General features: G+C 56.2%; 1 protein-coding gene across 1 annotated transcript; it reads right to left on the bottom strand.

Annotated features, from left to right (window-relative positions):
• Positions 1-23472: 23472 nt before the first annotated feature.
• Positions 23473-44850, bottom strand: FOXO6 (forkhead box O6). The gene is made up of 2 exons (XM_045799475.2): positions 43848-44850; positions 23473-25728 (listed from the first exon to the last, which is right to left on the bottom strand). Exons 1-2 carry the CDS (start codon positions 44259-44261, stop codon positions 24457-24459), a joined length of 1686 nt encoding a protein of 561 aa, XP_045655431.2. The 5' UTR covers positions 44262-44850; the 3' UTR covers positions 23473-24456.
• Positions 44851-70260: the final 25410 nt, after the last annotated feature.

Here is a 70260-nt window from a genome sequence, read left to right as displayed (position 1 = left end):
CACTGCTGAGATTCTTTTTCAGACCTTGCTCTGGTATTTCCATGCTCCTGGACCCTATCTGGAGAATATCCCATAATTTTTCCGGATACTCTCAGACACTGTGCATCTCATTTTTATGACTTCAAATTTCCAATCTAATCTAGCATCAAAACTTCAATGTCTCATTCAATCTAAAGACTCTTCCTTTTGCCCCCTTTTGCCCCCTTGCCTTACCTGACACGAGCAATGGTATCTCATGACTGTCCCCAGCTCCTGTTTCCGGGGCTTCACCCGACTTGGCAGGTAGACCCTCTGGGCCGTGTGCCTTGCTATGGCCACTCAGACCCACAGAAGAAACAGGGCTTGCCGGACCCTCTCCCCCCCCACCACAGACGGTTCCAAGTCACTCTAGATTCTTTTCAAGCCCAGGTCAGGCCTTGGCCGCTGTGCCTGCCTAACCCTAGGGAACACATGTCAACTTTTGCAAACTTTGCTCCTAAAGCTCCACCCACTCACCCAGTCGAGGTGGGAGTAGGGGGCACACCTCACTCCTCCAAAGGCATCTTCGTTGCCCATCTCCCCCTGCCTCGCCCACATCATTCTTCCTTTCTTGATGCAGTATGGAGGTGGGGACCAAGGGTCCCAGAAGCAGCTTAAGGTCACCAACCTTGGAGGCCTGAAGAAATGTACATTTCAATTTAGAATATGGGGGTTCTTGGCATCAAAGACCCTCAGAAGCGTTCCAAGTGAGCATGTCTTATGAAAGCCAGTCCCTGCTGCCCCAGCCAGGTCTGAGTCCTTTGGCCACATCCCCATCCCTGTCACCAATCCCAGGCCCAGCCCCAACCCTCCCCTGGGTCTGTTTTAGGGCAGCGCCTTTACTCCGGCCATCCTGCAGTGCCTTGGACAAAGGGACTGGGGCCCAGAGGGGGCCAGCTGCTGAGCCAGGACCCAGACCCAGGCAACAACTCACAGGCCAGTGCTCGACCAGCTAGCTCAGCGCCACCCATCGTCTCTCTGACTGATGGAGAGCAGGGGCAGGTGAGAATCCCCCCCCCGTCCCCCGAGACTGCAGCAGGAGGTCCTGCAAGAGCAAAGTTGGGAGCCAGATGGACCTAGATTTGAAGCCTGGAACTCCCATTTTCCAGCTGGCTGATTTGTGGCAAGTTGCCTCACATTTCTGAACCTCAGTTTCCTCCTCTGCAAAATGGGCATAATACTACACCCATAGGGTCGCTGGGAAGAGTGGTTGAGAGAAGGTCCCAGCCAGGTACTGGTGCAAAGCTGGTCAGTTTCCTCAGGACACTGGGGTTCTACTCCAAGCCCCGAGAGCAATTTTCTGGCTGAACTGGATCTTGAACTTCGGATCTGTGCCAAGGAGAGAAAGGAAGGCTGTGGTACGGCGGGGCAGACAGCAGTGGCCTGAGGGGCTCAGGAAGGCACCCTGGAAGAGAGTCTTTAGAACCCGGGGGTGGTGGAGGTATAGCCCAGATGGGAAGGGCTGGTCCTCCCGCCCATCTGCTCCCAGACCCCTCCCACCAGGGATGGCACTCTAGCCCCTCCCCCAGCTCCCAGCACAGATGGCAGGAAGGAAATGCCAAGGCACAGAGGCAGGGAGGGGCCCCTCAGCCCCCGGAGGCTCCAGCCCTTGCCAAGCTTCCCCCAGGAGGAGGAAACCAGGCCCCTCCCTTGCCCATGGCACTGCCCCTCTAAGAGCCACAGCCCACTGATGCCCTGGTGCCTTGCATCCTGTTGTCATGGTAACCAGGACTAGCTAACGTGCCGACAGGCAGACCAGGAGCTGCTGCCACATGAATCACTTGAACTTGATGTGACAGACACAGGCGGGCAGCCGGCACAAGGGCGGAGGGAGGTGGTGCCCCCGTGGGCAGGGGGAGCTCAGGCTGAGTCCCTCCAGCCATGGCAGGTTTAGGGGCCCCAGAAGCCCGTGAAACCCTAGAAGTCCCTATTGAAGGTGAGTCCCCTTGGACCAGCCATGAGCCCTCTCCAAGCCCCCATCCCCTCATTTATCAAATTGAGAAAATGGACTGGGTTGTAAAGATCAAATAGAATAATCAGCAAGGGCTTGCTTTGTACATTCAGTCATGACCCAAATGTTGGCTATTTGGGAATGCGCAAAGCCTCTGTCCTCACACAGACTTGGACTTCAGTCCCCATTCTGCCACTTGCTGGCTTTGTGCCAGCCCCGACTTTCTGTTCTGTAGAATGGTCTAATACTGCCTCCCTTACAGGATTCAACTTTTCACTCGGTCATTTAATAAATACTTATCAAACCCATCTATGTACCAAGCACTATGTTAGGTCCCAGGGACATAAGAGTGAAAGACGCAGACACGTGTCCTGCCCTCTCTGAGCTTCCATCCTGGTGGGAGAGGCAGACCCTGAACAAGCACGCAGAGGAACAGAATGTCTCAGGTTGCAGTGGTACTGAGAAGAACACCAACGGGGGACAGGGGGTGGAGAGTAACTAGCTGAGGGCTTATTTTAGAAAGGTGATCGGGATGGACTGAGGTGACATCTCAGCTGAGAAAGAGCTGGGCTCTTAAGTGACCATGAGAGCTCCCGGGCCAGGGAGTCAAAGAACCAACATCTCAAGGCAAGTCTGCAGGAAGGACCACTGTGGCTGCAGCAGGGCAAACAGGTATGTGTGGGCTGGTGATTTTATTCCAAATGCCATGAGCAATGGAAAGCCAGGGAGCTTTATGGAAGTCATAAAGAAGTCAGAGAGAAGTCAGTCGCAGAGGCCCAGAGCAGAAAGAAGGATGGTGTGAACTTGACGTAGCAATGGTTGATGGAGAGAAGTGGTCAGATTCGGGATGATTTGGGGAGCTAGAATTGCGAGAACTCTTTCATGGTCTAGATACGGCGGGGGAGGCGGAGGCTGTTAAGGGAAAGGCAAGAAAGCAGAGTAACATCTGGGTCTCTGGTCTGGCATAAAGGCAATTGGTGATGTCAATTTCGAAGATCGGGAAAACCGATTCATTTGTGAGTCATCTACAAAGATGAGACTTGAATCCGTGGGACTGAAGTTACTTCTCCAGGGGAGAAATCACACCTGTAACAGAGCAAACCTTCAGGCCACGCCGCTTCCTCCTCCCCTGTCCCCAGGGGCCTGGAGGAGGTGTTTGGAGAGGCTGTATGGGAAGAAGCCGAAGTCAGAACTCCTCTTTGTAAGGGACAGAAATGTAACTCCAGCTCCCAAAGGCACAGAGAAGGATTCAGGGGGCTGGAAGAATAGAAGGACTTAACCCACAGGAATGGTCTGGAGCAGTCGATCTGCTCGGCTCTCTGCTTCTGTCCCAGTGCCGGCTCATCCATTCCCACTGCAGGCCCGTTTCTTCCCCAAAGCAGGAAACACTGAATCCTCGATGATTTAAAAAGAAGAATCAACTTCTATTTTTAATTTTTATTCTCTTCCGTAGGGCTGGTTGGGCCATCTTTGGCCTAAAATATGAAGAAACATGATAATGAAGTATGTGAAGAGGGAAGAGACTACTCCAAATCACACGTATTTAACAAAAATCACTCTTCTAGAAAGTATTCACATACAAAAGCAATGTAGTCTGAAACAGGACAAATAAAATATGGACGGTACATAATAGCTCCTTTCCGTTCCTGCATCCTATATCCAACGTATATCCTATAACTTCCAAGAAGGACTGACTCTCTTTCATTTCCAGTTGAAAAACCTGCAGAGCTTTAACTGGTGAGACCTGAATTATGTGCCACACTTGGGTCAATAAGCCAAGGCCAGGGGATGGTTCCTGTAAGAACATGGCGGCCACTGCTAGGGGCACAGGGCTGGCGGGGCCAGGAAGGGCTGTGACTCCCGAGAGAAGGGAAAGGTGCTGAGCAGAGAATGCTCCTAAAATCGTCCATGGTGTGAATGCCTGCTGAATGTCTGACCAGAGAGATGGAAAGGAACCATGAGAACAAAGAAAACTTTGCCAAAGTTTGGAAAACTCAGTGGTCATTTGGAGTCCCAGGAAGGGCAGCTGGAGAAAGGCCTGTGGCCCTAAAAGCCATCTACTGAGAGCAGAGGATAAAAAGCGCTGTCCCGACAGAGAAAAGGATAGGCTTCCAAAGGTGCTTGTCCGCGTGGGGGGGTCCATGCTCCTGCAGCGGCTGGATGGAGAGCTACCTGAGCCTAACCCTACTCGCTGGTGAAAGTCCAAGAAAGACGTTTATAATCCCCCAGAGACGAGGGTTGCCACGAAAGGGCCTGCAGATGGGACCCGAACTGGCAAAGCAGACAAACGTGGAGGGTGGTCAATTGATTTCTCTCAAGCCACGCACAAAAGCTCTGTGGGCCTCTATCCATTAGATTTCACCTCCCCAAGCCTCCGTTTGCTCGGATTTAAAATGGTGAACGTGTAAAACAAAACAATATATAAATGAGAGGGCCTCTCTCATGAGGTCCAGCGAAGGTTCGATGAGATAATGCACGTAAACAGCAGCTCCAGAACCTGGAGCACAGGACGGGCACCCTCCATCCTGTTCCGTATTATTTCCGTGGCTGCTACGGAGGAGGTGCGTGGAAGGGGTGGGTCAGGGAGGGCTCCCTCAACCTGAGTGCCTATGAGAGAACAGTCTCAAAGGCAAAAGGCTCTAATTTGTGGTCGATGACTCCACCCTGGGCCACAGAAATAAAAGCTCTACTTTCCGATCGCCCCAACAGGCTGGGCATGCCACTAGGTACTTGACTTTCACGAGCCCATTTTTGTCCACACAGCAGGGATTTGAGATAGTGTATCAGTTAGCTTTTGCTGCGTAATAAAGTACCCCCCCCATTTATGGCTTCAAACAACAACCCCTTATTAAGCTCATGATTCTGCAGCTTGGAGATTCAGCGAGGCTATCCCTCTGGCCTTGGCAGGACTCATCACGCATCTGCAGTCGGCTACTCACCAGTTAAATGGCTCCACTTCTGGGAGTCGCCCGGCTGTCATCTGGGGGACGGGGGTGACTGAGCCATGTGTCTCTCTTCATCCAGCAGGAGAGCCCAAGCTTTTTCACACAGTAGTTGGGCAGGGTTCCAAGAGAATAAGGGAACGCGTGCAAGGCCTCTTGAGGCTTGGGCTCAGAACCGGCACTGGCATTCTACCACATTCTTTTGGCCGAAGTAAGTCTCCAGACCGTCCCAGATTTAAAGGGGTGCGAGAAGCTGCCACGGTATATGGCTGTGGGGCGTGCGCAGAGAGGAGTGGAGAGCTGTGGCCACTCTCACAGTCCACCACGGTAGGGACCAGTATAACTGCTGTCTTATACGTGAGAAAATTGAGACCGGAAGGGGGCAAAAAGGTCTTGTCCAAATTATGCAGCTAGGAAGTGAAAGAGGCAGGATTCGAACTCAGAGGTCTCCACGCCTACTGCATTGTGACATTCAAACTCCATTCTCTCGGGGGAAACTAACAGAGCCCTTGTCTGGCACAATCCCAAGCAGACCAGTCTAGCAGGCTCCAGAGAGCATGGCTTAGATGAAGGGGAGGCAGGAGCCGATCAAACGCAGAGTCTGAGACAGGTCAGGACCAGGGAACACAGACGGAGCCTGTGGCCGTGACAAGGCTGCCAGTTTTGTGACATGGGCTTCGGCCTGCCTCACGAAGCCACAGAACTCAACTGGACAGATCAGAGCTGACCCTCTTCCAGGCAGAAAGCTTGCCTGGGCCTCAGGCTGGCAGGAGCCCATCGTGAGCCCGTGGTGAGAGGACTGCTTCTGATTTCTGCTACCAAACTCCCAGACCATGGGTGGCAACAGCGCCGGCCAAAAGATCAAAGAGGAGTCACAAGGTGAAAGGAAAGATCTGTCCTCTCGAAAGCACTCTGAGATCATCTCTGTGGGTACCGAGGGTGAGCAGAGGGGCACCCACCCGGCTGGGTGGGAGCGCCCCACCTCCTCACCTCCGTGGTGACCGGCCCCTCCCCCAACAGAGACACCAGAGCCAGGAGCACAGCTGTGCCCAGCCAAGCTGCCGGTGCCAAGACGGGCCTGGCGGGCTCGCTCTCATCTGTCTCTCTTTAGCGGGAACAAATGGGAATGAGGGAATCAATTAACAAGGCTCCTTAGCCAAATGACTGCTGCTCCCGCCTTCCCCAGCCGCTTAACCCTTTGCTTCCAGGGCTGGGAAGGGCTGCCCTGGCTTGCCGACCACGCGGGACCCCTGGAGCCCCCAGCTGGATGCCACGCCCTTGCCTCCTCTGTGACAAATGCCGGTGGCAGCTGCCAAGCCGAGGAACCCGAGCCAGAAACGCAGACACCTCTATTCAGCCTCGGCGGAATTTGGGGTCAGTCCCAAAGGATACTCAGGGGCTCTGGCCCCAGGGGCAAGCCTGGCCCTTTCTTCTCTCTCCAGAGACCTGATGCCCTCTCCTGGGTGGAAAAACCCTGAACAGAAGCCACAGGCCTAACAGTGGCCATTACACTGGGAGGGTGGGTCACTGCCGAGCCCCACCTGGGGACCACACTGGGTCAAGACAGGATTCACCAGGCCACGTTCAGTTGAAGTCCTGACAACTCCAACTTCAGAAGCAAACAGTCAGTGCTGGGAATTCTGTCTGAGGAATTCAGAAAGCAACCGTGGAGGCTGTGAAGTCCCAGGTTGTGGGGAGCCTTGGGTTTGAGTCCCACTCAACAGCTGACAGCCTGTTTCACCATATGCACTGGGTGACACTGGGTGGCCTGCACCAGAAGCCAGAAACAGAGGTGCGTGGTCTTGGCCTTCTACATTCAAGATACTCTTCGAACTTCAGACCAGAAACAACTGGATGTCGCTTTTGGTGGAGAGGGCCACCCCAGCCCCACCCCCTAGACTAGATCAAAGACACCAAGGCTGGGATGTGGCCATAAAAGAGGACTGGTCAGCAGGGAGGACCACCTGCGGAGTGCCCCACGGGTGGATGAACTCTGTGCCTAGCCAAGGCCTGAGATGTATGTCAATGAATCCAGCCGTTCATTCACGTCACAAATAGACGGCAAAGTCCTTCTGTATGCCAGACATGGTTTGGGGCACGGTGAACAAGGGACAAGGGCCCTGGCCTCGGACAGTGTGAGGGTTAGGAGCACTGACTCAGTGACGGCTGTCAGTCACTCACCCACGAACTGTCCAGCAGGACTGAGGCTGTCTCTGCCCCCGGGTCTTGCCTCAGCACTCCCCTGCCCCTCCAACGGGCACAGCCCCCTCCCGCCTGGCTCCCATCCCCAGGACACTTGCTGTGAGCCCTCTGGGTGATGGTGGGCACTAGACAAAGCAGAGGGGTGAGGGAGGGATGGAGGAGAGACTTGGACAAGGTGGAACCAGCTGGAAACTGCCCAGTAAGCTGAAGGCAAGCTAAAGGCCCAGGCTGCCCCCTGACAGCAGGTTGTGGCCAGACTCCGTCCCCTCCCCTCAGTGCCCTTGCAGCTCCCTGCTCTCCCTGCAGAAGGGAGTCTGGCTGCAGAAAACTCCAGAGCCTCAACCTGCGCCCCAAGGTCAAAACTCTCAGGGAGGGCACTGATTGGCCCAGTTCCAATCACGTGTCTATCACAGACCCTATCAACCCTGCACAGGAGGGTGGGACCTAAGAGATGGCAGCTCCCATCCCAGAAGCAGGGTTAGCGTGGTGGGGATAGTTCTCTACAGACAAAACCACAGGTGTCCCCCACACTGGCCCCAGCATGTGGGGACACACTGAGCCTCGCTTTTCGGACCCGTAAGTAAGTGTGCCAACCTCACTGGGCTATCCTGAGGGGTACAGGGATCAGTCGGATGAGGGCTTGGCACACAGCAGGTATTAAAGAAATGGGGGTCAGTTTGACTAACAGCCTCTCTGGCCTCAGTCCCCCCCTCTCTAAAGTGGGGGAGGTGTCCTGGTTCTCTCCCCACCCTTGATGCCCCAGGTTCCCACGGCCGGAGCTTCCGTGACAGGTGTGAGCAGGAAAGGCCCTCCCCTTAGGAGGGAAGACCCTCTTCTACTCCTCAGGACTGGGGACTCCTTCTGCTGCTCTTCCCCTGCCCTGCTTGCATCTCCCCACCCCGTGACTGCCCCCAACCCTGGGGTGCCGCCTAGTGTCCTAGGGTAGAGCACCGGGGCTGTCCGGAGCCGGACACGCAGGATTCCGACCCAGTTTTGTCTGTCACTCACAGGCAGGGTGATCCCGGTCAGGCTCCTTAATCCCTCTGGGCCTCAGTTTCCTCATCTAACCGTGGGGTAACAATGGGGTCGATAATAACCGGTCCCCGCCCACGGGGTCGTTGTGCAGGCGGCCAGCACTCAGCAGATACCAAGTAAGTATTAGCCGCTTGCGTTATTAGCCCCACCGGCTCCTCCTCCGCCCCGTTGCGGAAATAGCACGGATGGGTCGGAGTGAGCCGAGCGCTGGGCACAGAGGAGCTGTGCGCCGGACTGCCTGACGCCGCCCTGGCCTCCTCCTCAAGCCCCCCCCCCCGCCCCCCGGGGCAGGCAGACACATCTACAGGCAATTGCAGGGCAGCGTGACGGGGCCATCCTCTAGGGAGGCCCAGCCCCACGAAGGGAAGGCCGAGGGCAGGCTGCCGGGGCAGGCGATCACAGTGCAAGGGGGCCGCGTGAAGGAGACCGGGGGGGAGGTGCAAGCAGAGGGCCCCACAGCACAGGAACCTGGAGCATGGGGCGGGCAGGACACTGGGGCAGGTCTCGGTCAGTTCCAGGGCGAGGAACAGGGCCACAGGACGGGCCGGAGGGCATCTAGACGGCGCGTGGCGGAGCGTGGGGCCTCCGGACCACCTCTCGCTGCACCTGGTCTGGGTGGGACTTTGGGGGACTGACCGGGGCTGTGTGTGCGGCTGTGCGGGGGCCGCTGTGCTGATGGGTCTGTGCCTGTGTGGGACTATGTGTCAGGGGGCGAAGCACTGCGGGTCTGGGAGGAGGGAGGGCTTGGGCTCGGTAGGCCTGCGTGAGACCACTTAGGGTGTGACCCCTGGGGGTAAAGTTGCGCGGAGGTGACTGGATGTCCACGGGTGTCCCTAAGCTGGAGAAGCGTGGCCGACTGGCTGTGACCAGGAGCGTCTGTCCGGCTGGCGTGCGCACGTATGTACATACATGTGCATGTGTGTCGTGTGTGAGGATGTGTCTGTGTAGGTGTGTGGGTATAAGTGTGTGTGAGACACACGTGTCCTGCTGTCTGTGGAGTCCAGAGCCATGAGAGCCGCTCTCCCCCCTTCCAGACCTGCTGCAGATCTCTCTCTCTCTCTCTCTCTCTCTCTCTCTCTCTCTCTCACACACACACACACACACACACACACACACACACGCGGGGCTGGGAGGGGTGGCTGCCCGTTGCTGCCACAGCCAGTCAGAACTTGCTAATTTGCATGTTAATGAAGCTCGGGGAGCTCTCCAGCTCGAGACTGACAGGAGCCCCCGGAGCCCCCCCACATCCTCCCCTGACAAGCCTGGGAGGGGGGAGAGGGGAGGGCTGAGAACCCGCAGAGGGAAGAAGAGCCGGAGGAGGCTCTGGGAGGCGGCTTCCCCCGCCCCTCTCTCTCTCCCACCCTGCGCGGGGCCCCAGGCCCCACCACATGGCTGCCTGCCCCTCGGTCCCTGGCACTTTCCCTCCTGGCCTAGCTAAGCGAGCAGGGCTGGGGCAGAGCCCTGGGGGGCAGGCCGAGGAGGCTGCTCAGGGTTCCCGTGCGTCAGGGCTGGGCTGCCACCCCTGCCCTTTCCCGGAGCATCCAACCAGCCACCCATAGCCACCTGCCCTGGGGCAGATGCCCTGGGATGGGCGTCCGAAAGCAGGTTAGTGCCAACAGTCAGGAGTCCCTCCCTCCTGCCCCCTGTGCCAGCTTCCATGGCAAACGGGGCCACTGTGAGCTCTTCAGCCTGCACCCCAAGGGAGAGGGCTCCCACAGCCACTCACTGTCACTGGCCTGGCCCTGAAGAGAGAGAAGGGGGACAGGGTGGGGGACTCCAGAGATGTGTAGGGAGACAGGAGAACCAGAGCCTGCCTGACCCCCGGAAGGCTGTGCTGCCAGGGAGGGATGGGTGGGCAGCTGGTGGGAGAGCCTTCATCAACAGGTCAGTCCCGAGCCGTGTGTCTATCTCACGCTCTGTCCCGTCCCCATCAGTCCAGTCTGTCCCCATCTGCATTCTTGCCTGGTCTCTGGATCCCTCACCTTTCCCATTCCCCCCACCCCTCATGCCCCCTCCTCTCTTCCCCCTCCTTTCTTTCTTAATCAGCCACATCCCACCAGAGGCTGGCTCTCTAGGGAGCCCTCAGCAGCCGGCTCCTAAAAACACTGTCTGGTTTTGTCTCAGAGGTGTGTCCCCTGCCTTGGCAGAGAGAGTCTGAGCTGGGGGTCCTGGCTCCTGCCTCCTTGGCCTGAGCCCCACCAGGCATTTCCTTCTCCCACATCTCTCTCTACCCTGGGTCTGTGTGTACTGGCCCACTGTCCCCTGTATCTCCCTGGACCCGGGGTCTCCATCTTCCCCCTCCTTCTTTCCCCCAAGTGCTCAAATATTCATATGCTCTCCCCTATCCCACCGAACCCCTCCCCTGCACCTTGTCCTGTAGGTCCTTGGACACCTGCCCCTGGCCCTGCCCCGTCCCCACTGTGGCCAGGCCTGGCCCCCAGATGTGCCCTCACCAGAGCTGGGAGGCAGAGAGGTGAGGGCCCCTCAGACCCTGGGGCTCTGCAGGTGAGAGGGGAGCCAGGCCTTTGCTGGTGTTAATTGCAGGGAGGATGTCTGGCAGAAATAAGGTGGTTTTTCTGCTTCAGTGACGACTGTTACAATCAAATTGTCCACAGACAATTAGCGGAGTGGGAGAAATAAGAATTAGATTTCTAATTATTTCCCCAGTAAAAGCCACCCTGGCCCCCATGGGTGAGGGGGAAGGGCTTTTCAGTGGAGCCAACAGGCACTTTCGTGGGCCAGCTTCCCTGGGTAGGGGGCCCCAAGTAGGAGTTCCCATGGGGGGAAGAAAAGGGCAAAGCTTGTTGAGCCTTGGGGGCCAGAAAGAGCCCGGAATCTGGACACTTGGGTCCCAGAACAAGCCTTGATGCTAACTTGCTGTCACTTTCCCTTTTTGAGCCTGAGTTTGCTCACCCCCAAAATGAGGGAAAAATCATTCCCAGGTAGTAGAGTCATCTCCAAGAGTCAAAGGGGTAAAGTGGCAGAGACACCCCACAGACTCTAGCACAGGGTAGGGCGTCCTGCTGGGCCCCGGCCCCACATCCACACACAATTGCCCGGACTTGCAAACTCCCACACGGAACACGTGAGCGTGTACAGGAAGCCTCTCCTTCCACGCCCTCAGCCTCCCTGGATGGCTAAGTCCGGGCCAGTGACAGAGGGAGGGAGGGACTCTCGGCGCAAGGGGGACTGAACCCAAACAGAGCCTGGCTGTTAACAAAATGCCTCTCCCAGATCCGCGTGAGCCTCAGTTTCCACATCTGTCACATGAGGCTAATGATGGTGCCTCCTGCCCAGGGTGAGGTGCGCCCCTTGCCTGGCACGTGGCTTGTGCTCAGTGAACACTGTTCACGGCGGACGTACTCCGCGACGTGTCCAGCCTAGGCCTGTGAGGCTGAAGGGGGAGGGAAAGGGGGCATTTCTGGAGGGAACCCATGTAGAAAACTGCAGGAAGGGATTAATACATTCTTTTCCACCCCTACTAACCACAGGACCCTGTGCCTTCGTCAGCAGCCCCAGACCCAGAGCAACTAACGGAAACTCGGCACAGGAGGACCGACTGGCCCGAGTGGGACAGTCCTGGGCTCATGTCCGGGCTGTGCCCTTTCTAGCTGGTACACCTCTCCTCTCCAAACCTCAGTTTTCTTCTCTGTAAGGTGGGAGCAATGACAGCAGCTTTCCTCACAGAGTTGCTCTGAGGCTGTGACAATGCTTTGCACACGGGACAGGCCTCGAGGGGTGGGAGGGGCTGTTGGCAGGATGGCTCTGGGGGGAACACCAGAGCCCCACTTGTCCTGCACACAGACTTGGGGTCTGCTGGTGGGAGCCTCCAGGCCACCCCAGCCCTTCAGGTCAGGGGGAAGACCTAGCTCACTGCTGTCCTCCGAGTGCCCAGGCCAACGCAGCTGCACACAGGAGATGCCATGCAGGTGTCCCATGTGGTCCTGCTCTCTCTGCCCCATTTGCACACACCCCCCCTTCCTGGGGTAGCCAGAGTGTCCCCAAGTGAACTGAGGGGGAGCTCACAGCCGCACCCACCACAGGGCGGTGCTGAGGGAGGCAGCTGCAGCCCAGCTGTGGGGTCTGGGTGGAAACGAGGAGCTGCGTGGAGACTCAGCTGGGAGTCAGGCCGACATCTCGGGCTCCAGGCCACCTTCCCACCTCTGGGGCCAGCAGGCTGGGCTGGGCGGGGCGGCGGTCCACCTGTGTTGCTCTCTCCCCTCCCCCACTGCCCTCCGTTCACGCTGGGAATGATGCTGCTGCCCACCTTCCCCCGCCTCCTACCCCCTCTCTTTCTTGCTCTCCCACCCCCATCTCTCTGTCTCTGTCTCTCTGACTCCCTCTGTCTCTGGTCCTGGGTCCCCTGCCCTGGTGCGGGGCCATGTAAATGTGGTATTTCCCATCTCATCAGCGGGGCTGCCGGCTTGGCTCACGTTTAATTTGATCCGCGGCGGCGCCTCTGCGGAGCCACTCATCAAAGCGGGAAGACAATTAGGTGAATGTCAGGGTGGCCTAGGCCCCAGGAGGCGACCAAGACCTGGGGCTGGGGCCATGAGGGGTGAGGGGGCAGGGGGCTGGCTGCCACTGTCACCTCCCTCAGGGCCTGACCGTACCACATGTGGGCTCTAGCGCCTGTTGTGTGGCCAGAGACCCGGACTGTCCCCAACCCTGTGAAGACAGGCTCAGGATCACAGCACTGAAGGGCCTGGCTGGTGCTCTTGCGACAGAGGAAGGGCTTGGCAGAACCCCCACCCCGCCCCCCATGAAAGCAAGGGGCCCTAGAGTCAGCTGGATTTCTGTGTTGGGCCCTAGTGGGGTTTGGGAGAGGGTCTGAGCTCTGGGCTGGCTCAGGGGCCCCTGGGAAGAGCGCACACTCTTTCTGTAGGCCCTCCCTGCCCTGCCCAGGCCCACCAGGCCCCTCCTGAGGGGCCTCTCCTGAGCCTCAGCTCAGCCTTTTATCCTACCCTCTCTGGGTCTCTTCTTCTCTTCTGTGTCTTTATTTCTCTGATTACCTTTGTGTGTGTGTCTCTTAACCTCTCACTGCCATTTTCAGCCTCCTCCCTCCGCCCCCCACTTCTCCCTTTTCTGTGTCTTACAGCCGCACACCCACCCCCACCTCACCATGGGTCTCCCTGGGAGCCTCTGTAATTCCCCACACCCCTCTCCATGGCTTCCTCACAGCAGACCTTCCAGGTGAAGCCCTATCTCCCAGCCCAGCCCTGGATTCCTCCCGCTGCCCCCAACTCCTCAAGGATCCCCTGAATCCAACATCTTCCTCCCTACTGGCCCCTTCCCCTCAGCTGTCAAGATATTCAAATCTCTCTCTTCTTAAAAAACAGTAATAGTAATAAAATACTTTCTCAGGAATACTCTCCCTTGACAGCCCAAACTTTCCCACCCATGGCCATCTCTCTCCTTGCCCTCTTGGGAAGCTTCTGGGAGAGTTGTCTATACTTGTTCCTTGACCACTCCAATCTGGCTTCTGTACCCATCATGCCCTAGAAACAATCCTCGCCAAGGTCACCAGCAACCTTCTTGTCACTAAATCCCCTGGTCATACCTCATCTCGATGCCGGGGCAACGTCAGACACAACAAACTGCCCTCTCTTCCTGGCTCTTCCTTGCTCCCATGACACCCCCTGGCTTTGCCCCCATCCCTCCGGCTTGTACCTTCTTGGACGCCTCCTCTACCCTCGCTTCCCAAGGCTGCTCTCCAGAGCTCTGGCTGGCGTCCCCATCTCTTTTCACCCTTCACGCGACCCCATCTGTGTGCCTACCCCTGTTATTCCAACCCAGCCCAGCTCCTTCTCCTGAGCTCAGAACCCAACGTCCCCTGCCTCCTGGCCGCCTCTCTGCATGTTCCATGGTTATCTCAAACCCAACATGGCCCTCACCAAGCTTTCCGTCTGACCCCACACCGGGCTCCTTCTCTTGGGTTCTCCGATTTGATGACTGGCACCTTCACCTCCCAGTTTCCCAAGCCAGAAAACTGGACGTCGAACCCGGGTCGCTTTCTCCCACCACACCCACACAGGGGGCGAGGATGGACTACTGACTCATGAACTCTGCCTCCAAAATATTTCTCTCTCTAAGACCTTGAAAGTCCACCCTTCCCTCCATCCTCCTCCTAGACAGACCTGCCCAAGCCAGAACGTTCTCATCGTTCCCCAGACGCATCTTCAGCTATACGGCCTGCAGGCGTCTGCGCATTCTCTGTGCCCACATGGAATGCCCTCTTTCTCTTCTGTGCCTGTCCCAATCTGTCTTGCCCCTCGTCTTCAAAGCCTAGCCGCAGCCCCTCCAACGAAGCCTCTCCCCGCTGCCCCAGCTGGCAGGACCTCCTCTTACCCTAAGCTCCTGGGCCCATCTTGCCTGGTCCGTGCCTGGACACACAGAACCCCCTCCACCCGTCTCCCTCCCGCAGGACCGGACTCCTACATTTCCCAGGCTCCTGGTTCTAAGTGGGTCATGGGACGGCTCCTGGCCAGTGAGCTGTGGACAGAGGTCACTTCCTGGCTGAAGCATACAAGAGCTGCCGCCTGACCTTCCGGCTGCCGTAGCAACCAAGAAAGCCGCTTTCAAAATGGTGGCTCCTTCAGATCCATGCAGCACAGAAAGCCGAGTCGCCCCATGGAGGACAACAGCCCCGAGAGGTGCCAGAACCTTCAGCAGACTTTGCATAAGCAGACAAGACACGTTTGTTGTGTTCACGCACTGAGATTTCAGGGCTGTTGGTCACCACAGCATAGCCTCTCCCATCCTGACTCTCCAGCCCTCTCTGAGCTCGACTGCTCCGTCGCGAGTCTGAGGGGAACCGTCTGCTCCTCCCGGGGTGACTGTGAGGGTTAATTATTCAAAGGTCCACGGTCAGCTCCTGAGTGCCGACGGCATGCCACCAGGCTCGCTGTGAAGTGCCTGACTAGGAGACGTCCTGGCTGGGCAGGGGTTATGACAGAAATGTTTCTGTCAACCCCAAATCCATATTAGACATCAATGGGTTGCTGTTTGGAGGGGGTCTTTGGGGGGCCTCAGGTTTAGCTGAGGTCATAAGGATAGAGCCCCCATGATGGCATTAGTGCCTTTATGGTATGAGGAAGAAACCAGAGCTCCCTCTCTCCTGCCATGGAAGGAAACGGTGAGAAGGTGGCCATCTGTGAGTCAGAAGGGCTCTCACCAGGAACCAAATCTGCCACCACCTTGATCTTAGACTTCCTAGTCTTCAGATCTGTGAGACATGAGTGTTGGTTAAACCGCCTAGTCTATGGTAATTTGTCATAGCAGCCTGAGCAGACTAAGACAGCAGGGCTCCCTCTATCAGAGAGAAAAGGAGATAGTTATGTTCAGTTGCTCAGGTTGGGTACTGAGCAACAGGGGCACTGACAAAAAATTGTAATTGGAAGTCACCCCCTGGAGTTGAGAACTGTAGTAACCTGTCATATTTCCACTCTCAGTTCTGTTTTGAACCCACTGATAAATATGGAAACTGCCTTTGTTGCTACAAGAGGAAGAAGGGGGGTGTCTAAAAAGGGCAGAGGATAAAGAGGAACGATGGTTATCATATCACAATATTAATATTATCATAATGATATCAGGAAACATTCACATCATGCTGCTATGTGCTTGGTACTGCTCCAAACACTTCCCATACATTTATTCATTAATTTTTCGCAACAGCCCTATGAGGTAAATATCATTATCCCCATTTTACAGATGAGAAACTGAGGCAGAGATAAGGTAGGTAAGTTACCCAACATCATGTGGCTTATAAAGAGCAAAGCCAGAATTTGAATCTGAGCATCTGGCTTCCGAATTGCTCTTCGCCCCTCCGCTGCCCACAGGGGCTGTGGGGAGGAGGGCCCCCTCCCCAGCCCCACCCCTGGCCTGGATTTGAGCTTCCAGAATTAGGATGAGGGCAGAAGCGGAAGAAGCCAATTTGGTGAGAGCATCTGAGAGGTGATACGCACAAGCACAGCTCATTGGGGCCCGAATGACAGAGGCACAGAGCTGATCAGGAACGTGGCCTCCTCTACCCTTCGCCCCTGCCATCCCTCCCACCCTCATCCCGCACCTTGGCTTTGATGCAAAGCCCAGAACCGCTCTGGCATCCAGAGGGCAGGGGACCTGAAGAATACCCAGAGGCCACCCCTTCGGTCTGGCATGGCTATTGCATGACGGGAGGGATGGCGGCGAGGGCTCCCCGAACACGGCGAAGGGCGGCAGGTGCGCGCAAAGGGGTGCTTGGGCAGAACCAGGTTGGAATAGGAGGTAGGCTCCTGTAATGAAGGTCTGGGGCCCCTGTGAGACCCCACCTCGGGAGCCTCCCAGAAATGGTGGAGAACGTGGGGAGGGGCCTGAGGCCCTGCGCTGAACATGTGAGGCTCAGAGCCTGAGTCCTCTGGGCGTCACGATAAATGCAGATGTGACCTCACTTGTGCTCAAGAGGCTCTTCGGCCCCGTGACACGTCATGCCACAGACAGGAACTCACTGAATTCTTACATCAGCCCACTTTAGAGATGGAAACACCAAGGGTCAGAGAAGCTGATTGTCCAAAGTCGTTCAGCCGTCAGGTAGCAGAGTGCGGCCGACCGCAGCGCTCAGGCCCTGTCCACATATCCGGCTGCCCCCCAAAGTGCCAGGCCTCCTGGCGGAAGCCCCTGCGTCCCCAAGGAGACCTCCTCCTGGGAACCAGGTTATACGGGTCTCCTACAGCATAGCAGAGGTCTGTCCACCAGGGTGAGCCTCTGCCTCACCCGCCCACCCGTGTGCTAGGGACAGAAGGGGACTTTATGTGCAATCTGCCCGACTCTCCAGAAAGCACTTAGGTTTACGACGTGCATGAAATTGATCGCCAGTTGGCTCAGCCCCCGCGCGCTCAGTGCCAGCCCAGCACCGGCAGGAGGCTGCCCCCCCACCCCCCGCTTTCAAGGAGCGTCAGAGCCGCCTGCCAAGGCCCCTCGTGAGGGTCCTTCTTCCCTAACAAGTACAGAGTGGAGGGGGAGCTCTGCCCAAAGGCCTTTCCACAGCGCACACACCCCCACCCCACGATAGTTAAATAGCTCCGTGTTTTATGCCAATTCCTTCCTCTTCTGCTTCCCCTCTAACGAGCTGATGCTTTCAAAGGCCCCACTAATTGGTGTTTGCGCCTCACACACCACGACACTTCGACAGTCACTTAGGACGTGGGTCCATCCATCACCCCGCGGTCCAGAAGGCTGCTCACCTCCCTGCACCAGAGTGCCCGGCCTGTGCTTCATGGGAGAGTCCCCATGTGCCTTGTTCCCTACGCGGAGGGCCTGTCTGCCCAGGCACACGCGTGTGTACAAATGTTCCTTCGAGGATATCCATTGTGTTCCCACGTGTCTGTACCAGGGCGTGTGCGTGAGTAAATACTACCACGTGTGCACACGGGGTGTGCCTTTGTGTGTGTGCACACCTTCCTGGGCTGGTGTGTGTGTGTGTGTACTCCATAGAGCTTGGGCTGCTTACCCGTGCATTCGCGTGCTTTGCACGTTTGCTTGCAGACGTCTGTTTGCAGGCAGGCGTGCACATGTGAATTCTCGCAAGTCTGCTGGTGAAGTCCGTATTTGTGTCTGAGTGCACCTGTGTGCATGGGTTTGTACGCCTAAGCCCAGAGGAGGGCAGACAGGCGTGTTTGTGTGCGCAGGAAGGGTGTGGAGATGAGAGGCCCTCGCGTGGGGTGTCTCTGCGCACGTGGCACGCGTGTACTTGTGCATTTGTGTGGGGCACGTGGAGGAAAGGTGTAACGCAGTAGGGAAGGGCCCCCACGCAGGCTTGGGTCTGCCGCCTGGCTCTGCCATTCCCAGCTGCGCGACTTCGCGGCTCCAAACACCAGTTTTCTCCTCGGTAACATGGAGGTGATAGAAGCATTGACCTCATACTGTTGTTACGCGGTCAAACGGAACATACACTCAAAGGGCCAGCAGGAGTGCAAGAGGCAGGGGTGTGTGCCTGTGTGCGGACGGGGAGGCCCTTCCCAGCCTCCCCGGGAACACCTCTGGTGCGGACACTCCCCCCACCTCCCCACCCCGCCCAACACGGAGCCAGCTGTCTAGAAGGGACCCTCTGGGCACCTGAGGGGAGACCTGGCCAGGCCCAGGTCACAGAGTAGCAGCAACAACGTCCGAGATCTTTGTCACATCCAAAGTGAGTTCACACTTTTATTACCTACCTTTGACAGGTGGGAAACTGCTGTGCACCAGGAGACAGGAGTTGGTGGCAGAGCGGGAACTTGCTGTCAGGGCTGTGGGAAGCCAGGACGTCCCTCCTATTCCTGAGGGGGAGGGGCAGCTTCAAGAGGACCGAGCACTGCACATCTTCACGCAGCCCGCGCCCCAGCACCCAAGTCTGGAGGAAAGGGGATTCCTCACCTGTCCCTGGGCCTGGGGTGCCTGCCTCAGGAGAGGGTCACTGATAGGGACTCAGGCTCTGCTGGTACTGGCAGGGCTGGTGAACCCCGGGCCAGGCGGGGCACCCCCATGGGCAGGTTACAGGGCCTTCCAGCCTATGTTGTTTTGAGCCTGAAGGGCCCGTGGTGTCCCCAGTGCGCCCACCTGGGCTCCCGCCCCGCCCCCACCTAAGACAGCAACTGGCCTGTGTTACATTTTTTTCTTCCTATTTTGCAGGATAATTTTTTATGTTCCTCTTTTAAATGAAAAAATCAAAACTTTAAAAATCATAACCAGCAGCCTCACTACCTTGCCATTAGCGCTGCCAGCCCCCAGAGGCATCACTATCGCCAGCATTGGCGTATGATGACTGTGCCCCCCACCACCAATCGCGCCCCTTCCTCTGTGCCGTTGTGACTCCCAGCCCTTAAACTCTGCCGGCCCGGGACCCAGCAGAAATGCCCTCCCCTCCCCACCGTTTACACTGCACTTCTCCTACCACCAGCCCCAGGCCCAGGCCCGTGCTCTCCCCCAGGATTTGCCTTCCATTTTTCCTACCCACCCCACCCCACCCCCCACCCTCCACCCTCCACCCTCCATCCTCCACCAGGCTCCTGCTAGGATCCTGTGACCTGAAACCCTCCCCCAATCTGCATCTCTCCCTGCTTGCTGGAGCCCCTGGCCTAGCCAGTCCTGCAAAGCGCCGGCTGGGCTCTGGCCCTGCAGCCCTCCCGCGGCCCCCTCCTCAGGCCTGGCGCCCCACCCACCCAGCCGGCGGCCTGTCTGCCTTCCTGAGCTCATTAACTGCAGGTCACCGTTCAGCAGGAAAGACAAGGCGTGGGTTCTGCGGGCGTTCATTAGCCGTGAGAGGAACAGTGTGTGTGAAATTAGCAGTCACCTGAGGACCTCGATAATTTCATAATTAGGAGGCCTAATGGCTCCAGCTCTGGATGCCAAATGACTTAACCCTTTGCCTGCTGGGCGCTTAACCCCCAGCCCAAGGCTGATGGAGGGGCCTGCGGTACCCCCTCCGCTCCGGCTCCCCTGCCTATGACCCAGTCACGCTCGTCTCTGCCACCCCAGGGCCCAGCCCCCGCGCTGGCACAGAGGGGGTGTAAGAGTAAGGTTTGAAGAGTGAATGAATGAATGAATGGATGAACGAATGAACAAGCAAACAGGTACCTGAATGGGGAGAGAGTTTCAGCCCCCGCGGCAGGTGCTCAGGGGAGGAACGACTCTCCATCTGCAGGAGTAGGTGTGTGCCTGTGTGCATGCCTGTTATGTGCACGTGCGGACGTGAGGGCGCCACACACGCACACACACGTGGATCTGTGATGTCTGCTTCTAAGGAACCTGTGTGTCTGCATCCACGCTCACATCTGTGATACTCGTTCCGCTGCCTCCTGTCTGGACAGAGGGGGCTCTGTGAGGGGACCCCAAGTGCCTCCCATGAGGCCAGCATCTCCTGGCAGCATCCGGATAATGGTGGCTCCAGAATTTCTATAGGTGGCCCTTGGCGGGAGGGGGGGGGGCGACAGGGCCTACAGAGTTTGCCAAGAATCTGCATTTGCATAGCAAGTGCACTGCTTTTGAGATTGAATGTTTCTTTGGGGGGCTGGGGAGACTGAGTGTTAGCATAGGGGGAGCTGGTTTTGACAGCCTCTGAAGGTGGTGCCCTGCCCTTCCCAGCCTGCTCTCCCTCCTCCCCACCTTGAAGAGGTGATGGGTAAGATGGAGGGTGGGGAGCCCTGGGCACCAGCCCGGCTTCCCCAGTCTGGGGCACCTCGTTCTGAGGCTCCATAACCCTGAGTCCCCCAGTTGCGCAGCAGGTGAGTGGAGTGAAGGGAGAATGAAAAACTGGGAGAAGAGTTGAGGAGAACAATAAAGGGATAGGCAGGGAGCTGAGGGAAGCAGGGAGAAGAGGAGGAGAAAAGATGGGAAGTCCCAAGAAGGTGAGAGAGAGGAGGAGAGAGACAGGAGGTGGGGGGTGGAGAGGCAAGGAGGCCCAAAGCATTATCAGCACTTAAAAAGCAGCGGCTCAGTTCTTTGGCACAAATAATGGCTTTTTATGAATAAATCATGTGTCAGACGCCTCCCAGGGAGTGGGCATGGAGGGGGGCGCGTCTGCTGGGCTCCAAGGCTGGCAGGGAAGGGCCAGTTGCAGACCCCCCGCTGCAGGGGTGTTGTCCCCTTTCTCCTGATGGGGTCCAGCAAGACAGACACCGTCTCTGAAATTACCACTGGCCTGAGCCTGGCAGAGCTGTCTTTACGCTGAGGTGGTCTCGCTGCTCCCTGCTCACGAGCCTGGCCTGATCCCAGGGCTGGGAGTGTCCCTTTGCTTCCCTCCCCCCCTTCTCCCCTCCCCCAGCAGAGCAGCCCAGAAGAGGCTCCTGGCAGGGGAACACCAGCTCTGGTGCACCCAGAGAGAGGTATGCGCCAAGATAGCAGACACACCCAGAGAGGAAAGCTTGCAGTGCGCACAACTCACACAGGCAGACGCCACAGCCCCGGGCGCACATGTGGGCATGTTCGGAGATGGATATGCTGTTATTCCCAACACACGCGTGCACACATGCTTACTCAGGCATGCGCACAGAGAGAGAGACCCCAACCATCATCCAGCCTGCCCCCCCCCCCGCCCCAGTGCTCAAGCACACAGGCCCACACAGACAGATGCGTATGGGGCTACACGGACACACACACAGACCTGCACACACATTCCAGCAGCACACCCTCCATCAGCTTCGGGTGGAGGCAGCTTTGCAGCCCATATGGAGCACAGATCCAGCTGGGCTGTCCTGGAGTCTGGCTGTGGGGTGGGGCTGGGGCATCTGTCCCAGGGGATAGTCCATCAGCCTCTCTACGCTCCCCACCCAGCGAGGACAGTTACCACACCCCACGGCGAGGTCTTGCCTCCCACTCCTTAGCTCAGGACCTGTATAGGTCCTGCTGGCTCTGAGATCCTTGGCTGCTCTGCTCACAGCCACCTCCCCAGAGGCAGCGGGGGCCACGGGAAAGCCTGGGCATTGGAGGTAGGCACAGTCTGGGCAAGAACCTCGGCTCTGCCCCTTGCCAGAAGCGTGGCCTCAGGGAACAATTCCAATCTTGTTCACTCCTCAAAACAGATCTGAGATGGGTGCTACTGCCCCAGCTTCCAGACCAAGAAGGTGAGGCTCCAAAGGGTAAAAGCACTAGGCGTTATTTCCAGGACCACGCTCTTTTCACAGACTCTAGAGCTCAGTGTTCTGGTTTTCCTCCTCCTCTCCCTTCGGCTGCTCCTTCTCAGCCAATGGGTTCCTCTTCCTGTGCCAACGTGTTCTTAGGTGTTCCCTGGAGCAGACCTGGGTCGCCCTGCTCTTCCCACTCAGCACCATCCCCCGAGCCACTCCTAACACCTCCGTGACAACCTCTGTGCTCCTGATTGTTTAACTTCCCTCTCCAGGGTTTCTGACTCCATGATTCAGCTGGACATCTCCAGGCCACCATGCTGCCCAGTGCCAGGCACTGCCATTCACACGGTAGATACACTGCTAAACATCCCTCTCAAATCCCGAGGGTTCTGTGGAGCCTCACTCAGATGGAGCCTGTCTGAGGCTGAGTGGACCATCTTCCCCAGGGCTCCCCCTGCCTCCATGCTCTCCTTAGGGAATGGCCCTGCCCGTCTAGGTGCCCGACTAGAAACCAGGCATCACGTGATTCTTCCCTGTCCCTCACCCCTCAGTGTCCAATCCAAAACCAGTCCCAGTGATTCTATATCCAAAATATATGGGAATTCATCCTCTCCCCTCCTGCCCCACTGCCCTCCCCAACCCCTCCTGGTTTGAGTCACCACCCACACCTCGGCCCGGCCACTGACCCTCTCCCCCTCCGGCCCATTTGCCTCCCCATCACCAGTAATCTCTCCATCTCTTTGCTTTGGCCACACTAAACTGCTTTTGGTTCTGGAATCCACATGGTCTCGACTCCAGGCTTCTCGACATGCCATTCCCTCTCTGTCTGAATCCCTCCCCTTCCCAGTGCCAATTCACCCTTCAAGGCTCAGCTGAGACAACACTCCCTCCAGGTACCTTCCCTGACTCCTAGAGCCTGGGACGGGTACAGCATGCCATTCATTCCCACAGCGGCCTGTCTCCTCCGTTCATTACAGCTCTGATTGGTAATCACCTGTTTACTCACCTGTGTCCCCCTTGAGCCTCTGAGTTCCTTGAGGGCGGAGATTATGCCTCTGATGCTCTCTCCGGCAGCCCCAATGCTTGGTACAAGACCTTGGCACTTAAAGGTGCTCACTAAATCTTCCATGAGTGAATGAATGAATGAGTGCAGGGCTGAGCACATTACACACCTTTCCTCATTTACTCCTCAGCAGAAATCCGTGCAATGGGTGCTACTATTCTGTGGTCTAGACCAGGAAAGTAAGACGTTGAAAACTTGCCCATGGGCACAGAGCTAGCAAAAGGCAGAGAAAGAATTGAGAGAAGTCTGTGTGCCTTCAAAGGCCTCCCTTCCATTATCCCACTCTGTCTTCCCAAGCCATGTTCCCTTTCTGACCCTGTTTTCTCATCTGTACAATGGGAACAAAAATCATACCTAATGCAGGACCTGACACCATCAGGTTCTCAGTGAGTATCTGTCCCTTCTCTCCCAACTTCTGAGGCTTATGTATTCAGGACAGAATTTCCCCCAAACCAGAAACTTTCTGCATGCATATATTCACACAAACAGGTGCAGAGCTCCACACAGGCACACCGCCAGCCTCCAGAACTCAGTAGGCGCTTAACCAAAGTGTGTTGAGAGGACAGGCATCAGGGAATGCTGACATATACTCAGACACAAAGCCGCAATAAGGGCTCAGGCACAGGGACCCCCACCGATGATCCTGCTCCGTCATCACCAACCCTGCTAGCCCAAGGCGCGGGAAATATTTAAAACAATTTTATTCATGAAAATATGCTGTACAATGCACTCTACACGGCCTCGACACGGCACACACGCACACGCACACGCTGACGGCACGGCCACGGTACACTGCCTACGATATGCGCCGGGGACGCCGCGCCCACAGCCCGCCCCGACAGGACACTTATAAATACGGGAGAGGAGGCAGGACTGGAACGGAGAAAGGGGTGTCGGTTTTGGGGGTGTATCCGGAGCTGAGGCCTGCTGGAGAGGCTGAGACCAGTACTGGGGGGCGGGGGTGGAAAGGGGGATTGACTCCAACCTGAGAGGAGAGGAAAGGAAAAGCTAGGGCCTGCAAGGATAGGAGGAAGGGGCTGAACCATGGAATGGGGGCTCTAAGGGTGGTTTAGCGCTGAAGGAAAACAGCTCAGGGTGAACAGCCAACAGGTAGGTGTGAGTGCTTCCAGGAGGGGGTTCCTGGCTTGGGGTGGGTGAGGCTAAGACCAGTGGGAAGGTGTCAATCGGGAATCAGATCCGGTGGGGTGGGTGAGGCTAAGACCAGTGGGAAGGTGTCAATTGGGAATCAGATCCGGAGTTCGGGGTGGGTGATCCGTCGTGGCGAGGGCCCCTGCAAATGAAACTTGAAGATTCGGAGACGCCCCCAGCCCCATGCCACACCTCCTGGTTGGTATCCCCGGCCAGCGCAGCCCCCCTGGCTCGTCCCCACTCCCACCCAGCCCGAAATTCCGCTCCGCCTAGGCCTCCTGCCCCCTGGGGTGGGGAAGGGAGGGGAGGAGGAGCGGGTCTCAGGAGTTTGGGCCAGACCTGCAGGTGCCCCAGCCCCTCCCCACCACTTCCCTCCGCGGTCAGCTTCTGAGCAGGCCTGGGGCTGCCTCTCGGATCCTCCCGTGGAGCTGAATCTGGGATGGGGCTCAGGGGATCAGGACGGGAAGACGGAAGCCCCTTGGGGGCGGGGCGGGGCACCCGGGGCGCGGGAGGCGGCCCTCAGCCCGGCACCCAGCTCTGGTTGGGGGGCGGGGCCCCGGCCAAGCCCGGCGGCGGCGGAGGCAGGGCCGAGTCGAAGTTGAAGTCCATTTCGTCGCTGTCCATGAAGTCGTTGAGGATGATGGACTCGACGTCGCACTCGAGGCTCCCGCTGAACATGTCGAGGTCCAGGTCGGCCGGGAAGCGGTCGGGCGCGGCCCCCAGCGGCCCGGCGGCGGCCGCCGCGTACGGCCCCGGCAGCGCGTCCAGCAGGAGGCCACCGGGCGGGGCCCCGAAGGCGGCCGCGTGGCTCGGCGGCGCCAGGCCTGCGGCGCCCGCCTCGCCGGGCAGCGTCATAAGGCTGATGGGGTGGGCTAAGGCACTGCGCGAGGGCACCGGCGGCGCGTACGGGGCCGCGCCCTTGCCGGGGTAGGCGGCGGCCGCGCCCGCCAGCGCCAGCTCCCCGGGCGCGCCCAGCACCGGGCCGGGCCTGGGCGCGGGCGGCGGCGGCGGCAGCGCGGGCAGCGCCCCCGGGCGGAAGGGCGCGGCGGCCGGCGCGAAGCTGGCCTGCTTGTTCTCCTGGATGGTCTGCATGGGCAGGCGGCGCAGCGCGCCCAGCGCCGGCGGCCCGAAGCCCCCGCCCCCGCCCCCGCCCCCGCCGTAGGCGCCGCTCTTGCAGCCGCCAAAGTAGGCCGGCGTCCCGGCCCGGGCCCGCGGCCCGTACGCGTCCTGCGCGCCGTCCAGCAGGGCCTCGGGCAGCCCCGCGCCGCCGCCGTGCAGCCCCAGCGGGGCCCCCAGCTCCGCCAGGCGGGGCAGCTCCCCGGGGCAGCGCGCGCCTAGTGCGGGCGACAGCGCGCTCGCCGGGCTCGGGTACATGAGCGGCGACGAGGGTGCCAGGGCCTCCAGGGCCTCGTCGTCCTCCAATTCGGCCGCCTCCCCGAGCAGGGGTCTCCCGCCGCCGCGGAAGTCGGCCCACGCCTCGTAGTCGTCGCTGGCGTGCGAGGCCGGGCTGGTGGCCCACTTGGCCGCGGCGGGCACAGGCCCCGGGGCTGGCGCGCCCGGGGGGCTGTCATCGGGGCTTCGCTCAGGTGCCTGCAGCTGCTTCTTCTTGCTCGCCTTGCCCTTGATGCGCAGGAACTTGGCCCCGTTGTCCATGGACACGGCCCGCCGCCGAGGGGTCTTGCCTGTCTTTCCGCCCTCGGGGTTCAGCATCCACCAGGAGCTCTTGCCCGTGCCCTCGTTCTGCACGCGGATGAAACGGGTGTGCAGCGACAGGTTGTGCCGGATGGAGTTCTGTGGCCAGAGACAAGGACATGGGTGGGGGAGCGGGAAGCGAGGAGGCCATGAGAAAAGAGGAGGAAGTGATGGAAAGAGGGAGAGAAAATAGAGAAAATAGTGAGAGAAGAGGAAGGAGAAGGGCCAGAAGGGGCAATGGGAGGAAACAGAAATGATGAAGGGCGAATGAGGTAGAGAGGGGGAGGACAGGTGTTAAGTGCCAGGTTGGACAGAAATACCCACCTTCTACCCCAGAATGGTACCACTCTTGCCTCTCCAGGGCACCCCCCTCTCCCCACAACACACAGAGGGTGGGGCTAGAACTTTGGGCGTGGCCTCTCCCCAGGAGGCATGGCAGAACCCTGAGGGCTACTCTTAAGGAACTGCAGCAGGGCCCCCTCTCCCCAGCTAAGCCAAGCCCCGCCTGGGGCTAGCCAGGCTGCCAGGGCCCCCCAGCAGATTATGTAAGGGCTCATGCCGCCCGCCGCAGCTCATTTGTCTGCCCCCTCCCTCCCCAGCCTGGCATGGCGCCAGGAGCCCGAAAACCCAGGGCTCCAGAAATCAATCTCGCGGTGACTGATTAAGCCCTGTTTAGAACTAATTGCTCTTTCGTGTGTGGGGAGAATAAATTACCTGCTTTAATTTCGTGTCTTTAAAATGCAACTGCAGGTAGAGAAGACTGTTAACCCTTTGCTGGGAGGGCCTGGCCAGGGAAAGCAGAAAAGGCTGGGGGTCCCTAAGGTGGGTAGAGGCCAGAAACTCTTCTGAAATTTCCCCCAACTCTTGTGAGCTCCTGTGAACTACAGAAGCCTAGATTCCCAGCTAGCCCCTCAAAGCACATCCATCAGCCATGGGGACCTCAGACCCCACCTCTGCTCAGCGCCCACCTTCAGGCCAGCCCAACTCAGCTCTCCAGCCTGCCCTCCCTTCCTGAGCACCTGAAGCAGGGGAGCTCTGCCCCCAAAGCCCCTTTCTGGTAGAAACTTCACAAAGTCCACACAAATTAGGTGGCATAATCCCCATTTACAACAAGAGGACCAAGGCTCAGAGAGGTCAAGTGGCTGGCCCAGGGCTACACAGCCGCTTCTGCTGTCACTTCGTTCATCCCCGGGGCTGTACGTCTGCCACCCCTGTACACACTCTCTTCTGAATCTCTGCTGGGCCAGAAAGGCGGGGCGGGGGGGCACGGCTCCGATGACCTGGTTCCCCACAGGCACCTGAAGGCCTGCCCTCCCCACCTCTGGGGCCCCGCCACCTGGTGGCCTTGACCTCCGGACTCAGGCACTGCTGAGGAAACAGCATGGGCTTGGCTCTCAGAAGGGCTGGGCAGGATGCCTGGCTCTCTTCAGCCCCCCAGCGCTGTGACCATGGCCCTTGACTCAATCTCCATGAGCCTGAGTGCCTCAGTGAACAACTCTGACCAAAATGGGCACCTTTCAGTAGCCACCTCAGAAAGCTGTTCGATCACGACCTGAGGAAATGTGTGTGGGGACGTGTTTGGTGAGAGCGCACCGGGTGCTCACAAGCCCTGGTTAAAGGCCTCACTCTGGCCAGAAGACCACACTTTGAGATCTCCGAGCAGCCGGGCTCTGTCTCTCCCTGCGTAGCATCGCGTCCTGAGTGTAACTGTGCTAGGCACCAACGAGGCTGGGAAGCTGGCATTACCCCATCTCACTGTACCAGGGAACAGAGGCCCAGAGGCATGATGTAATTTGCCCAGGGTCCCACAGGCAGCAATGCCAGATACCACGCCAGATCTAACCCAGCTCGTGGACCTACTCTTAACCTGTCTGTCCGCCCAGCCCCATAACCACTGACCAGTGAGGGCCCTCCCTCCCGCCTTCTTCCCACCAGGCTCCAGGAGGAGGAGGTCCTTCCTGCTGCCCCACTCACACTCCCACAGCTCCAGGTACTGACCTGACTCTTCAGACACCCCGCCCCATCACTGGTACTTTCTGGTCTTGGGAAGTGACAGCTCCAAGGCCCCTCCCAGCGTTGCCCTGCCTGGCTTCTCCTGGGATCCTGTGAAGAGGGGAGCTAGACCCCCAGGGGGTAGTGCTCCCTCCAGTAGGTACCCCCTTCCCACCCCTGCCCTTGCACCTGGCTCCCTAGCCCCTCCCGCACACCTGTGTTCAGAGGCCTCAGGGGCCTCAGTTCTCTCCATGGGCCTGTCTGGCTTCACAGAGGCTCCGCCTCCCAGCTCCTCCCGCTGGAGGTCTGTCAGGCAACCCCTCTCCATCAGTGTCACCGCGTGCCAGCCTGGTTCTGAGTGCCCAGGGCGGGGCATCGCCAAGTGCCAGCACCCACTCAGTACCTGCTTGTTCAGCCCTAGGTGTTGTAACTGCTTTATCTCGCGCACTCTATCAAACTCCATACAGCTCGGAGATTGCGATCCCCGTGTCCGGATGAGGAGGGCAAGGCTCAGAGAGGTTAAGTACGCTGCCGGTCACACAGTTCAGACGAAAGAGCCAGGTATCGATTTCAGGTCACTCTCACCCCGAGTCGAAAGGACATCACATTCCACCACGGCAGAGAGAAACGAGTCAGGGAATTTCCAAAGAATCTTAGGAAGCCAGTACTCTAGTGCTTCTCCAACTTTCCATGTAAACTATCCCTAGAAGCTGGCAGTGTGGGAAGACTGGGGGCATGTCGCAAGGTCGAAATTTCCTGTTAAGTCTTGTGCTTCGTTTTTAGCGTGCAGGGGGATTTTACGTTGTACTTCATAATGCATGTAGGTTTTCTGAATATAAAAATAATGTTTTCAATTATTTGTACCCAGAGTGCCTGCTCTGGGCCTGTGAAGGTTTGCACTCTTGTCCCCTCTGCTGCCTGCCTGGCCGGGTGCCCCTGGGAGCTGGAGCCCCAGCCTGAAACCACTGCTGGTCCAACCCAGAGAGAAGAAAGGACTTGCCCAAGATCACCCAGGACCTGGTACCAGAGCAGGGGTTCGAGCACAGGCCTCCTGACCCCTGGCCTGGTGCTCTTCTCACCCCACCAAGCCTCACCTGGGCAAGCCTGTCTGTGTGTCCGGGCCTGCTTCCCCACCTGGATACTGATGAGATGTGCTAAGTGTGCTCTGTGACCTTTTCAATTTGACACTGCAAGTTCTTGAACTCATCCAGTCCCCAGGTTTTCAAGCTTTTTTTTTTTTTTAAGTAGTGGAACTCTGTTCGCAAATGGAATCTAATGCAAAACGGAGTGTCACACACTCAAGCCGTCAGGGAGCGGGGGCGGGGTGCCTGGAGCTGGGCTGGCTCGGCAGCTCTGGCACTGGCACAGAGCACCAGACCCCGGTGGAGGGCTGCTGCAGGCCGGATGGATGGGGCTGTTGAGGCCTCGAGGGCTGCCCCACCTGGCCCGGGGTCACCCAGGGAGGGAGCCCGGAGCTGGCTAAGGACCTGGGTCTCTGCCTGTGGAGCCGGGCTGGGCACCAGGTGAGGGAAGTCTGGGTCCCGAAGCCCAGTCCGGCTCCTCGGGGCCCAGCCACCTGGTCCCAGTCACAGCTCCCAGCCGAGACGCGGTGGCAAGCGCGGATCACAGCTCACCCACGAGGCCTCCTGGGAGGCCAGAGGCCACGGAGGAGGTGAGGGAGGCAGAGGAGGGGAACGCCTCTGCCAGGCAGCAGTAACCAGGGCTCCCTCTCAGAGTCGCCTAGCAACCCGCCACCACAGCCCCAGCCCCGGCATGCCCAGGCTCCCCTGTGCCCAGAGCTGAGCCTGGCTTCTGGGGCCTCACGCCTCCCACCCCTCCACGCGGGCCTGGGGCGGGTGAACGGGGGGGGGGGGGGTCGGACCGCCCGAATTTGGAAGGGAAGCCATGTTGGGGCAGAGGAAAAGCCCAGTGGCTTACATCCATCCCACCCCATTGTCCCTCGGAACCCAGGCTAGGGAGGCTGGGCCCTGCGGAGAGGAGGCTGGTGCAGGGAAAGCGCATGGGCTCTGCTGCTGGATCTGGATTCCAGTTTTGGCTCCAACATCCCATGAGCAGTGCAAGTCTGGCGGCAGGATGCTTTGAACCTCTTTTCCTCAAACAGCTACCTGCGCCCACCCTTGCCTCCCTACAGCCCTCTACCACCAGCGGTCAGAGTGGCCCTTTAAACAGCCTGGATCACGTCCAGTCCTGCCCAGAACCCTCTGACGCCCCCCATCTCACAGTAAAGAACGAAGGCCTTGCCTTAACCCACAGGCCCCTCCGTGACCTCTCAGACTCCTCCCCTAACACTGTCCCGCGTGAGTCCTCCCTCCTGTTCCTTGAACCTGCTAGGCGCGGTGCCGTCCTGGGGCCTGTGTCTCAGGGGAAACTGTTCGCCCAGACACCCCCATCAATCTCTCATCTCTTTCGAGTCTGCGTGCAGATAGAATCTTTTGCAACGAGGCCCACCCTGACCACTCTAACCCTTTTCCTCCTCCCTGCCATTTCTTGGCCCCTTACCTGCTCTCAATTTTTCTAAAGCAATGATCACTTTCCTAATTAATAGATAGTTTGTATACACACATTAATAAATTAATATGTAAGTTCTATATAAATATATAATTTATTTATATTCTGTATTTATCATTTATTGTTGGGTCTCCCTCACATTAGGATCTAAGTTTCATGAGGGATTTTTGTCATTCGTGACCATACCTCATGTGTTTGATGCACACCAGGCATTTAACAAATGCTCACTGAACGAATGAATGAGAGAGAGAGTAAGGGGGTAATACTGGGTTGCAGGGAGAAGAAGTAAAGGAAATGGGACAGAGTAGTTGGCACATGAGAGCCCAAACTGGGCTGAGAAGGGAACATGGGCAGAATGAGAGACAAGCATGGGGCGGAAGAAGTCAGGAACAGCCTGATACACAGAGGGAGGCTCAGAAGAGGGTCAGGGCTTCCGTGAGAAATGAGGAAGGTCTGGGGGGGGGGTGACCCTGCACCTGTCCACCCCAGACTCCCTCCCCGCTCTCTCCCACTGCCCAGACAGACTTGAGTCATCCAGGGCCTACTGGGGCCAAAGTCTCTGAGAGCCTGTCCCCCCTGGGCAGGAATACACGCTGGGAGCCCCGGGGGGAGAGAACCACCTCAGCCCTGCTGCCGGTCCCTCCCGCACAGACAGGGTCGGATCCATTTGGTGACGGCGGCTTTCTATCCAGCAGGACGCCCTCATTTATTCCCAGGACACCCTTCGCCCACAAGCAGTAATGCATTCATCTGACAGCACAACCCCATTTATCCAGCACCCCAGTCCCATTTATCCAGCAAGTACAACCTCATTTGCTAACAGCACTCCATTCACCTGATGGGCCCCCTCATCTATCCAGCAGGACACCCTCATTTATCCTCCAAGTCCGAGTCTCTCCGTCTGCCTGTGGTGGGCTGTGCTCTCTGCCAGTGCACCCGACGGGTCCTGCAGGACGTCATCTCTCCTACAAGTACTCCTCATCCCCTGACAGGACAACCTCATCTATCTCATAATGCAGCCTCACCTTGCCTCCAAGTACCACCTCATCCCCTGACAGGACAACCTCGTTTATCTTCCACTACAACCTCATTTCTCCTCCTCGCACAGCTCCATTCTCTGATAGCTCGCCTTCCTCGGAGCCAGAGCCCCACCAGAGCCCCTGGGGTGGGGGGAGAACGTGGAGATAAGAGTGGTCTCCCCATTCCGGTCCCCTGCCTACAGAGGGCTGCCTGGCACTAGGACTCTGTCCCGTCTCCGCCCACCCAAAAGGGCCCATGGACTCAGACTCGGAGTTCCAGATTGCTCAGCCCAGCCAGTGCCCCACCATTACCCCACTTTCCATTCTGTCCCCTCTAGGGTTCAAAAGGGCCCACGGGATTGATTTCCTCCAGCTCCCCAGTAGGGAAAAGATCCCATCTGGTTTGATTTGTAGCTTTTGCTGATTTCTGCAGCATGGACACTCCCATCGCAGCCAATTTTAAGCTGCCAGCATGATGTCACTGAGTACAGAACTGGGAAGAAGTGTGCAGGACCGGCTTTCTGAGCCAAGGCAAGCCAGCCCCAGCACACCACTGGCACGTGCTTCAAATACCAAGGCAGGAGAAGGGCCCCACCTATCACACGCCAGACCCAGGCTAGGTTCTTTAGATGCATTTCTTCTTTCAATCCTGATAGCCATCCTGCAAATAGGTGCTGCTATTTTCCAAAGAGGGGAAAGTGGGCTCGGGAGGGTTAAATGATGCCTAAGGCCACAAAGCTGGGCAGTCATGGAGCCAGGTCTGGGTCTCAGAGCTGTTGAGTTCCAAAGCCAGGCCTCTTCCCACCGCCTCCCGTAGTGTGGCAGGGGACACCATCCCGCCCACCTCAATGGCCATCCCTGCCTTGGTTCTCAAGCCCAAGCTTGCTGGCTTTCATCAGACAGGAAACCCAAGTCTTGTGTCCCCTACCCACCACAAGTCCTATGCTACCTCCTGGCCTTCCTGACATCTGGGGAATTCCAGGGCCCTCCCAGTTCAGTCCTAGGACCCGTGCCCATCCATCCAAGCCCAAAGCCAGGTACGGACACCTCTCAGGTTCTATCTCTGACCGAGGTTCAGCCCAGCCCCTCCCTCAGGAAGCTGACCTCACCTACCCAATGGTGATGATGATCCCTGGGCACAGACCACCTCTGGGGCTGTGTGAGTTCTCTGATCCCCTCCATGGCTCCCATTGGCCTTCTCCCTCCTTCCTTCCCTCCCTTCTTGCATGAAGAAAGGTTGAGAGCAGGGTTGGAATCCCAACTGCCTTCATGTGACCTTGGGCCTCCCCTGTAAAAGAGGGTAACGATATTCCTGGGGAGGGTTGGGACCTGGATGGGATCCTGCACGTCAAGAATCTCATCCTCTCCCTAACTCAGAGCCCCAGGAGCAGCCCCTGTCCCACCTTTACCCCCTACCCGACTCTGGAGCCCCAGGCTGGCCGGGAACACACGCCTGTCTCAGAGCCACAGTCTCTCCAAGGGTCACTTGCTCGGCCACCTGGGCTAAAGCTGGGGTGCTCAGTCCAGGCAGGCTTCCTGGCAGAAGGGGGTGACCTGGAGAGGCCTGAGGCCTTGTGCAAATCCTTGGTACCAAGGTCTGTAGTGGAGGAGGAGTAGAAGGGCAGGTGGGGGCACCGGGGTCACAGATGTCAACAGGGGATTGGGCTTGGGGTCAGCAGTGGAACAGAAGTGGGCAGCCAGGGACCAGGAGGAACCAAACGTCCAAAGCAAGGCATGAGGTCAAAAGACAGGCCCTGGCACCCCCTCACCCCCACCCTCGAGATAGCGGGGCCCCCACACCTAGCCTGGGTACAAGCAAACCGGCAGCAGAAGTCAAAGCTCTCCTCTACTCCAGACCCCAAGGCTCCTCATCTCCTGTGGGCTTGGGTCCAACTCCAGACCGACATACAAGAACCCTCTGAGGCTCCACAGCCTCATCGCCCCCATTCCCTTCCGCCCGCCGGGGCTCCAGCCGCCCCGGATGTCTTACTCGGCCAGGCCTTTGCACACTCTGCTCCCGGGGCTCCTCCCTCCCCGACTGATGACCAGTTCCTGCTGCTCCAGCAAGGCGAGCTCTGGGACGTCTTTCTAGTCCCCTCTGCAAATCCCAAAGGCAGTTGTTCCCACCTCAGTACTGCTGCAGGACTAAAACCAGAGTATAATCCGGCAGGAGTCAGCCTCCGCACTTGAACTTTATGGGGCAACCCCTGGCTCACAGGAAGTCAACGCCCGCGACGGAGCCCTCAGCAGCCGTGAGCCACTCAGGCCTGGCAATTCTCTGCCACTTCTGCTCAGCAAAACCTCAGGCCAGAGTTCCAGGCCTTGCCTCCTCACTCCTGCTCTCCCCTCCAGTTCCTGCTGCCTCTGCCACCGCCCTGCTTTTCCTCAGCGCTTCCAGGCTCCTCGGGGAGGATCCAGTCAAGTAAGGAAGGAAAGAAACTACCATTTACTGAGCATTCATTATGTGCTAGGCACCGTGCGGCAACACTTAAACTCTTACTGTCTTTTTAACGATCCTCTGAGTTGGTTTAGTGTGCCTATTTTACAGATGACAAACTGAGGCTCTGAGAGACAGATGGAGCTGCCCAAGGTCACATGGTGTATGTGGTGCTTCGGGAAGGAATTCACACCCAAGGCCCTTGCTCTGCCTCTCATCCTGAGATGCCTCTTAGGAGGAGCCCAGGCCAGACAGAAGCTCTAGGGTGGGCCTGGGGTAGGAGCGGGGGTGGGGCTGTCCACACTGGCTCAAGTCCTCCAAAGACTCTTTCCTCCCTCATCCAAGATTAAAGGGGATCCCTAAATGCAAAGCCATCCAGGCCTCTCCCTATCTCTCCTCAATCTGAGCCCCGTCCTTCCCTCTGCATGCAGCACCTCCCTACACCCCTGCCCTAGGCCCTGGGAGCAGCTGCGGTGACCTCACCCAGCCCTGCCCTGGGCCCAGCTCTGGGGAGGGCCCAGCAGCTGTGTCCCAGCCCTGTAGGCTGGCTCCTGGGGGGAAAAGAGGAAGAGTGGGCACAGCGCCAAGAGAACCATCTGCTCTCCCAGGGGCATGGCCACCCGCACAGACACTGGCCTCACCCCCAGGGGCTGCCCTTGGCCCTCTGTCCTTACGCCAAGGGGCTCTAGGAACCCAAAGCAGCCCACCCAGACCGGGGCACCAGCCCTCATCTGCCATCTGTCTTCTGGATTCTGAGAGGTCCTTGCAGGACATGTTGGAGCATGAACGTCCCCTGAAAAATGAACACGTGCTCAGGGTAAGCTCTGGGTGTAGAGGCCAGAGGCCAGGGCTGGGTGTGCTTAACACCGCATGCATGCCCCAGCCCCAGCCCCATCCTAGCCGCCTGAAGAGCCGGAGATCCCCTGGGGGGAGGGGGGCCTCCAGCCCCTCACATCTGCTCAGCTGGCAGGTGCCTCTGGCAGAGGGCAAGCCCCCTTCCCCCACAGCCCCAGCTCGGGTTACAGAGAAGGCAAGGCCAGCAGAGGACAGGGGGAGGGGACAGGCGGGGTGGAGGAGGCAACACAGCTTCCCAGAGTATTGGGGGAGGGGAATTCAGATCTCTGGATGGGTCTCAGAGCCAGAGAGGGAAGGGCCATCTCCAAGGTCACACAGCCTCCCAGTGGGCAAAGAGAAGCCCGTGTCCAGGGGCAGGCAACCCTGGGTTCAAGGGTGACCTTGAGCAAACCATTGCTTTCATCTGTGAAAATATTGAGCCTAAAACCTGTCTGCTAGCCTCCCAAGGCCGCGAGGAAGGCTCTGTAGGAGAAAAAACAGCGGGTCAAGCTAGGGGCAGGTGGAAACTTGGACATCCTCAAGAGCTGACACCTCAGGGACAGAAAGGGAGGCATGAGAGGAAGGACCACTCTCCCCCAACACACACACACACACACACACACACACACGCACTCACACGAGGCAGTGTCTCTCAAGGCTCAGGGCCCAGGATCCCCACCCTACACAGCAGCGGGGAAGGGATTCCTTTCCTTTCCCAGAGCAATGTACGACAGGGAGGATGCTTGCTAGGATTTCTTGGGGACTTTATAAGTATCTCTCTTGTAATTCTCACCACAAAGCTTGGACATAAGTCCTATTATCACCCCATTTTGTAGAGGAGAAAACGGGCTCAGTTGCCCAAGGCCACGCAGAGCCAAGTTCTGCTCCTTCCCGCTGCCTCCGAGGCTCCTAACCACACCACAGCCTCACCTCCAAGATCCCCCAGGTATCAGAGGGTGCGGCATGGCACCTCAGGCCTGCTCTTAGACTCTTTGGGCCTCTACCCCTACTCATCTTCTCCCCTGGACCCCAGTGCCAGGCCCCCTGTCCACACCACCCCTGAATGATCTTTCCGCCTCGATCAGTCCCCAGCTTGGAGGGCCAGGTCCCTGGCTGATATTCAAGACTGTTTCCTTTAGTCCCCTGCTTGCTTTCCCAGCCTGTGCTGGGGTCCTGCTGTGCTCTGACCAATAGAACCAGACCCCAAGGGCTCCTAAAGAGTCCTGAGGGTTTGACCTCCTTTGTCTGGTTCCCCTCCCCCACCTCCAAATACCCATAGCTCATTACTGGGCCTTCCCTCGTGACCCTGAGCAATCTTTATCCCCCAGTCAAATTCAGGAGTCCTCATCTTATCTCCCCAGCTTGACCTGTGGGTCATTCAAGGTCAGGGAGCCAGTTTGGTTCCTCTCAGCAGAGGTAGTGGGTGGCTAACAGGTGTAAGCCTGGGTTAAAGTGAATGGAGGAAGCTGTCATCACCCTTGGGCCTGCAGATGAGGTGAGGAAGTGGGGAGTGAACAGCACAGCATGCCAGTCCGACTTTGCCCTCTGGTGTGGCCTTGTCCTCGGGGAGCTCTGTCTGAGAGAGGGAGCCAGGTGCCCCTTGGAGCCATCCCCCCCAGGCTGGAAGGGCCAAACTAAGACAGAGCAGAGAGACAATGATGGAGATGGGGAGGGGGCAAGGCGTGGCAGGGGATGAGGGTGTGTGTGTGTGTGTGTCTGTGTATGAGCTTGGATTGGCCTGGCCTGAACATGGGGCGAGCGAGGAGTTAGCCCCGGGAGTTTTATTTACGTCACTTACAGCAGGATGCAGTAAAACACACTTTCTTTCTCCAGCCTTAGTTTCCTCCTGAAACGGGGAAAGTCACAGCAGCAGCTTCACAGGGTGCTGCGAGACTTAGAAGAAAGCACATGTGTAATGGCACCTGGCGGCTGAATCCTGGGCCAGCATAGTTCAGTGTAGCCGATTCGAGGGTCAGCAGAGCCGAGTGATGTGGCTGGAGAGACTGCCTGGGACCAGGGGGCCAAGGCCTTGAGTGTCATGCTAAGTGAGGCCCCTGGATGGGACCCTGTAGGAACAGCACTACCCTGGACACATAGGGAGCTATCAGAGAAGAGGGGCTGCGACTTTCAGGTCCTTCCTGGGCCAGTTCCAGAGGCTTGCTGAGTCTTTACGCCACCACGCCTCCTCCTGCAGCCAAAGGCCCTCAGTGGCAGAGGGCATCGGCCCCCCGCTGCTGGCTCCATCCTCTCCAGCTGTGTTCTGTACAGCGCGACTCCTAAGAAAGGAGGGTGAAGGTGCTGGGGCTGGAGAATCTGGTGTTGGAGCTGACTGCGTGGCCTTTAATTCTCTGGAGGACCTAAAAAGAGCCAGGAGGAGGGGAGGGGGGCTCCACTCTAAGCAGACTGCTTAGAGAAGCTGGTCTACACTGGGAGCAGAAGGGAGGGACATGCCCGAGTCCCGGATGCTACCATCGAAGGCATTGGCTCAGAACCTGGTCCATCAGTAGACGGACCTGTTAAAATCAGACCCTCTGAGAGTCTGAGATAGAAACTGGGAACCTGCATTATCTGAAAGCCTCTAGGTAACTCTGATCATCAACCAGGTTTGCCAGCAATGAAGGATTTAAGGCAGGAAGTCTTAGAGAGATGCGGTGGGTTCCAGAATCACTTGGGAGGTGGGCTTGTATTCAATCCACCCAAGCACCCAGCCTAGTCTCTCAGCAGTGGCCCAAGGGATCCGTCTAAGAGTCAGCGGCTGCCTTGACGAGCATCTGACAACGGCAGGGGATATGAGGTGTAAAAGTGGCAAAGCGAGGGGGTCCTGAGATCACAGGCAGCAGGGAAAGCAGGAGGGGGGGCAGGGCCTGGCCAAGGCCAGCTGAGGGCCCAGGAGTCCATACAGAGCAGTGCGAGCTTGGCTGGCTCCTAGGGGAACCGAGGAGGCCCAGAGGGCTCTGGAGCATGAGGGAGCCTTGGGGCAGGAGGGCTGGGGTGCTTGGGGCTGAGACTGCATAGCGCTGGGAGAAACATGGGACAGATAGGTCTGTGTCTAAATCCAGGCTTAGCCTCGTCCCAGCTATGGTGCCCTGGCCAAGTGACTTCACCTTTCTTGGCCTCCATTTCCTCAACTGCAAAATGGGGCTATTAACACATATCTGGCAGGGTCCAGGGAGAATGTAAAAAGAGAACGTTTGTGAAGTGCCCAACAGCCTAGCACCCAGACATTAATTCTCTTAATTCTGGTTCCCCTTCCCACAAGAGGCACTCCCCCTTAGAGACCAGAAAGGTTTCTCTGCAAAGAGGGAGGCCCCAGGGGCAGGGTGTGGGAGGCCCCTCCCCCACACGCCACCTGGCCCCCCTCCCACCTCCACATATGGGTTGGGGGGTGGGGAGGCAGCAAACAGCCAAACCCTCCCAAACAGGAGTTGGTTTCCATGGTAACCAGGGTGCCAGGAGGAAGGGGGGGCGCTCCAGATCCAGCTGTCCCCCTGAGCACCCTACCCAGGCCCCAGAGCCTTAGTTAGTGCCCACCCAACACCCTGCACCCCCCATCTGTCTGCTCTGAGGGCCGAGGCTGCCATGAGCACTCCCTTCACTGTGTCCAAAGTCCTTCTGCCACCTGGGTATTGCCAGGGTCAGGGTAGGCATCCCCAAGCAGGAGTCCCAAGTTCAAGTCCATCCGCACCTGTAATCACAGGCTTGCACCCCTGAGAAGTCCTATCAGTACGCCGTGCCCAGGGTCCCAACTAACCCCTCATGGCTCCTAGAACCAGAGTGTTTGCCAGTCACAGCCCTGAAAGAACCAGGGACCAAGTAAAGGCCCTTTGGACACCGGTGAGAACCTCAAGGATGAGAATGAGAAAGTGCTTTGCTCCAGCTCACACACTCTGGATCAGGTTCTCTGACCGGTGCTCTGTGGGTGCTCTGTCCGGCCCTCATCCGCTCTGGACTCCGCAACTCCAGCTGACCCAAACAGCTGAACTAATACACCAGGGGTGGAGCCATGCTCCAGGGGCTTGGACCACGGCCAGGGAGAAGGAAGGAAGTGCTAACAACTTTTAAGACCCATCTAGCAGTAGTATGGGCGGTCCCAGAGGCCAGAGCGCTCAGCCACTAGGGGTGTGTGAGAGGGGACTGAGCTGGGGAAGGAGGCGTTGGGTTCCATGACTCCCCACCTCCCTTAGAGACCCGAAGTCTGATCTGGAGGTGGAAGAAGTGGGCCCCAATGTGCGACCTGTTTCCCAGGTACCCACCCCCAAGTTGTGAGCCTGCAAATAGGGAGGGGCTGCTGGTGAGCCTCCCGCAAGGTAAGGGAGACAGTGAGGGGAGGAGGGGGCTCCCCCAGCTATAGCCAGTACACCCATATCCCAGAAGCTTATAGCCACACCCGGTTCATGACCACCACCCCCACACCCCCTCACCAGACCCAGACAGAGGGGCTTCGGCAGCCCCCGAGACCCTGTGTGGTGGCCACCACCAGCTGCCACTGGAAGACAAGACCCTGGACTGCAAGGAACAAGGCTGCACCCTTTCAAACCCAAACACAAGCCCTCTCCTCCAGCCCCAGTGGCACAGAAAAAGTTTGAGTTTTGGGGTCAGAAAGGGGTTCAATTCCCCGGCCGGACACTTCCTAAGGATGTGACCCCAGGGCAAGTCACTTGTCCACCCGGGAAACGGGATGCTAATCCGCCCCTGGAAACATGGTGGCCTGGATGGGAAGGGATCTGCGCTAGGCTAGGGGGCGCCCCTTTCCAGGCCCTCTCAGCCCTCCCTGTCCCTGGCAGAGGCCCCCAACTCCAGTCAGTCCTGAAGCTGGAGTCCTCAGGGTGTGCAGCGAGGGGGGCCCCAACCCACAGAAAGTGGGGGTTGGGGGGCGCTGAACTTTCGAACCCGCAAACCCCCCGCGCCGTTCATTACCTTAACACGAGTTAAAAATAACCGTCTCATCTCTTTAAATTAGTCTGTCTGCAATTACCGCCTGGCACGGCGCTGCCCGCCATCGTCCCGCTGGAGCGGCGCCAGGTGGCAGGCGGGGCCCTCACCCTGTCTGTCCGTCTGTCTGTCTGCCTGCCTCCCCATTGCTCGTTCTCCCCGCAGCCACCCCAGGGGCCTCCCCGCGACCCAGACTCCGGAGCTCCCCAAGTTGCGCAGGGAGGGGGCCGGGCCTGGGGCTGGCTGGCGGGAACGGGAACGAGGGGGCCGGCGGGGAGCAGGGGACTGGGGTGGGGGCTCCGGAGCAGGGCGGCGGGGGAGGGGCGCCGGGAGGCCCGGGAAGCCGGAAGGGCCCGCAGCGCGCCAGCGCTCGTGGGTGGGTGTGAGCAGGTGGCCGTGGGAGTCTGCCGGGCGTGCCAGCAACTGTGCCAGGAGCGGCTGGCACGGGCTCGTGCCCAGGAGGCGGGCAGCTGCCAGCCCCCCGCTCGTGCACCGCGGGGGGTGAGGACACCCCCCAACCGGGGCTCACACCGCCTCCTCCCGCACCCCCACCAGCCCTTGGGGCTGGGGATCCCCGGAGGACAAAGAAGGAGGAGGGAGCCCTACTGGAGCAAGCTGGAGGGAGGAGAGAAGGGGGAGCCCTCTGCACTCGCAGCCACTGCTCAGCCTGGCTGTAACAGGACCCTCCTCTTGGCCTCTGGATCAGTCCTTCCTTCCACCCCACTAAGACCTACTGGCCAGCCCCGGCCAGATGGGGGTAGCACTACCCCTCCCGATCCCATCCCCCAACCGCAGGGCTGCTCCAGGCCCTGAGGGAGAAGGGAAGTCCCCATCCACTGTGCTCCTCCCCCATCAAGCCTGGGGACAGGAATGGGAGGTGCCCAGGCCTGGCCTGGGAGCTCCCAAGGGAGCTGGCAGCCAGGAAACACAAAAGCAGGCAGAACAACTCCAGGGGCGCTAAGTGGAAGGAGCACCAGGACCCAGGGCAGTCTGGAAGGCTTCCTGGAGGAGTCCTGTTGCTAGGGAAGGTGGGACTGGAGCATCTGGGAGGAAGTGGGAGGCTCTACCTGGATGTCTGACACCACACTTTAAGGACACTAAAGAGGAAGGAGAACCTCCTGTCCAAGCCCTCATTCAGGGCCTGGAGACCCTCTGTCCTGGGAGAAACACTAGCAGCCTCTTTCGTGGCGTTTCCAGCACCAAGGCCGGCCTCTCTGCAGGCTTCAGCCTGTTGGGGGTCCTGCACCTGCTGCTGATCTGGCCCCCTCCTGTTCCTATCCGAAGCACCTCTGACTACCTCCCCACATCACAGGTGGGACCACAGGGCAAAAGCCAAGCACAGGGGCCCTTCCTGATCCGGTCTGCTTTGCCTTTCCCCTGCTACCTCCCTGCCATTCCTAGGAGCCAAGGGTTCCAGCCTGGCCCGCTCAACCCTCTGGTCTCCTACAGTTCCCCCTCCCTGCCTTTGCATCTGCAGTCAACATCCCTTGAGAGACTTTCTCCCAAATTCTGCCCCCCAGTGAAGACAGCCCAGGTCAAGTGCCACCTTCTCTGTGAGGGTTTGCCTGGGCTCCCAGGGGGTCTAAACCCACCTTCCCTGCACCCCTGCCCCCACCTCCGGCCCTTCCTGCCTGTAAAATACACAGCCTGGGTGTGGAGCCCTGATGCAGCCTGAAGGCAGGCCCCATGGCTTCCCCGGTGGTCCCCCACTCTCCATCTAACACAGGGTTCCGTATACCCCAGGGATTCAGGTGCAACCCTTCTGTGGGGGAGGGGAGGGAGGAAGGAACAATGGGCCCCAGCCCCAGCACCTGAGGCGTACCACAGCCTCCGCTAAAGCACAGGCTGGCTGGGAGTTGGGGATGGTCCCTCACCAGGTCCCAGAGGGACTGAGTGGGAATGGGGGCAGGGGCAGGAATGAGAGGAGAAAAAAGGCTGGGGGGTGGGGTAGAATGAGGACAGCCACGGACTGAATAAGATGGGAAAGGCCAGAGGCCCCTCTGAACCGCCCTCCTCCAGTGCCTGGGCGGCCTCAGCCAGGACCTGGGTCAGGAGCCCAAGCCTCAGGCTCCGTCTCCCATGCCCCTGCCCCAGCCCAGGCCCAGCCTGCCAGGGCACCATCCTTCTTGAGCCAGGTGCAGGGAGAACCAGTGTGTTCCCAGCAGCGTGGTGCAGTGGAAACCACTTCCAATGGGCAGGCAGGAGTCCTGGGCCATTGTCCCGCAACCTGAGTGAGGAGTTCCATCCCCTTCCAGGGCCTCAGGCTCACTGTCCGAGAAATGAAGTCAGGGGACTAAATTATCTCCAAGCATGTTGCCAGTCACATTCTAGGATTTAGACCTGCCCCTGTTCAAAGGCTGTGTCCCCCTCCCACACCCAGTGCCAGCACGACACTATTCCAGAGGCTCTGTGGGGCCTTGGAGGGAGACACACCTGGATTGGAGTTCAGCTTTCCCATCTACCCACTGTGTGACCTTGGGCAGTTCACTCCTCCACTCTGCGCCTCAGTGCCCAGCTCTGTAAACGGTGACAGTGAAACCTACCTCAGGGACTGCTGAGAGCGTTAAGGAGACACCTGGCACAGATGTCAGAAGGTGGCTGATGCCTAGCCCCTAGCAGCCCCTGGATGCCCTGGCTTGGCTCCGAGACCCTCATGAACTGCAGTTCTCCCTCGGCTTCCAGTCTCATGTCTCCTCTTGCCATCTTCCCCCTCCATTCCTGCTCCCTCAAGCTCAAGTGGAGCTCCACTTCCTGCAGGAAGCCCTCCTGGCTTACTCTGGCCCACAGTACCCTCCCCAGCCTCAGCATCCTCTGCACCAGCCACCCGTTCCCTCACACTCTCACCAGACATGAACCGGCGGCGCCTTAGTGCCAGGCTCTATGCTGGGTGCTGTGGGCACAGAGATTGCTCTGCCACCGCCACTGTCTTCTAACTGGTGGGTGGGGAGGGGAAATGAAACAGGACACAAAAGACTGAGCCCTAGGACAGGCAGGGAGAGGGCCAGGGAAGAGGGAGTCCTTAGCTAGCTAAAAAGGGTCAGGGAAGGCTTCCTGGAAGGAGCATCTAAACTCTGTGCTCTTGAGGACAAGAAATAATCTGCAGGGAGAAGCAAAAGGTGGGACAGTGCATGGGGACAGGGAGGGAGGTGGGAGCAAATCCCAAGGACAGTACCCACTTAGAAGTAAGTGTTCTCGTGGGGGCTGAGCCCAAGGAGACTGGAGACTCACGGGTGCTCCTCCAACCTGTGCCTCCATCCCATAGTGACCAGAGAGAGACAGAGAAGATGCCAGCATGAAGCCTGAGAGCCATGGGCCGCCAGGTCAGAGCACTGCGGCCCCTACAATGCAGCCACTGGGCAACTAGAGCTGCTGGAGTGCACCAGCCTCCCCTCCTCTGGCACACCTCCTTCCTCTGACCCTGTCTGCACCACTACCAGGTATGGCTCCCTCCCTCCATCTAGGCATGCCTCCCTTGCAGAGACCCCTCTCCCATAGGAAACCTAACAGCTCACAGGCCCTGGGCACAGCACCCTCCCCCCCCAAACCTCCTCCTCCTGCAAAGGCATCGACTATCCCCATTCCCCAACAAGATGGCCAGAGGAGGGTCTGGAGGCCACAATCCAGTCAAGCCCTCCTCCTCTCCCAAGATGGCTCCCCCCCTTTCCACTGGATGGCACTGAGGCCTCCCTAGGGTGCCCCTGCCCCTCCCCTCACCCCCAAATGCATCTGGGCTCAGAAAGCCAGGGAAGTGGAAGCCAGAGAGCCTGGGGTGGAAAGGGACATATCCCCAGCCCTCAATACCCTGCCCTCACACCAGCAGAGGTCATCACCAGCCCACCATGCTGATCCAGGCAAGGGGGGGACAGCAGCTGCCCCATGGAGAACTCAGATTCCAGGTCACCTGACCAGTTCCCCACCCCAGGCTGGCTGGTGCCCTAGGGTGAACTCTTGGCACCACGGGAAGAACTGTGGGCTCAGGGTCGCACTCCTTACCCTGGGGCCAGCTCCAGGGACGGTAGAGGGAAAGATTGGGGAGAAAGCAGGCACTGGCTCCAGGCCATTATTCCGGCTCTTTAAGGAGGGTGCCCCAGTGGAGAGGGCAAAACAAGAGTAACACACAAAGCAAACTCGAGGGGGTTAAGAGCCCCCCCCCATATCCGAGGCCTGGGAGTGGGTTCCTCTGCTATGCCGCCGTGGACGAGGTGGGGGTATCCCTCGGGGGGTGCCTCAAAGTGGCAGTCCCCTGTCACCTCACCAGACCTCCCACCCTGCACCCAGAGCACGCACACAGCTGCTCCCAGCACGCCCCCGCCTGTCTGCCGGCCGGCCCCACTCCCTGGGCACACACTCCGTGACCCCTAGGGGTGCCCCAGGGCCTCCCTCCCGACGGCTCGCCGGGAACCCGGACCCACCTAGCAGCCCCTGGAAGCCCTAGGCGGCGACCCCAGCCCCCCTCCCCAGCCGGACGCTCCCACCTTCCAGCCAGCCGAGCTGTTGCTGTCGCCTTTATCCTTGAAGTAGGGCACGTAACGGACCATCCAGTCGTAGATCTGCGAGAGCGTGAGTCGCTTGTCCGGGGCGCTCTCGATGGCTTTGGTGATGAGGTCGGCGTAGGACAGGTTCCCCCACGCGTTCCGCCGGGAGCTCTTCGCTTTCCGCAGCGGTCCGACCTCCGCGCCCAGCGGCGGCGCTGGGGCCATCGCCGGGGCCGTCGCCCGGCGCTCCGGCCCGCAGTCCTCGGCGCCCTCAGCCACCCCTGAACCCAGCGCTCCGTCCTCGTCGCCGGCCAAGTCGGGCTGCGGCAGGGGCCAGGTACACGAGCGCGGCCGGCTCTGCGGCGCGAAGTCCGGGTCCACGTCCACCTGATGCGCTCGCAGCTTCGCAGCCATGGTCCCGCCCGGCTCGGGCGAGGAGGGGAGGGAGACTCCGCGGAGGGTGGGCGGGCGGCTCCGGGATCTGCGCGCCCCGGGGAGGCCCGCGGGAGGGGTCCCTGGCGGCGCCGGCTCAACCGCGGGGCGCCATGGGCCGGGACGCGGAGACAGGGGGCTGGACGCGCTGGGAATCCCGAAGGGAGGGAAAGATGGGGGCAGCGAGGGAGCGGCGGCCCCGGAGCCCAGCGGGCACACACCTCGCCCCGCTCCGCTTCTAGCACCTGCCGCCCGCTTGCTTCTGCAGCCACCACCGCCACCGTCGCTGCCGCCGCTCCCCCGGCGCCGGCCCCGCGCGCGGGCCCCGCTTTCCCGGGACGAGGCCGGATTGCACCATGCCGGAGCCCGAGCCCGTGCCGGAGCCCGCGCCGCCGCCGCCGCCGCCGCCGCCGCCCCGTGAATGCCGCCGCCGCCGCCGCCGCTCCGGCTCCAGCGCCAGCTCCCGCGCCTGCCGCGCTCAGCGCCGGCTGCACCTCGGGATGGGCGGGGGACGGGGAGGGGGCGGGCCCGGCGCGGGAGAGGGCGGGGCGTGCCCGCCCGCGGCCAAGGAATCCTCCGCCTGCCCGGGTGCCCCGCCCGCGGGCTGGGGGTTGGGGCGCGGGGCTCCCGGCTCCTGGCGACCCCGCCGCAGCCCCCGCACGCAACAGCGCCGCCTACGGAGCAGGGGAGGAGAGGCGGGAGCGACCCCGCCCCCTGCTCGGCGCTGGGGGAGGGGGAGCGGGGGCGGGGCCCGAGCTCTCTCATTGGTTCGCAGCCGAGCTGTCCCGCCCACGGACTCGGCAGGATCCCTCCCAGAAGCGCGTCAGCGGGTTATTGTTACAACCCGGGGTTTCCCGGGGCAACGGGGAAGGGGCGGGGCCCAGAGCACTTGGCTCCGCCTTCTACTCCCAGGGGGGAGTGCCCCGCCCCCTGATTCTAGACCCCTGGTTTCCAATCTTTGAAACCTGATAGGGCGGATGACGGAGCTCTCCTTTGTGCCCTGGACTGGGCTGGGGAAAGGGCAGGGATCAAGAATATCTGAGTTTGGGGTCACCCTTGACCACAGTTGTAGCTTCTCCATCTGCAAATGGGTTCTTCATGGGCTCTTAGGGGACCTGTGGACATAGTTTTAGAGCGTCGGTTCTCAAAGTTGAACGTGTAACAGAATCAACCTGGAGAGCTGGTTAAAACATTGCTGAGCCCCAGCCCAGTAAGTCTGGGTTGGGGCTGGAGACTTTGCATTTCTGACAAATTCCCAGGAGATGCACCTAGAACCACACTTTGCACACCACTGTTTTATAGCCTCTGAGAGGCTCTCGCAGGGGCTGTTGAATAAGCACTTGCCCCAAAGTTCATCCTGTTTGGGGAGAAGCTTCTCATTTATTTAACAGATACTTACTGAGCGCCTTTAATGCGTGAGGCACTCCCTGTTCGGGCCACTCCAACAAGAGTGGCAGGCGACCGAGACAGATGAGGTCCCCACTGCACAGGCTAGTGGAGGAGTCAGATGTTGATCGGATCATCATATGGCCTCAGAAAGGACAGGCTGGCTGAGAACCTGGACAATCCATGACCTCACCCCACAGAGTCCTGGGCTGGGTTTCCAGACACCACTCCACCTGCCGGCCTTTGCCCCTCTGCCTGGAACACCCTCTCCCTTCCTCAGGGCCCTCATCGGAGATTCTCCCATTCCTCAAAGCTCAGCTCAATGTCAGTATCCTGACGCCTTCTCTCCCAGCTCCCAGCCCTGTCTCTGTACTTGCTTGCCCCCACCACTTGCTGCTCTGCTAGCAGCACCTTATTTCCCTTTAGTACAGTATTTCTCTTTGGCCAGTCAGGATACAGAAGCCTAGAGCGGGGAGGTAACTGGCCAGACCAGAATCCCAAGCTCTCCAGCCTGGGTGGTACTGCAGCTAAAGAGCCCGGAGACCAGGCTGAAGACTGCAGCTTTCCTCTTTCTCTGTGCAGCTGGGGGCTAGTCCCCGCCGTGAGACATAGCTGGCTCTCAAAAATGCCTTCCTTCCAGCTTAGGTCCTGAGGAGTAGGGCCAAGGGTGAAGGTGGGGGCAGGGCTGGAGGGGCCCCTCCTCGCCCCCCCACCCCAGGGTGGAAGTAGGCCCAGCTTGCAAATGCCTGGGATGGCATCTGCCTGAGTCACATCCCAAAGGCAGGGGTGGGCATGGGAACCACTGGCCGCCCCCGCTCTACACACACACCTCCAGGTGGTTCTGTTTAGAGTCACGAGGGGCCTGAAACCACTGCTGGACCCCTCCCACATTTCTCATATGCCCTGCCTGCCTGGGGAGCCCACACTGTGGGCAGCCCCCCAGGTACCCTGGAGGCCACGCAGGCCTCTTGCCAGTCTCCACCCTTGGCCCAGCCCGCTGCGTGAGCCAGGGGCCTGCTGGGGGCCATACCAGAGCTGGGAGGATCCCTTCGCTGGGGGCCCTGGCACAGGCTGCCGCTGCGGGGCTGGGACGTCAGATTGGCAGACAGGCGGTGGAGACTGACTCAGGCTCTGCTCGGGCCCCTGCCCCCCACCCCCCTGGTGTCCCCAGCTGCTGCCGGGACCTCTCCTCTGGGACCCATGTCTGGCACACTCAGCCTCCCACGCACACACACTCAAACTCACACTTAGCACAGATACAGACACTCATTCTTTACTCACAGCTTGGCCCCGGCTCATGCATCATTACGAGGCAGCATAACACAGTGATTAAGAGTAGGGGCAAGGTACTCAACTGCCCAAAGCCACTATTTCCTATCTGTAAATGAGTCTCATCACAGCACTGACTTCGTAGGACACGTAAAGAACTCAACAGGCCGTTAAGTGTCAGCACCCGGCTTGGCGTAAGTGCTCAGTAAATGCTAGCTGCTTCTCTGACCACATCTCCCCTTCCTGCTTGTCCCCCAGCTTTCAGCACGCACGCACACACTCGCGTCCGCCGCCGCACACAGCTCACTCACACACACACCTGCGTATGTCCCTTCACTTGTGTCCCCAGGCCCTCCTGAGGGTTCCCTTGGCCCCAGGTCTCTCACACTCCGCTCCCCTCCCCCACGCTTGCTCTCCCATATACCCTTCTCACAGCTCCCACTTTCGCTCCTGCTCGCGAACAAGCCCCCACGTGCTTGCCCTTGCGTTCTTCCCCCTTCCACACACCGCACCGTTTGCTTCTGCTCCCACCTTCCCATGCACTCGGACACGCTCGCATTCCAACGCATGCGCACTCGCCCGCTCCTACACTTCCAGCTGCGTGCGTTACCCGTTCAGCTCGTACTGGGATCCCAAGACTTGGACACAGCCACCCAAGCGGCCCCCGTGCGGGCCTCATTACCTCCGTGCTCCTTCCCCTCCCCGTGACCAGTGCGCATTACACAAGCCTCCCTACTATGAACATGGACACGGCCACAGGGACACTCCCTCGCCCTCACAGGACTGTCTTCTCCTGGGCCGCTCCCCTCCTCCAGTCTCAGCTCCCCAGCCCTTCCCAACTCTCAGAATAGCCCCTGCCACTGTGGCCACTGCCACCTCCTCGCTGTCAGTGCTGAGCTGTCAGGGCCCGCCAGAGCCCGCTTCCCCAGTGCTCGGTGCCAGCTGTCCCGGCTCCCTTGGGGCAAGTGAGGACAGGAGGACGGGCTTCTCTGAGGGTGGATGGGCGTCGCTACTCTGTGTCCCCCAGAACCTCTTCCAGAGCTCACCTGGAAGGAAGTTAGTTCTCGGGGGGTCCACTGCCGCTAGCCGAGCATTCTCTGAGCCCCCAGAGGGTATTGCCTGTGTCCCCCAATTCTCAAACCACCAGGTGAAGACAGAGAAGGCTGCCTAGCCTTCACGGCTCCGACGAACCAAGGTCTGAGGGGGAAGAGGTTTGCTCAAGGCGGCGCAGTGATCTGGGAGCAGAGCCAGACCAGGGCCTGCCCTTCCCAGCCCCTCGCAGGGGGCTGAGGAGGACCCTCCCCTGAACCACACAGTTATTATCAAGAACCAGCCCCCTGCCCCCACCTTCTGGTGCCGAGCAGAGCCTGGTTGACATTCGATGCCACAGTTGTCAGGAAAAAAGAATAGCACGGGAGTGATGTCTGGGGACGCCTCTGGAGGGGAGGGGCTGGTGCCCAGACGAGGCCTCCAGGGGTGGAAATGGGGAGCGTCTGCAGAAGCCAGAGGGGACATCAGGACAGCTGGGAGAGCCTCCAGAGCAGGCTCAGGCCTGGCCCAGGGACAGTGTCAGGGAGTGGGTGGGGCTGAGCTGAGGCTGTGTGGCGGAGGGGGACAGTGCAGCAGGGGAGGGCCCTCCTGATGGGACCCAAGCCTCCTTGAGCTGCCTCCACAGTCCCTGCCTGGGGCAGAGAGTCCTGCTGGCTCTGGGCAAGCAGCATAGACCAGTGACTGCCGGGTGCCCAAGGACCTGGTGTTCTCCTGGGCCAGAGGGCGTTACCACAGCGACAGGGCAGCCGATGAGTGCTGAAGGGCGCTGCTCTTCCAGGCTAACCCCATTCTGCACACCATCCCGCTCAATCCTGTCTTTATCCCTGCAAGTTGTATGGAGCACTTACTGTTAGCCCCTGCCGAACACCCGACAGGTATTAATTATCCAGAAGAATCTGGCCCCTTGGGAGCAAGACCTTTGCCCATCTTGTTCACTGCTGTGTCCCTAGGACCTGGAGTAGGAGCTGGCATGGAGACCGTCAACACATGTTTGTTGAATGACAGATTGAGCCCATTTCATTCTCCCACCCTCCTGAGAGACAGTGACCATGTTTCCCATTCTCTAGACGAGGAAAAAGGTTCAGAGAAGGGAAGTGAGTGGCCTCCCTCCCTAGGACTCAAACTGGAGTCTAGGGTTGCTCCTTGCATAGCACCCGGAGGCAGCTAGGCTCTGAGGGGCAAATCCTTTCCCTTCTCTGATGTCTCATGGGGGCTGTCGTCACCCACAGAGGGTGACCAGGATCACACGTGTAAGGTGCGGCCCGGAGCAAATGTCAGACAGATGCATGTCCCCTCCGTCCTTCTCTACCGTGAGTTTGCCCTGATATTCTAAATTGCAACACAGTCACACCTGGGATCCGTGAGGCCTGTACGTTACCGCTCTCTCCGCACAACAGGAAGGAGGCGTATTCGTTTGCTAGGACTGCTGTAAAAAGCACCAAAGTGGCTAAAAACAACAGGAATATTGTCTTAGGGTTCTGGAGGCTGGCGGTCTGCAATCAAGGTGCTGGCAGGGCTGTGCTCTCCAGAGGGAAACCCTTCCTCCCTCTTCCAGTCTCTGGTCATCACCAGCAAGCCTGGGTTCCTGGTCTTGTAGACACATCACTCCAGTATCTGCCTCCTTCCCCACGCTGTCCTCCCCTGCGTCTTCTCCAGGTCTCCAACGGCATTCTCTCTGTGGCTCTCCTCTTCTTCTAAATCCAGCCACACTGCATTTAGGGCCCACCCTACTCCGCTCTGACCTCATCTTAACCAACTACATCTGCAACGCCTTTGTATCTAAATAAGGTCACATTTTGAGGTTCTAGAAAGAGCATGACTTTTTGGGGGACATGATGCCACCTAGTACAGAGGTGGGACTAGAAAACCTGTAGGATTTGGAGACAGGCCTCATCAGGTGTGAGTTCTGCCTCCTGCATAAAGAAGCTGTTGGACTTGGGACTTCTCTGTGCCTTGTTTCTCAGCCTGTAAAGTGAGGACAACAACCCTGACCTCCCAGGGATGTGGAAAGGAAATGACAAAGTGAGGACTTGACAGCGGAGTGTGGCCGAAGAATACCTAGCATCTCACTGTGGCCGCATGCCCTGCCCGCCCGGCCCTGCCCGGTCCTGTCCTGCCCTGGCCGGCCCATGTGACCTCTCCTCTGAATGTCCTGACCCCAGCCTGTCATCTCCCTGATCCAGTGACGCTCTCAGAACGCTGGGCTGCAGGGTTCTGCCGTTGGCCCTGCTCTCAGCTAAGTCACTTCTCCATTCCTCCGGGGCTGCTTCTTCTGATTAGTCAAATGCATGGGAGGCTTGGAGCAGATGATCGCGAAGGTTCAACCTGAGGCTGACGTTCACAGAGCCCTGAGACCTCCTTGCAAAATACTAAAGTCATTTGGAATTCCAGAGCCATGACTGTTAGGGGAAGGAGTCCTGGAAAAAGGAGTGAGGTTTCTAAGAGAAGCCTGCCTCTTCCAGCTGCCCCCCTCTCCAGCGCCACCCCCCTCAGTCCACCAGGCCCCGGAGGCAGCAGACAATCCTAAGCCAGTGAACCCGAGTCTGTGAGGAGCCCCCAGATGCCCACCCACCCATTGCACCCTGGGTTTGCTGCTTCTCCCTTTGGCAGTCATGGCCCCAGTACTGGGGAAGGAGGCCGCAAGTCCCAGCCCCATCAAGGACTCGCTGTGTGGCCCGGGACTAGCCACCAACCTCAGTTTCCTCATATGCAAAATGGAGATCACAGCACCTACCCCAGAGCAGGCAGGAGAATGAAAGGAGAGAACGTGGGGGAGAAGGAGCTGCACAACCTCCAAGGAATTTCTCAGGGCGCACTTGCTCTGCGGCCCACAGCTTGGCCCGGCCCTGTGTCGGCTGGAGGCATGGCACATGCCACCACCTCCCTGGCCTGACTCTTGGTCTCAGGACCTCCACAGCGTGAGGGCCTCGGGTAGGAGAGGCAGTGGGCTCCCAGCCAATGAAGACAGTCGGAGCATCCAGACCTCTGAGCCAGCTGTGAAGGGGTGAGGAGGCTCGCAGGGGTCAGGGGGCCTCCCATGCACCGGCTGTCCACAGCTCCCCTCGTTCCATTTGCAAATGCACCTCGGAGCCTCAGGACGAGTCCCGTTTTGAAGATGCTGAGGAAACTGAGGCAGAATCTGCTGCGGAAACCTCACAGGGCTGTCGTGAGAAGACAATAATAAATACGATGATAATATTATCAAGTGTATCCTAAGTGCAGCCATTATGCTAAATGATTCCGTGGTCCTCCCTTGATCTTCACTTGACCCTGAGAGGTCGGCATTGCTTTAGAGGGGGGCAGAGGCTCAGAGAAGTAAAATGCCTTCCCCAGGTCACTGAGCCAGGATCGAAGCCGGAGTCTTCCGACCCCAAAGCCGGTGCCTTCACCTCTGCAACAGCTTTGTCACACCTGGCTGCGGCCTACACAGGTGGGTGAGGCCAAATAAGGGCAGGGGTGGGGTGGGGAGGGGAGGACACAGAGTGCCCCAGCCAAGTACAGCTGACAGTTTCGTGAAACCTGCTCAGACCACACCCTTCAATGCTACTTTGCAACCCCTGCAGTTTAAGAGTCAGGTCAGACCAAGTGAGGACAAGCCAAAAATGCAGTCACTCAAATGACACCATCCCACCCCTCCTAAGCTCTCAGCACAGGTGCCAAGAGATGGCCACTTTTTAGGTGACCTGGCCCTTCCAAGTGCCCGGGGACCTGGGCCCAGCCTGCTTTGCAGCCACTTCTCTGCAGCTCCTCTGGGGACTCTGCATGGCCCACGGTGGGAGTGGCTCTGGCCGCTGGGCCCAGGCCAGCCTGTGCCCCAGCTCTCTCTGCAGCTGTCCTCCGGAGGCCCCTTCACCCAACGGGGACCTGACACCGTCAAGCACTCACCCAAGCCTGGCTGCCCTCTGCGTGCTTGCCCTGGGCTTTCATTTGACCTCCTGGGCTCATGTCTCAGTGTGCAGACAGCACAGAAATTGAGCCCAAAAGGCTTCCTGCTCCAACTCTGCGACCTTGGGCACTTCCTTTCCCGGAGCCTCAGTTTCTTAGCTGTGAGGCAGCACTGGCAGTCCCTACTTCACGGGCCGTTGTGAGGAGGGTGATCTTAATGACAAACATAATAACGAGAAGACTTATCGGGGGCTAGCTCTGTGCTAGGCGCTCCATGGCTCTCGCCGGATCCTTAATCAACGCGGGAGGTTGCCGGTATTTTCTCATCATCCCCATTTCCCAGATGCAGATGAGGTCTGGGCAAGGTAGCAGAAGTTCCCCGCCCACAGTAGGCGCTTGACAAGTGCTGGTTCATTCTTTTGTTGGCTTTGGTTTCTCAACAGTCGAAATTGATAAAGGAAACCAGCCGAGCTCACGCCAAGCCAAGGCGCCCGGCGGTCGTTCCCACCCAGACACCCGCGGGTGTCCAGCCCCTGCTCGCTCCGGGACTCCAGCTTGGCCAGCGGGACGCCCTGGCTGCTTCCTCGTCCGGAGGCGTCCCATCCGCAGCTCCTTCCTGGCCAAACGAGTAAAGAGACTGGGCTGGGGTCAGGAGGGGGGCCCAGACACAGCCTGCCCACCTCTCCCCTAACACCTCCAAGCCTCAGTTTCTTCTCTGTCTGCGTCTCGGAGTGAAGTGGTGCGTGGTAGGAGCTCTAGAGCACCTACTATGTGCCACAGTTATGTGAACGGGTCAGAACTGGCGAACCCTTCACAACACCAGCCCAGTACACAAGGGAGCCGTAACACAGGGAATAAACCAGAGGCCAAGTGTGGAGAGGAGGGGACGTGACTCCACCGGAGGGCCGGGATGGGCCTGTGTCCCCACAGTGCAGCAGCTGCGACCCTGTCTGGCTGCTGGGAGCGGAGAGGGCAGCTTTGTGCTCCTTCGCACCAACTTCCCTCCGTGCACGACGAGGGTCATTCTCCCACCCATTTCTTACTCTTTTTCAGTGGTCCTATTGCTTTTATGTATGTAATTTTATAAAAATCATCATCTACCCCAATCCCTTTTTCAGAAGAAGACGAGGCAGGAGCGGTAATGAGGACGAGAAGCACAGATGCAGGAGGCCAGTCCCACGGAAGATAGACAGACCGTGGCACGGCCCTGCACACCTGCCACACTCCTGGTATCCTTCCGAGGCTCAGCGGTCCCCTCCCCTGAAAGCGAGAGCGCCCCCGCCCCAAACCTGCAGGAACACGGGTCCTTCCTCCTCTGTTTGTCTCCTCATTTGGCTGCGATGACCTGCTCCCACCTCTGGTTGCTAGTGTGTGAGGTCCTCTGGCACAGGGTCTCAGTCTTGCTCATTTCTTGGGTCCAGCGCAGGACGTGATGGGGGTGGGAGTTGAGTGGGGGACAGAGAAGGTGAGCTACTTGAACTGGGTCTTCCAGTAGTTTCCTGAGCACCTGGTAGACGCCAGGCGAGGTATTCAAGAATGACTTACCATCAAAATGTGTATATATTGGGCCTCCTGCTGTGACAGGCATGTGCTAGGCACTCCAGAAATGCCAGCCGCAGTCCTAGTCATAGCAGGAAAACACTGGAGGCCATCTGGAGGACATTATGTTAGGGCACGACCACGCAGAGGACAATCATGCAGCTCTTTACTTATTTATTTATTTTTAAGATTTGATTTGTTTGACAGAGTGAGAGCGCACAAGCAGGGGGAGGGGCAGAGGGAGAGGGAGAAGCAGGCTCCCCGCCAAGCAGGGAGCCCGATGCGGGACTCGATCCCAGGACCCTGGGATCATGACCTGAGCCAAAGGCAGACGCCTAACCAGCTGAGCCCCCCAGGGGCCCTGCATGCATTCTTTTAAAAATAAATGGACCTCCAGCGCCTGGCTGGCTCAGTAGGAAGAGCGTTTGACTCTTGATCTTGGAGTCATGGGTTCGAAGCCCACATTGGGTGTAGAGATTACTTTAAAAAAAAAAAAAGAACAAAACAAAACAAAAAAAACCCCAAACCTTTACAAATAAATAAATAATAAAAAATTAAATAAATCTCCATGTGCTAACACAGGAAGATGGCCATAGTGTAACATTAAGTGAAAGATAAAGTGACAGAAAATAGTAGGTGCCTACTCGTGCCAGACACTGTGTCATATGATCCATTTCTGTCAACACGACACATGTATATTAAATATGTATGTATATAAATACATATATAAAAAGTTCCACATACACACATGAAGGATTGCCCCAAATTCTTAAGAATAGTTAGTTCCAATCAAGAGTGATGTTGGGGGTTAGAGAGAGCCTTCCCTCTTCCTTTATATAGTTGTGTATTGTTGTATATTTTTTTCAACAGATTAAGAATAATGAAAGAAGAAAGAAGAGAGTTGCTAGAATACCTGTCCTTGGGTAAATACTTTAATGAATCAGTACCCCAAAAAGAGTCCAGCCGAAAAGCCCAGGGACTTGGTGTGGTGGGTCCAGCAGCCCGATTCCTTTGCCTCCATTGCCTAGGACAGGCTTGACGAGTGCAGGGGCGGGAGGACACGGGGTCTGATGAGGAGGGCCTTGGGGTAGGTTCCAGGAACCCAGAGAAACCACAGTTCAGTGACTTGGCCTCCACTGAGGAGGGCTGTGACTGGTGACCCCCTGGAGACATGGGTGGCCCCAGCTGCCTGAGGAGGGCTGTGACTGGTGACCCCCTGGAGACATGGGTGGCCCCAGCTGCCTGAGTATCAGCCTCAAGGTCAGGAGGCTGGTCTCCTGCCAGAGCTGGGCCCTGTTCTCCCTGTGGAACTTGAGACAGGGTCACGAGGACAGGACCCCATGGTCTCAGATCAAGAAGGAGACTCAGAAATCATCCAGCCCATTGCCTAAATGGGAACTGAGTCCCTTGGATGGTATGAGGTGCCCAGGTAGAGGGAGAACCTGCCAGAATTCAGGCATCACAATTCTAAGTGGGACATTTTCCAGGTTCCCCCAAGACCTCCCAGGTGGGAGGGGTGCGGTGAGTAGAAAGGACATGGGTCTTAGAAACAGACAGACCTGGATTTGGACCTTGATGCCCACCCTGTGGCACCCTGGACACTCGAACCCTCCGGGAAACAGAGACCACACTACCTATCCTGAGGGCAATTGTGAGGATTGGTGACAAAGTAGAGAAGTGGCCAAAGACATCCCCAAGGGAGAGTGGGACTTGACCCATGGTGTTAGGTGGGGTGGTGATGTCTTTACGAAGAGGAGGGAGTTATGGATGCGGACAAGAATAGCTGGAGATTTGGACTCTGGCCCTCAGGGCTCATGGCCTGATAGACGTCAGAGAGGGAAGTCCCACCCAATCCAGGCAAGAAATAGCAGGAGAGGGTAGCAGTCAGAAACTCTGGTCTGGAGTCAGTCCCTGATGCAAATTCCAGTTTCCAGGTTCCTCACTGCTAATCGTGTGACCTCTTTGGGCCTCCAAGTTTTCATCATTAAAATGGGGATAATCATAGCTCCTACCTCTCAGGCTTGTTAGGAGGATTAAATAAAGTAATGCATGTAAAGTGCCTAGTACAGTGCCTGGCACAATTTGGGGTGGGAAAGCAGAAGGGCTTAAGTCCTTCTACCTGAGAGAAAAGGATCTTGAGTTCCTAATGGACCTTAGGCTATGGCTAGGAGAAGAGGCTGTGCGGAGGAGGAGGGGGTGGCTTTGGCAGCCACACTGTGGAGTGGGGGGAGTGGTGCTGCGTCAGACAGGCGCGCGCAGAATGCCGGCATCCTCGCTTCCCAGCTGTGTAACTCGAAACAAAGGACTGTGCTTCTCTAGCCTCAGTTTCCCTGTCCAGAAAAATGGATTGTTGTGCCTGGTCACCCCAGGCTGTCTCCCTTCACCTGCTTCTTCCCTAGCACCCGTCCCTGACCATAGTCTCATGGGGAATGGGGCCCTGGGCTTGGGGTCTCAGAGGCTTGCCTTTCAATCCCAGAACATCGCTGTCACCCCGGTGACTTTGAGCAAAGTACTGCTTTTGACAGAATTCTTCTTTCCGTATCTGGGATCGGGGAGAACCCCCCTTCCTCCCAAGGTTGGGGGAGCCACAACTGAGACAATATATGTGAATGTGCCTCACGCAGGACTTGGAGTAAATATTCGCTGTGACCGAGGCTTCAGGCTTTTCCTGGGGGGCTGCCTACATGTCAGAAGTCATTTTAAGGAGAACTTAATCTTCCTCTCCTTAGATGATCACCTTGAAACTACCCATCGAAAGAACCCATGCACAGAGCCTGGCTCGAGCTGTGTGGACTTGGGCAAGTCATTTCACCTGCCTGAGCCCCAGCTGTCTCAGCTACAGAGAGGCACTGACGTCACCTGCGTCACGGGCTGTTGTGCGGGTGACAATGACAATAAGAATCATTATTGTAACTCTAACAAGGACGACGGACATGGGGAGGGGCAGGACCCGGCCTCACAGCCCGTCACGGTGGGGCAGCTCTGGAGAGGCAGAAACCTAGGCCAGTGGAGGAGACCCCTCACAGATCACCGCCTGCAGACACACCTGGAAACGCTGCCGCCCCCTGTCCTGTGGCTGTTCCTGGGGTGAGGGAGGGGCAGGCAGGGGGCTGCACACGTCTGCACAGCAACTGCCTCTTGAGGCAAGGTCTGGAGTTCGGGCTGCAGATGGGACACCTCCGGCCGAGGAAGCAGCCGGGGCGTCCCGCTGGCCAAGCTGGAGTCCCGGAGCGAGCGGGAGCTGGACACCTGCGGGTGTCTGGGTGGGAACGACCGCCGGGCGCCTTGGCTTGGCGTGAGCTTGGCTGGTTTCCTTTATGAATTTTGACTGTTGAGAAAGCAAAAGCCAACAAAAGAATGAACCAGCACTTGTCAAGCGCCTACTGTGGGCGGGGAACTTCTGCTACCTTGCCCAGACCTCATCTGCATCTGGGAAATGGGGATGATGAGAAAATACCGGCAACCTCCCGCGTTGATTAAGGATCCGGCGAGAGCCATGGAGCGCCTAGCACGAGTCCAGACTCTAGAAGCCCGTGAGGAATAGCAGCCTGTATCATCGTAGAGCCGGGAGAGCTGGGAGGGCGTTACTGAGCCAGAGACCACAAGAGGGGGTGGGATCTTCAGAGGAGGAAGACAGACTCGGGTTCGGGGCACTGAGCTGGAGGTGCCGGCGGGACAGCCAGGGAGGACGTGCATCCGTACAGCACCCGGAGCTCTGGGAAGAGGGCCGCACAGGACGTGTGAATCTGACAGTCCGTGGCACAGAGACGGGGAAGCCAGGGTTCAGCCACACACAGCTAAGATCCTGGGGGTGCCGTGGAGCAAGATGGGGAGAAAGCAGAGTGCCAGAGGGGTGCTGAAGGAGTCTGGCAGATTAAGGGGAGCAGAGCAAGGTCAGGCTGCAAAGGGATCTGGGAAAAACAGGCAGAGAGCGAAGAAAGAAAGGGGGCTCGTGAAAGCCAAGAGGAGAGAGTGTGAAAGGAGCAGGAACTGGGAAACAGTGCAGGTGGCACAGCCAGGTCAAGGAGAGGCTTCAAAGCCTGTGCTACGGTACCGCCTTTCCCAGCCGGTGCGACCAAGCCCGTCTGCGGGGAGGCCCTGCCCAGTCTCTACACGGCTCTGGGCCTCAGCTTCCTCGCTCATGAGCAGGGATGATAGCCACAGTCTACACTGGGGTCACGTAAGAACTGGATGATGCCATCGGCAAGGCATCCGTGCACAGAGAATACTCAGGAAGAGTGAGTGCTTGTAGTCCTAGTTCAACATAAAAACGTCCTTCCAGGATGATGGTCCTGAATCAAGAAAAAGTTAAATTTACATCAATTACCCTCTTTTGGAGGACGCAGGGAAGGGTGCAGTATACTTTAGAAAGTTTCACAATACAAGTCACGGCTATCTTGGGGCGTCGGGGTGGCTCAGTTGGTTAAATGTCCGGCTCTTGTACCCTGGCTCAGGTCTTGAATTCATGGTTGTGAGTTCAAGCCCCACATTAGGCTCCACGCCCAGCATGGAGCCTACTTAAAAAAAAATTCACATCTGTCTTGTTTTCGAAGATGGCTGGTCTTGGTAATGAGGTGCCCCAGGCATGACTGCCAAGACCCCTCCAGCCCCATCATCCCGTGCTCTCACCAGAGAGAGGTCATCTGCAGATGGTCGCTCTTCTCAGAGGACAGTGGGGAGCCTGCCCGCCAGGCTAAGAAGGCTGGCTGGCTGGGAAAGGGAACAAAGCCGTGTGGAGCATTATAGAGGAGACCAGGCAAGGTCCAGTTTAGAAGAGTAAAGCTAAGTCGTTCTTACAATGACCAGTCAATATCAGGTCACAACTGACATTTACATGAAGTACCCAGAAACGCTGATTCACATATATTGACTCAGTCGTTACTCTCATCCACCTTGTGAGGAAGGGGAGAGTCTCCCCTCTCTCAGGCATGGATGTGAAGATTCTGTCAAGTAAAGTGATTTGGTTCAAGTCACATAGGTGACAGAAGATGGCTCTGGAATTGGAAGACAGGTCTGTGGTCAGGAAGGAGAAGTCAGCTGGACTCAAGGATTTGGGGAAGAAGCAGATGGAGGGAGAGAGGCTTGAGTGAGAAATGTCTGGGTTTTACCCTGATACATCTTGGTGGAGCAGAAACACACACAGGGAGGGGCCAGGACCTGACCTCAGGCCCCCGCTGTGATGGGACAACTATGGCAAGACAGAGCAGACACCTGAGCAGATGGAGGCCTTTTCCTCCAGCAGACCTCCGCCTGCGTGCACGGTATCCACCTGCATATGCTGCCATCACCTGCCCTTCGTCTCTTACTTTGGGAAGGCATCACAATAAGGAAGGGGACGGGATGGAGGGCTGCCTGCCTGGCACAGCCCCACTGGGATCCACGGTGGCCAGCAGTGCGGGAGACACCAGCCCCCCAGCTGGGTGAATCCACAAGCCCCTAACGTGAGGAAGAGGTCAGATCTCTGAGCCTCCATTTCCCCAGTTGGGAAACAGAGATAAGAAAACCTACATGTGGGGCCTTCCTAAGAAATACCTAAGAGAACATATAAAGAGCACCCCAGAAAGTTCCTCGTATTGTCAGATGAGGAATCTGGGGTCTGGAGAAGAGCAGGGACATAGCCACAGTCACCTACAGAACCCACACTGGGTCCCAGACCTCCCAACAGCCAGATGCCCTAACCCTCAGAAACATGACCCTTTCCTCCAGGGCAGCCGGCTCCACTCTGGAGGTTGGTCCTGACATGGACGGAGCCCCGCAGATCTATCTTAGGAGGGGTCACAGGGAAGGAAGAAGTGTTGTTAGATTACCTGCAATGGAACAGGTCCTCACACCCAGAGTCTCGGGAGCTCCTTTGGACTGGATGGCTGCCCCGAGGAGGTCAGGACGGAGGGGTTCCCTCAGGTTCTGGCCTAATAATAATAACTCTATAAGACCCCCCTCCTGTGTATCTATTATGCGCCAGGGGACTGGAGACATGTTATGACTCTTCCTCCCACCCACTCTGATGAGGTGGCTACTGTTTCCTCCATTGGCTGGGTGGGGAAACTGAGGCTTAGAGAGGAGGAGTGGACAAGGAGCCTTGTCCAAGGCGACACGGCCAGGACGAGCTGGGATTTGAACCCGGCCTGGCTGAGCCCAGCGCCCACCAGCGTGGGGTGGCCTCCTCGGGGAGCCGGAGGGGCAAGGGCCAGCTGGAGCCCTGGGGACTGGCTTGCTCTTCACGGGAAGCCAGGGCCCCACTGGGCTCTCCAATTAGTGGGAGCAGAGAAATCAGAGGCGGCAACAAGCTCTGCTAATGAGCTGCCACATTAAACAATGAGTCACACTTCCATACGGTGCCGCTCCAGCCCTAACCCGGAACAAACAAGCTGTGAGAAACAGTTTACAAAACAGCGAGGTGTGACTGTCTCCCTGCTGCCGCCCGCCGCTGCCACCACCACCACCGGCACTGCAGCCACCAGCGTGCCCGCCGCCCACGGGCAGACACGGGCGCGGAAGCCGGCCGGCCTGGGGGGCTCAGCGCCAGCCCTGGCTGCCAGCTCGGGAGGGCCGCCACCCCCCGGGACGACCCCACAGTGCCGCTTCCGCCACTGTTCTAGCCATCTCTTGGGACGCGGGGGCTCTGTCCTCGGGTCACTCTGTGACCCAGGGTGAGTGACTTAATCTCTTGGAGTCTCAGTTCCCTTGTCTGTATTACAGGGATAATAAGGCTATCCATCTGCTTTTTCAGTGGCGAGGACTCCATGGGAGGGCCATGTACAGTGCCTGGCATGCACTAGATCCGGGATCCCTTCCTCTGTGGCCCCCGTCGAGCACCCAGCTCACAGCCAGTTTTGGAGAAGCCCCCGTGAAGAGTGACTGCATTCCTTCTCCCCTCCTCTGTTATGCTCAGTGGTGCCCTGGCCTACCCCTCTAGCAGGGGGTAGGAACTGTCTTACTCATTTTCACACTTCCAGACCTGGCTCGGGGAGGCAGCATGGTGAAGGGGGGAGAGCAACAGATTTGGGGGACAGAGCATGCCTCTGGCCATTATTAGCAGTGGGACCCTGGGCAGTAAGAACCATTCCTTGAACCCTGTGCTACACAGCGCGCCCAGCACTTCACGGGCATCACCTCATTTCATCCGATGAAGGACATTATTATCCCATCTCACAGAGGAGGAGCTAGATTCTCAGAGCAGATAATTGGCATGGTGTGATGGCTTTGTGATGTTGTCCCCTTGGCTCAGCTGAACGACATTTCCCAGAATTCCCTTTCCTGCCCAGGTCTGGCCAGGGTCTCCTAGTCATTCTGCGTCTCTAACTGAACCCTGACTGATACACATGGTGAAGGCTTCACAAGAAGTTAGTGATGGAGCTGGAATTCAAAATGAGTTTGCCTGCCACTGAGTTCTAGGTTTGTCAACTATCCTACCTTCATAATAATAATAACTAAAACTTACATAGTAACTCATTTAATTCTCATAACAACCCCATCAGGTAGTTTTTATTATTATCATTCCACTTGTAGACGTGAGGAAACTGAGGCACAGAGACATTAAAGAATTTGTCCAAGGTCACACAACTAATAAATGGGGAATCTGAGAGTCAAACCCAGAGATCTGGCTACACAATCCATCTTTTTATCTGTTACATTATTCTGCCTCCCAACACCACTGTAACTCATTCTTTAAGCTTCAATTTTCCTCATCTGTAAAATGGGGATAACCATTCCTAATATATAAGATTACAGTAATAATTAAATACAAAAATGCAGTTATAGGGCTTCTGGGAAGAGGAAAATATAGGGAGTCAATTTGCCTTCTGTTCTGAGCAACTGAAAACCCACATAAAATACATGAAACAATAGTTTTCAGACATTGAACATCAGGCAACACAAAATAGCAACCCCTGAGAGAGGAGAAACTAATGAGGTGAGCCCTATGATGGCTGACTTCTGCCTGGGGAGAGTTTCCAGGCTGCAGCACAGGGAGCAGGGTCCCAGCTGCCTCTCTGCATAAAGAAGACGGAGCAGGGAGTCTGGGGAGGCCAAAGCAGCTAGAGTTCACAGGGCAGAGAACTGCAGAGAAGAGAGCCTTACAGAGAGACAGCTTCAAAGCTCTACGGAGAGTTCCCCTCAAGCCTTCAACTGAATATTGAACAGCACTTGTACGTGAGGGAACCATCTGAGTTTAAGGGAAGAACATCCCAAAGGAGCAGAGGAACCAATTTGCAAAGTACGCACAAGACCTAGAATGGTTTGTCTCCCTGCCAATCAGAGTAAAAAATCTCATAAGTCATGGGGCATCAAATCGATTCCTTAGACGGGTATTGCTTCAGTAGTGGTGAGAAAAGGTAATGGTCCCACCTAATAAAGTTGAAAAGCAAGTCTCAACAGAATCAAACTCTTTTTCAAGTAACTTAACTGCATCCTAGAACAAAGCTCAAGAATAGTTACAGGAGGGGCGCCTGGGTGGCTCAGCGGTTGGGCGTCTGCCTTCAGCTCAGGGCCTGATCCCGGCGTTCTGGATCCCTGCTTCTTCCTCTCCCACACCCTGCTTGTGTTCCCTCTCTCGCTGCCTGTCTCTCTCTCTCTCTGTCAAATAAATAAATAAAATCTAAAAAAAAAAAGAATAGTTATAGGAATATTAAAGTGGCCAGCACACACGGTAAAATTCACAATGTCTGGAATCCAACCAAAAACTAACATGTATGAAAAAGAGCAGGAAAACACAACTCTTAATAATGAGAAAAGTTAATCAATAGAAACAGACCCCAAAATACTACAGAAGATAGAATAGGATATAAGGCTATTAAAACAATGTAACTATACTCTATATGCTCAAGAAGCTAAAGTAAAGATTGATCATGTTAAGTGGAGAATGCGGGGGGGGGGGCAAATTTAACTTCTAGAGATGAAAAATATAGTGTCTGAGATGAAAAATACACTGAATGAGGGGCGCCTGGGTGGCACAGTCGTTAAGCATCTGCCTTCGGCTCAGGGCGTGATCCCAGCGTTCTGGGATCGAGCTCCACATCAGGCTCCTCCGCTATGAGGCTGTTTCTCCCTCTCCCACTCCCCCTGCTTGTGTTCCCTCTCTCGCTGGCTGTCTCTCTCTGTCAAATAAATAAATAAAATCTTTAAAAAAAAAAAGAAAAAGAAAAATACACTGAACGGGATTAACAATGGTTTTGAAGACACAGAAGAAAGGATTAGTAAATTTGAAGACATAGCAATAAAAAGATCCCAAATGAAATAGAGAGAGAGAAAAAAAATGTTTAAACATGGACGGATCATCAATGAGCTGTGGGACAACTCTAAGAGGCCTAATATATACGTAATTGGAGTCCCCAAAAGAGGAGGGGAGGAGAATATTTGAAGAAATAATAGTCAAAAATTTCCAAATTTGACAAAAACTAAACCAGCGTTTCAAAAATCTCAAAGAACATCAAGCACCAGAAACACAAATTAAACTTCACCAAGGCAAGTTTATTATTATAACTTGATAATAATAAAATTGCTTAAAACCAGTGATAAAGAGAAAATCAGAAAAACAGCAAAAGAAAAAGAGACACAGGACATACAAAGAAATAGAGTAAGAATTACAGCAGGCTTCTCGTCAGAAACAATTCAAGTCAGAAGGCAGTGGTACACCACCTTTAAAGTACAGAATATAAAAAATAAAACAAAAAACCCCCATCAATCTAGAATTCTATACCCACTGAAAATATATTTCCAAACAAAGGTGAAATAAAGACTTCTTCCAATATAAAAGAAATAAGCTGAAATAATTAATCACTATCAAAACTCCACTATAAGAGGGGCACCGGGGTGGCTCAATCGGTTAAGCATCTGCCTTTGGCTCAGGTCATCCTCCCGGGCTCCTGATATCAAGCCACATGTTGGGTTCCTGGCTCAACAGGGAGCCTGCTTGTCTCTCTCCCTCTGCCTCTCCCCCTGCTTCTCCTCTCTCTCTCTCTCTCTCTCTCTCTGTCAAATAAATAAAATCTTAAAAAAAAAAAAACCTGCACTATAAGAAATGCTACGGGAAGTCTTTGAGGCAGAAGGAAAAATTATACCAGATAGAAATCTGGATCTACACAAAAGAATTAAGACCTCTGGAAATGATAACTTTGTGGGAAAATAACAAATACATTTTTTATTATTTAAAAATATATTTCAAAGAGAATTTATTGGTTAAAGCAAATAAAAAGATAACAAGTATTCTGGGTTCATAACATATAGAGAAGTAAACTGTGTGACAACAATAGCATAAAGGCTGGCGGGGGGGGAATGAAAGCATATACTATTGTAAGACTTTTATTTTATACATAAAGTGATATAATATTACTTGAAGATAGATGGGGATAAATTAAAGATGTATACTATAAACCCCAAAGTAACCATTAAATAAATAAATAAATAAATATTTATATATATATAAACTATATATATATATAATATTTATATATTGGCATGGTGTGATGGCTTATATATATATATATAAACAATAAAGGAGATAAAATGAAATTTTAAAAAACAGAAAAAATAGGGAAAAGGGAACAACAAACACATAGAACAAAATAAAAACAAACAGAAAGAAGGTAGATTTAAACCCATTCATATTAATAATCACATTAACTGTAAATGGTCTAAAAACCACACTTAGAAGGCCAAGATTGTCAGATTGTTTATCCAAAGCAAGATCCAACTACATGTTGTTTGCCTACAAGAAACTCACTTTAAATATAAATTTAAATACTCCTCAAAACTGATAGAATTGCAAGGATAAATGAGAAAATCCACAATTATAGTTGGCGATATTTCAACCTCCCTTTCTTAATAGTTGATAGAATAAGCAAGCAGAAAATCAAAAAGAATATAGTGGACTTAAATACTATCAACCAACTTGGCCTAACCTTGACATTTATAAAACACTTCACCCAACAACAGTGGAGTACACATTATTAATATGCACATAAAACATTTACCAAGACCATAAAACAAGTTTTAATAAATTTAGTATTAGACAAAGTATGTTCTCTGACTATGATGGAACTAAATTAGAAATCAATAATAAAAAGATATCTAGAAAATCCCCTAAATATTTGGAAACTATTAAGATACTTCTAAATATCTGGTTAAAGAAGAAATCATAAAGAACATTAGAAAGCTTTTTGAACTGAATGAAAATGAAAATACAATTTATTAGAATTTGTGGAATGACACTAAAAATGTACTTAGGAAAAAGTTTATAGGACTAACCACATAAATTAGAAAAGAAGAAAGGTCTCAAATCAGTGTCATCAGTTTCTACCTTAAGAACTAGAAAAAGAAGAGTAAATTAAGCCCAAGTCAGCAGTAAAGAAGAAAAAGCAAAGATCAAAGCATAAATCAATGACATAGAAAACAAAAAAATAATAGAGAAAATCAGTGCAATCAAAAGTTCTTGTTACTGTTTTTAGAAGATCAAATGACTATTGGAAAAACTCCAAATGAATAGGATGCAGCAAAGCATGAGCTTTGGAGGCTGACAGTCCTGATTTCAGTTACACAGTGGGTATTATTTATTGTGTGATATTGGACTACCCATGCCTCACTTTTCTGTATAAAATAGAGATAATAGTGCCTACCTTGCACTTTCACATATCACCAGCGGGAGTGAAAAATGTTAAGAACCCCACAGCCAAATTTGTCAATATTTATCAAATTTTAAATGCATTTACCCTTTTGCCCAACAGTTGCAGTCGTAGGACCCTATCATGCCAACAGTTCTTTCGATATATAATTCTGATACCACACAATTCACCTGTAAAATTTAACCTGTAAAATACAATGACTCCAGTTTATTCACAGAGTGGTACAATCTATTTTAAAAGATTTCCATCTCCCCCAAAAGAAATTCCATACCTATGAGCAGTCTCTCTCCTTTCCTACCAATTCCCTCAGCCCTAGACAACAGCGAATCTAATTTCTCTCTCCATAGATTTGCCTATTCTGGAAATTTCATATAATGGACTTCATACAATATGTGATCCTTTGTGACTGGCTTCCTTCACTTAGCACAATGCTTTCCAGTTTCGTCTATATTGTAGCATGGATCAATACTTCATTGCTTTTATTGTTTAATAATATTCCATTATATGGACATACCACATGTTCATCCATTCATCAGTTGATGGACGTGGATTTTTCCTATTTTTGGCTATTATGGATAATGCTCCTATGAACATGCATGTACAATTTTTTGTGTGGTCATATGTTTTCATTTCTCCTGGGTAGGTACCTAGGAATAGAATTTCTGAGTCAAATGATAACTCCAAGTTTAACATTTCGAATAACTTCCAAACCGTTTTCCAAAGTGGTTGCACCATTTTGCATTCTTGCTGACAAGGAATTAGAGTTCCAATTTCTCCACATTCTCACCAACTATTATGGACTGAATGTTCTTGTGCCTCCCAAATTCATAGCTAAAACCCTCACCCCCAGGGTGACTATATTTGGAGATGGGGCCTGTGAGGAGGTGAAAGGTTAAATGGAGTCATAAGGGTGGGGCTCTAATCTGATCACTGCCTTCATAAGAAGAGACAGCAGAGGTCTCTCTCCTCTCTCTGAAGGTGCATGAAGAAGAGTCCGTTGAATACACAGTGACATGGCAGCCATCTACAAGCCAGAAGTCTCACAAGTAACCAGTTGATCTGGGTGGCTCAGTTGGTTAAGCATCTGCCTTTGGTTCAGGTCATGATCCCGGGGTCCTGGGATCCAGTCCCCTAGCAGGCTTCCTGCACAGTGGGGAGTCTGCTTCTCCCTCTGCCTCTGCCGCTCCCCCTGCTCATGCTCTCTCTCTCTCAAATAAATAAATAAAATCTTAAAAAAAAAAAAAAGAAACCAAAATGGCCAACATCTTGATCTTTGACTTTTTAACCTTCAGAACTATGAGAAATAAATTTCGTTGTTTAAACCAACCAGTCTGTGATATTTTTGTTATGGCAATCTGAGCAGACTAAGACACTGACACTCATTATTATCTATCTGTTTTGATTATAGCCATCTTGGTGGGTGTGGAGTGGTTTCTCACTGCGGTTTGGATTTGCATTTCCCTAATGCCTAATGATGATATTTTTTCATGTGTTTATCAGCCATTTATAAATCTTCTTCACAGGAATGTTTATTCGAATACTTTGCCCAGTTTTTTCAATTGGGTTATCATTTTATTATTAAGCCTGCATATACTCTTATACTCATGTAAAACGATACATACAAACCCTATTTGTTGCAAAAGATTAGAAATAACTAGGAACTGTGTAAGAACTGTGTAGTTCATTCCCATGTTGGAATATTATGCAGCTGTAAAAAAGAAAGATCATAGAACACTTTATGGAAAGCATACCAGAATATATCATTAAAGGAAAACAGACAAGGCATAGAACTATATATAATACTATATAATAGAGTGTGTGTGTAAATATAGTATTCTTTTTTTTTTTTTTTAAGAAAGAGGGAGAAATAGGGGCGCCTGGGTGGCACAGCGGTTAAGCGTCTGCCTTGGGCTCAGGGCGTGATCCCGGCGTTATGGGATCGAGCCCCACATCAGGCTCTTCTGCTATGAGCCTGCTTCTTCCTCTCCCACTCCCCCTGCTTGTGTTCCCTCTCTCACTGGCTGTCTCTCTCTCCATCAAATAAATAAATAAAATCTTTAAAAAAAAAAAGAAAGAGGGAGAAATAATAATATACATATATTATTTTATTTGCTTATATTGCCATAAAGAACCATTGGAAGGATCCACAGGAAATGTCTTAAAGGGATTATCCAGGGACGTCTAGGTGGCTCAGTCAGTTAAGCAGCTGACTCTTGATTTCAGCTCAGGTCATCATTTCAGGGTTGTGAGATCGAGCCCCTTGTCGGGTTCCACACTGGGCATGGAGCCTGCTTAAGATTCTCTCTCTCTCTCTCCCTCTATCCCTCCCCCCTCTCTAAAATAAAGAGATGATTGATGATAGATAGATAGATAGATAGATAGATAGATAAAGTGATTATCCATGTGGTGGGAGGTGGGTAATGGGCTTGGCAGGAGCAGGTATAAAACTGAGCCTTCTTATTGTATACCTTTCTATATTATTTTGATTTTTGAACGATTTAACTGTGTTACCTACCCAAAACACTAGAAATTGAAATATGAAAAGTTTAAGATTTCAGTAAAGAATCTGGCCCCGAGGGAATGCCTACTCTGCCCCCTGCAGAATGAAGTCCCTTCATGGTGGGAGTAGAGGGAGCACGACCACGTCAAGCTCCAGGCTTACATCATTCTGGATCCCCGAGGAAACGGAAGTATCTTCTCACCCAGCATTCATAGGTGAAAAGCTCAAGGAAGGACTCTAATTGGAGTCATATGTTCATCCCGGGGCGCAAGAAGCCAGAACCATGAATTGATGCCCCATTTTGCATCCCCACCCATAAGATAGGAGAGTCCCAATTCCTCCACATTCTCATCCACTGTTATGACTGAATGCTTGTGTCTCCCCTCCCCCAGTTCACATCTTGAAGCCCTAACCCCAGTGTGACAGCATTTGGAGATGGGTCTTGTGAGGAGGTGAAAGGTTAAAGAGGCCATAAGAAAGGGGACGGAGAGTTGGAGTGTCCTTTCTTCCCTGTGAGGGAGATGTTACTGTCAGAGGAACAAGGGATGCCCCACAGATCCCAACAGCAGGCGTCTACTCGCGCAAAAGAAAAGGCGATTCTTAGAGCGCGGCGCATGACACGGTATGGGTAGGCACGCTGTGCTGCGGGAGGCCTAGCCAGGAAGGCTTCTTAGGGGTGGTGATGCTCTGGCTGTTTTAGATGCTGAGTAGGAGGCCTGCAGGGGCAGGGGGAGAGGATGTGGGCAGTGTTCCCACGCAGAGACAAAGGCAACGGGAGCCAACACCCAGAGAAGGAAGGTAGTATTATTTGGTGAATTGTGTCCCCATAAAATTTGTGTGTTAGAGCACGAAACCCCAATCCCTCAGAAAGGGGCTGCATTTGGGGATAGGGCCTTTAAAGAGGTAATTAAGGTTGAATGATGTCATATGGGTGGGTCCTCAGCCGATCCAACTGGTTCCTTTGTCAGAAGAAGGAATCTGGACACACGAAGAGACAGGGATGGGCGCACACACAGAGGAAAGACCATGGATCTGCAGGCCAAGGAGAGAGGCCTCAGAGAAACCAAATCTGCCAACACTTTTCATTGCTCTTGGACTTCCAGCCCCCGAAACTGCGAGAAAATAAATTTCCACAGTTTAAACCCCTCCGCGTGCGCGGACCCACTGACCACTGCAGGTAGCATGACGTGCTCTGGAATTTCTGGCCCATCTGCCTGGCTCGTCCGCAAGGTAGGAGGCAGGAGTGACAAGTTCTCGTGCAGGACAGTCATCATCCCCGTGCGTAGTTTAGTGGAAATAAAAACAGCTCATGTTTCCTGAGTATCTCTTCTGTCACACACTGTGCTCTGTTCTTTACGGGCATTCACTGGTTAAAATCTCACCACAATCCTCTCAGTGCCATTACTGTTCTCTCAGTCAAGAAAACTGAGGCACAGACAGGTTCAGTGACGTCCCCAAGATCACACAGCTGACAAGCGATGGAGCAGGATTGGAACCCAGATCTGTCTGATTCGGGCCTGGGGAGAAAGTACACTCGGAATCTGGTGGCTGCCGGAAGTGGTGCTGGAGGGGCCGGTGACAGCCTGGGTGCCTGGCATGTAGTGGTGCCACCCTTCAGGGACCCCGCGGGGGTGGGCTTGTGGCCCGGGCAGCAGGACGGGAGTCGGTCAGCACGTGAGGCTTGAAGCCAAAACCCTGGGTTCAAACCCCAGCTCTGCTTCTACATGGGGCTTCGGACAAGTACCTTTGCTTCTTTGAACCTTGATTTCCTCATGCAGGAATAATATTGTACTTGCCTGAAAATACTCAATAAATGGTAACTAATGTCAGTATTTTTCCGAAGATTACAATCGTTACAATCACGGGGAGGGGGTGGGAGGTGGCTGCTCTTTGGGACATGCGTTTGACCTCCAAACATACGTGCTGGGCCTTCCTGGAGCTCTTCCCTCCAGGCCCCTCCGTGTGGCAAACCTTCTGTGCTCCAGGGCCCACCGCTTCCTCCTGGAAGCCCTCCCTCCTGCTGTTGCTCAGGACCCTCTGATACTTCTATAACGCGTCTCTGAGCAACTGTTCTGCTCCCGTGGGGTGGTTGATGCAGGGGACAGGAGTGACGCCATTTACCTCCATGGTTTTCCTCCCGCCCCCTCCCTCCCTCCCTCCTTGTCACTTTTCCTCTAGAAATCCATGGCATTCTTGTCATCAGTCCCCTGCAGTGTTACCACCTGAGTGACAAGAGACCGCAGTCCTCACTTCCAAGCCCCTTCGCTTACCTGACACCCAGCACCAACCTGGAGTGAGATAAAGCAGTGGGCTTCGCAAGTGGACCCTGAGGCCACAGGTGGGGCATAGGAGCCCCATGTATTCACGTCTAGCAGCCCCATTGGCCCTTTCGCCCAGCTCAGACAGCTTCAGCCATGGCTTCCTTCATTTCTGGGGCCTGGCTTCTGACCCATGGGGGTTCTCCTCCCCCCATGTGACATTTACAGAGTAAGGACCAGGCTGAACCAAGGTACAGATGTTTCTAGGGGCTGCGTCACCCTCTGCTAAAGAACAGAGGCTGGTTAAGCCCCTGCTGAGTGTTGGGCCCTGTGCTAAGCACAGCTGGAGAAAAGATGAGAACAAGAACGAGAACGAGGCAGCCCTCTGTCCCCCGAGGGAGTCAGCCCATCCCTGGGGGCCGAGGGCGGGGCGGGGCGGGGAGCCGGGCTGGACCCCAGGGAATCGCCCCTTCCCT

The sequence above is a fragment of the Ursus americanus genome, chromosome 12 (assembly GCF_024610735.1).
Source record: "Ursus americanus isolate L20-20 chromosome 12, mUrsAme1.1.p, whole genome shotgun sequence".
Lineage (NCBI taxonomy): Eukaryota > Metazoa > Chordata > Mammalia > Carnivora > Ursidae > Ursus > Ursus americanus.
The sequence above is the reverse complement of the archived record's forward strand: the minus strand, read 5'-3'. Positions and strand labels throughout refer to the sequence as shown.

Coding starts and splice junctions, on each gene's coding strand:
- FOXO6 (XM_045799475.2), bottom strand. CDS start 44,261: ATGGCTGCGAAGCTGCGAGCGCATCAGGTGGACGTGGACCCGGACTTC. Junction 25,729..43,847: donor ACAGCTCGGCTGGCTGGAAG/GTGGGAGCGTCC, acceptor CTCTGGCCACAG/AACTCCATCCGGCACAACCT.